Raw genomic sequence first — 72,089 nt, 5'->3', positions numbered from 1 at the left:
AATTTTGCAGGCCCCTGGGGGTGACAAAAGTGCCCTTTCCTACTTGTTAACCCATGACAAAATCCTCGCCCAAGCTACTACAGCACCTCATGAGGCTTCTGCAGGGAGACCCAACAGCATGGCACAGGAGACACAAGCAAACAAGAAAGCCAGGCCCCTCTTGCCACTCTCACTATTGAAAACCAGGAAGATCAAGGCTACCAGACACCCAACGCTATCCAAAGCTCCCAGGAGCTGTGCTGCCAGAGTCCTGAAACAGCCTCAAAACACATCATATGGGTGGGACTGCATTATTCATGAGAAGTTCCACCCCCATGAGCCTACACACAGGCTCAACTGAGTCAATCCTACAGGACTCAAGGGACCCAGAAATGTCCTTCTTGGAAGTTCTGTGCCCATTCAATGAACAAGGATTCTGCCAGCCCTACTCTGAATGCTGAAAAGTGGAGGCTGAGCCTGGGGTTCCAAGCCCAGAGGCAACATTCTTCAAAGAATAGGCCGAAGTTTCCTCTTTGGCCTGACACCCTAGTCACCGTGCTTCCTTCCTACTGGTCCCTGATACTTCCATGTTCCTCCTCTGGTCCAAACTCCCCCAGGGCTCCCATCTTACCCAGGGTAAGGGCCAAACACCTCAGCAGCCACGAGACTCTGCAAGGTGGACCCTGTTCTTTCTCTGTCCACATCATCACTATCCTTCACTCTGCTCTGGTTTCATTGGCCACCTTCCTACTCTGTCTTCCCAGCTCAAGATCTTGCAGGTGTTGATAATTCTGCCAGGAACACCCTTCCTGAACAAGCGTATGTCCTCCCTTCCTTCAACGCTCTGCTCAATCATTATCCCCTCAGCGAGGCCAAGCTGACCACCACCTCTGGTGAGCCCTTTCCCTGTCTTTCTGACCTTTATTTCTGCCATGGAACTTACTATTTATCTACCTGTCCTCAGACTGGATTGTACTCTCAATGAAAGCATGTGAGTAAGTGCTCAATTTGCATCTGCACGGGGAGGGGAGCCTCAGTGGTGCTCAGTTCGTCTACCACATGATGCCACCCCTAACACACACACACACGCACACAAACACACACACACACACACACACACACACACACACACACAGACCAGGCTGGCCCCAAATGTCTACACCATGCAAGATCTCGAGCTGACAGCTCACAAGATGCAAACATGGCTGCAAAGGGGTGCCAAGCTGAACAATGGTGGGGGGTGACAAGAGAAGGGCAAATCTCACACATACATACACACGCACACACACACACACAAATCACAGCCTTATTTATTCATATATACTTATGCATTACACTAAACAAATTCACAAAAACAGTTCACACCGATTCACATGCAATGTCTGGAAATGCACTTGGACATATGCACACCACACCACACACACACACACACACACACACACACACACACACACACACACACAGAGCCATGTGTGTACCCATGCACACTCAGTCCAGACCTGCAGATGCCATCCTCAGCCCCACCACTATAAATGTTACTTACCTCTACAGGGACCTCAGAGGTGACTAGCTATAAATCCAGAGGCTGGACCAATCTCCACCATGGCCCAAGGGACAGTAAATGGGCAGCAGGGCAGCAGAAGTCTGTTTGTCATTCTCCTGTGTAAGGTGGTTAAGATGATGGGACGCTGCCTGCCAATGGAGAAGTCCACAGACCTGAGACCCCCAAGAAGTGGCCTCTGTCTCCTGGTGGTGGTGGCTCTGGGTACTGCGAATGTGTGCATGCAGGAGGGAGTCTTTGTCCCCAAACTGAATCTCTCCTTTGCTGAACGCTGGGCCCTCTTTGGCCTCCCTAAACAGGCCTACCTGTCCCCAGGAGCTTGTCTCTCCTTTAAGGCCCCCTCACTGAGACCCACACAACTGTTCCTGCACAACAGGGGGTCCCAACCAGACACCTCAAGGTATGCCCCCAACCTGGAGGATCTTCACACTGCATCCACCCCTGCACACAGCTTAAAGACACCACAGGTACCCCATACCTCCAGCCCCAGAACCCTAAACACATGGGTCACCCCTCCAGGCCTCCAGAGGTAGATGCTCATCCTGGGTGTGCCTGCCTACAGTGTGGCAGCTCCTGTCACCAGGGAACCATTGGCCCCCACCCAAGTTGGCTGTGCCTTCCCAGATGTGCGGCCTGCACCTACCTTCTTCCTCAAGGTCAGCAGCAGCTTCAATACTCTACAGCAGCTTCTGCCTTATGCCAGGTCTTCATCTCTAGGGGACAAGCCGGTGGGCATGGGTGACCACATGGTAGGAGCATCCAGGGCTGTCCACTCCCCAGCCCACCTTGACCTTCCTTACCTGAGGGAGCAGCAGCCATGGCTCTCACAGCATCCTCTGAACAGAAAGGGATGGGGGACCCTTGGGAATATGTGCCTGGTAAGGGCAGTGTGTTTGGTGTGCTACCACTCAGGTGGGCATGGGTAGAGCCAGGGACTGCCAAGTTCTGAACTCAGAGCCAGGTGCCTCCCACTACAGTTGGACCATTCACTAGGAGGGCACCATCGCCTAAGATCAGCTTGGAAAGTGTTGGGAAATTTTCCTGGAGACCAAAGCCTTCCTCAAGATCTGAGGATCTCCTCACCTGATCCACGCTGCCCTCACATGGACTCATACCAGCATCACAGAGCAATGGTGCAGTAGCTTAACCACAAGAGGCCTCTGCTTCCTGCGGTGTCACTTCGGCGCCCTCTACTGAGGAAGCCGACAGCGTGCACTGTGTAAATGGGAAATGGTGTAAAAGCCAGGCTATGGTGGAGGAGCAAACACTGAAGGAAGGAAGGAAATAAAATCGGAGCCAACATTAATGAACTTGACAACAAACATAACAACACTAAGGACCAATGAAATAGTTGTTTCTTTAAAAAGGTAAACAAGATTGAAAAGCCCCCATGCTAAAATAACCAACAAAAAAGCAGAGAAAAGCCAAGTTTATAAAATTAGAGATTAAGAAGGTGAAATCACCATAGATACCACAGAAATCCAGCGGATCATTAGAGACTATTTTGAAAACTTGTACTCCAATACATTGGAAAACCTAGAAGAAACGAATACATTTCTAGATAAATAGGATCTCCCAAAACTGAATCCAGAGCAAAAGAAAACCCAAACATACTAATGACTTGTAATGAGATGGAAGGCTCTTCATTACTGTCTCTAACAAAGAAAAACTCAGGGCTGGATGGACTCCCAGCTGAGGTCCACCAAAAATCTTTGAAGAAGAAGTGATGCCAAAACTCCTCAAATTACTCCATGAAATACAAAGGGATGGAACACATTCCACATTTACAAAGCCAACATTGCACACATACCCAGACCAGATAAGGACACATGAAGGGAAAAAACCTACACATCAACATCCCCAAGGAACTTAGATGCACAAATATTGGATGTACGTTTTCTCTGATATGCAAAAAATTAAGAACAAAAAGGAAAAGGAATGTGGGAAAGATGAGTAGAGAAAAGGGACCAAGCGGTAGGGGTAGGGGAACTGAGCCATATTGCATCAGTAAAAATGTGGGGAAAATGATAAAGATTTCCAGGAAGTCTTGATACTAACCCTGAGACAACCAGTCATTAAGGGAATGGAATAGCTCTCAAAAACTGAGAGGTATCTCATTTCACATAAAACCACTGTTTGCTTGTTTGGGGGGGTGGGGAGAGAGGGGACTTGTCAATTAGCCTACCCTTTAATATAGAAAAAAAATGCCACAAGATATTTGTTTGATGACATCGGAGGAAGCCCTTAAAGAAACTCAACATCACAAACCAAACCATCCTTAGCCGACTGCACCAGGAGAAGGCAGATGATAAGAATGGATCCAAAACAAATGTGAGACACAACTGGGCATGGCAGTGCCTGCCTTTAATCCCAGAAGATGGGAGGCTGAGGTAGGAGGATTGAAATTTCAAATCCAGCCTCTGTAATATAGTGATGCCCTATTCAAATTAGTGATAGCTTCTCTCAAAATGAAAATGAAAAAAAGTGGCTGGCTCAGTGCTTAAGCTCCTCTGTGTTCCATCCTAGATTAAAAATATATAAATAAAGAAATAAATAGCAGAGACACATCCATCTCATCAGCAGGGCAAATTTAGCACAAATACAAGAAATTTCACAATACAAGGAAACCTGACACCTCCTACATTCTATAACTTTCTTGGCACTGATGCCAAGTATTTGAACTTGCCAGACAAACTATGCAAAACATTAATCTTTTAAAAATATCAATGGAATCTGAGAGAATTCAGCTGAAAGATTGAAGGGGTTTAAGGCAGAACATGAACCCAGAGAGAGAATGTTAGAAAAAGAACCAGACTTAAACAACGAGTCACAATGGCCGCCAGAAGGAACTTTGATTTGAAACCCTCACTGAATTGGACAATTTTTGTTGCTGGACAGGAAAGTGGGCAAAAACATTCAGGCTTTTTGAGATATGATCCTGTCCCCTTCCCTCTACTCTCTGCTCTGGCCTCCTCTCTGTTCTATCTGTTCTCCTGATCCAGTCTTCCTTGCTAGGAAAATCCCAAACTCCTTCCCATTGTTCTTCAACCTCTCTTTCCACATCCTCAGAACCACCCGAGCTGCTCTCAGCCCTACCTTACCTGTCTTCCCCCTCCCAATACACACCAATCTGCTCCTGCCACCCCTCTTACCCCTCCCACCCCTCCTCCTGCCACCACAGCTCCTCCTCCCTCGTTCCATACAACTCCCTCTTCTCCTGCAGCCAAGGCTCCTCTGCCCACCTCTTCTACTGACACAACCTTTCCCCTCCCCCTCCATCCCTCTCACCCCCTCCTTTCTCCTCTCCTGAAGCCATGATTAGCTCCACCCACTCACCCCTCTTTGCTCCTGTCAGTGCCCACACCCACTCCCACCAGACCCTCTTACCAGATAACCCAAAGTTCCTTTGTCCCTTCAGGGAAGTGGCTCATGCTGAAGGGATTGTCCAAGTACATGTCCCATTCTCACTTCAAGATCTTTCCCAGATTGAAGAGCACCTTGGGTCCTTCTCTTCTGACATTTCTACTTATATTTCAAAATGCCAATACCTCTCCCAGACTTATTATCTTATCTGGCATGACATCTCAGTTGTTCTGTCCTCCATCCTTACCCCCATGAGTGAGCCCACATCTAGCAGACTCAGTCAGCCTATGATATCAGAAAAAAAGCTCAAACAAGCTGAGGAGAGCCCTCAGAACCCTATCCAATATCTGGTGAAAATGGCCTTTAAAGTTTATAATGTCCAGGAGGAGTCAGCTGAACTAGCTAGGGAGGCTCAATTACAGAAAAAGGTAACACTTTAAACCCAGGCCTTACCAGAGCCCTGAGGCCTACAGCTCAAGCAAGAGCTCCATGGAGGTTCCATCATTCCTCTACACCAGGTACTTGCTTCAAATGTGGATGCAAAGGTCACTGAAATCACCAATGCCCAAAGCCACACCCTCCTTCCAGGCCATGCCCTATCTATAAGCACACAGAACATTTGAAGAGTGACTGCCCCATGGTTGGCCTTTCCTTGTTGCCTCTACATCGGAGTATGACCAGCTAGGTGGAGCCCAGGATAACAGTTCAGGTAGTGGTTAAGTCCACAACCATCCTTGTGGACTCAGGGGCTACCTATTCGGTCTTGCCTGCCCACTCTGGGCCTGTGTTTTCTTCCAAGGACTCAGTTATGGAGATTGAAGGCAAACCCTCCTCCCCAAACTGAACTGCTCAGCTGACCTGTGCCCTGAAGGGACACCCATTCACAAACTCTTATCTAGTCATTCCGTCCTGTCCGATTCCTCTCCTAGGCAGAGATGTTCTCAAATTACTAAGAGCCACGGTCCAAAACACATCCAGAGAATACTACCACCCATGTCCTTCTTCTGCCTCTAATCTTTACCTCTCTAATAACCAGACAGCATCTACTGTGCCATCGTCCCCTGATCTAGTCGATCTCCAGGACTGGGACATCTTCAAGCCGGTCATAGCCTCCCACCACAAGCCAGTACATATTTAGCTAAAACTGCAAACTAAACTTCCTTTATGTCCCCATTTTCCCATCTCCAAAACCTATAGGGAGCAATTTAAACCCATTTTAGACTGCTTACTTGCCCAGGGACCCCGCTTTCCTACTGACTCCCCCTGCAACACTCCCATATTGCCAGGATGCAAACCCTCAGGAGCCTATCACTTAGTCCAGAATCTTCGCCTAATGAATGAGACAGTTATTCCCATCCACCTGGTGGTTCCCAACCCTGACACTCTTCTTTCTCATGTCCCCCCTTTGAGCACTCACTTTAAGGTCCTGGATCTTAAAGATGCCTTCTTTATAGTGTCCCTCCATCCTGACTCTTATTAGCTCTTTGCCTTCACATGGGAAGGTATCATCAGCTGACATGGACAGTCCTACCCCAAGGCTTCAGGGATAGTCCCTATCTCTTTGGGCAAGGCTTGGCATGGGATCTAGCTGCTTGTGACTTAGGGGGCAGCACACTCTTACAATATGTGAATGACCTTCTATGCGGTTCATCATTCAAGGCTTGTGAACTCACACTGCTCAGCTCCTCAATTTCCTGGGGTCCCTGGACTCTTGGGCCTCTCCAGCCAAAACCCAGCTTACTACCTCTTCAGTTAATTATTTAGGAACACTTCTCACTTCAACCTTTAAAAGCCTCACATCAGACAGAATTCAAGCTCTCCATGACCTACAACCACCCAAAACAGTGGAATACATCCTCTCTTTCCTGGGTCTGGCAGACTTTTTCAGGCATTGGGTTCCCCACTTTGCACTTCTTACCAACCCCTTATACAAGGCCACTAAGGAGACCCCTCATTGGACCCTCACCTCCCCTAAGCTAGTAGCCAATTCCTTTTAAAAGCTCAGGAATGCTCTTACATATTCTTACACTCTCTCTCTCTTCCTAACCCTAAACACCCTTTCCACCTCATTATGGATGAAAGACAGGGTATCACCACTGGCCTGCCAGCTCAGCCAACTGCACCCTCCTATAAGCCGATGGGATACCTCTTCAAGCAGCTTCACTCTATGGTTCATGATGACTACCGAGAAATGTTATAAAATTTTATGTTCTCCTGAGAAGTCAACTTCAATATATCTCTAAAAGACAACAAAGAGAGCCTAACTTATTTAAAGTTTAAAAATGTTTTGCCTCTTTCCCTTAAGAGGGAATTAAAGGCTCTCTTACCTTGTCTGTTTCATGTTTCATATATAATGATAAATTACGTTCACTAGTTAATATTAATTTAAAAATTCTGTATAATTTTTTATAAAATAATATTCAAGTAACAAATGAAGACTAGTTTCAAAATCAAAACATCTTGCCTAAGATTGAACAAGTGGTCACCATACCTAAGATAAAATCTTTCATATCATTCCAACTTAAGACAATTATTCAAGTTTATTTAAAGTTAAATTCAGAAGATAGGCTTTTGTTATAAAGATTATTCCTAAAGTAAACAAAACACTATATATAAATAAGTAAATGTTTCAAATTATAAAAATTATATTCCTTAATTTATAATGATTATAAAATAGTAAATAAGTAAATGTCTCAAATTATAAAAATTATATTCCTTAACTTATAACTATTATAATAAAATTAAATCTTTTACTCTTATTAATTTTATATTGTATTATCCTTACAAGTTTTAAAACTATTATCTCGTAAAGCCTTATGCAAGTACAAATTTTAATGTAACAACTGAAGGTAATTTATAATAATAAGGTGATTACTTATAAGACAAACAAGTTGTAATTCTGTATTTTAGTATCCATACTGGCCCCAGTTTATACTTTTATTGCTTAGCCCAGTAGTAGAGACAAAGGAAAACCATAAGACTCATAAAAACAAACAAAACAACAAAAATCTAGGCCTCCTTTTGCTGTGGTGCCCTCTTTAGTTCGACAGCACCACAGGTCCCTCTTGCTAATTTTCCTGGCCAAATAAAAATATGTATTGTCACTTCTTGTTGTTTAAATACTTGTACAGTGCTGGGCCATTCTCTAAAGCTAATGGTGGTCCAGTTTATATCAACTTTTTTTCTACAATTTTAAAAATAAAAATGGGGAGACAAAATCCCATATAACCCCCCTAAATCTCACAATTATTTTGAAAAGTTTCAAGATTGTGATATTAAAAGTCTCACTCCTGCTGAGTGACACATGGAGCTTCACAGGGTGGATGCCCTGGCCAAATTGAGTGCCCTCACAGGTCTTCAAGGGCTACAGCATGCCAGACTCACCATCCTATGGTGGAGGTTATAGGATGCCCAGTGGCCCCATGGAGTGGAGGCAGGGCCAGCTGAGGCACAGCTGAGGGCGGTGGAGGACTGTTGGGATCTAGGCAGTGTCAGTCCTTAAGGAAGTTGGCATCATCCTATCCTGGGTATGGGGGGCTGAAGGTGTTAAAGCCCAAGTGTGTTCTAGCGCTTTCTCGCGCTTCTTGTTTCTCCACGTGGGCTGATGACCATGGCTCCAAAAGCAGAGATCAGATCTGGGAGCCAGTCTGGGCTCCCAGGGCTCATAGGTGGGTTATGGGTGGACGTCACAGTAGAGGTTGATTTCGAGGATGTGGTGCTGGTTCCCCCAGGAGAGCTTAAGCCTTTCTGTGTGGGCAGGCTTTGGGGGATGGCAGTAACTGTGGCCACACCAGAGGTTGCTTTCCCTGGGGTGTGCCTTGCATTCTGTCCCTTGGTCCCCATGGTGGTGCTCTGGCTAGGGGCACTGGAGGTGTTCTGTTCTAACTGTGCCCCATGTTGCTGCTGGTTGCTTGGGGTACCTCCTCTTTTGGAGGAGATACACAAGGCCTCAAAAGCTATAATGAGTTCAGGGAGCATGTCATGGCTCCCAGATCCTCTCGATGTCATTGGGACCAAAGGGTAACTAGAGGTATCTTTACTGGCTTTACTGCTTGTCCCGCAAGGTGGGCTTAGGTGTTTCTGGGTGGGCAGGCTTTGAGGAATGGCAGTCAGGGTAGGAACATGAGTGTTTCCTTGCCCCTTTGTTCCCTTTTCTGTGTGTTTCCCCAGTGCCACGGTGGTACTGTGGCTAGGGGCACTGGAAGTGTTCTGTACCAACTGTGCCCCATGTTGCTGCCTGTTGCTTGGGGTACCTCCTCTTTGGGAGGAGATACACAAGGCCCCAAAAGCTGTAATGAGTTCAGGGAGCAAGTCTTGGCTCCCTGATCCTCTTGATGTCATTTGGACCAAAGAGAAACTAGAGTTACCCTTTGTAGTGCTTGTCTCCTGAGGTGAGTTTTGGTGTTTCTGGGTGAGCAGGCTTTGAGGGATGGCACTCAGGGTAGAAATTCTACTGCTTTCTTGCCCCTTTTTAACCTCTTTTGTGTTTTTCCTGGGTGCCATGGTGGTACTCTGGCTAGGGGCACTGGAGGTTTTCTGTTCCAACCTTGCCCCATGTTGCTGCCTGTTGCTTGGGGATTCTCCTCTTTGGGAGGAGCTACACCAGGCCCCAAAGGCTGACATGAGGTCAGAAAGCAAGTCTGGGCTCTCTGATCTCCTTGATGTCACAGGGGCCATAGGGAGACTAGAGATGCCCTTTTCAGTGGTAGTACTTGTCCCCTGAGGTGAGCTTAGGTGTTTCTGGGTGGGCAGGCTTTGAGGGATGGCACTCGGGGTAGGAACTCCACTCTTTCCTTGCTCTTTTTTACCCTCTTTGGTGTGCTTTCTGGGTGCCATGGTGGTGCTCTGGCTAGGGGCACTGGAGAGGTTCTGTTCCAAACTTGCCCCATGTTGCTGCCTGGTGCTTGGGGTTTCTCCTCTTTGGGAGGAGCTACACCAGGCCCCAAAGGCTGACATGAGGTCAGAAAGCAAGTCTGGGCTCTCTGATCTCCTTGATGTCCCAGGGACTGCAGGGCAACTAGAGATACCCTTTTCAGTGGGAGTGCTTGTCCCCTGAGGTAAGCTTTGATGTTTCTGAGTGGGCAGGCTTTGAGGAATGGCACTCGGGGTAGGAACTCCACTCTTTCCTTGCCCTTTTTTACCCTTTTGTGTGTGTGTTCTGGGTGCCTTGGTGGTGCTCTGGCTAGGGGCACTGGAGAGGTTCTGTTCCAAACTTGCCCCATGTTGCTGCCTGGTGCTTGGGGTTTCTCCTCTTTGGGAGGAGCTACACCAGGCCCCAAAGGCTGACATGAGGTCAGAAAGCAAGTCTGGGCTCTCTGATCTCCTTGATGTCCCAGGGACTGCAGGGCAACTAGAGATACCCTTTTCAGTGGGAGTGCTTGTCCCCTGAGGTAAGCTTTGATGTTTCTGGGTGGGCAGGCTTTGAGGGATGGCACTCGGGGTAGGAACTCCACTCTTTCCTTGCTCTTTTTTACCCTCTTTGGTGTGCTTTCTGGGTGTCATGGTGGTGCTCTGGCTAGGGGCACTGGAGGTGTCATTTCCCAAACTTGCCCCACGGTGCTCTCTAGTTTTGGGGGTTTCTCTACTTTCTGACATTGATATTTGCTTGCGTGATGTCCGACCCATCCCATCTGCCTTTGAGGTCACTGAATGTGTCTGGGTGCTGCCACGAAGACCCACAGTGGAGTTTCTGTGTTTATCAGACCCAAGGGCTGAGTAGTTTAGGCTGCCCATGGTTGTTGGGCCCACAGTCAAGGGTGGCATCGGAGCTGCCCCTGGACCTGGAGCTCCTGCGTGTCCATGCTGACGACAGCTGACAAAGCTAGGGGCTCCAGGCGTCATCCCACCAGGAACCCCAGAACTGGGTGGGACGGTGGCTCCAGGGGTGAGAGGCTGCTTCCCCTGCGGAATGTGTCCTCGCACCCTTGGAGCTGGAGAGCTGGAGCTTGCTGCAGGTGAGGGCCTGTGAGTACAGTAGGGCTTTGGGCCCTGGTGAGAGCGCCGGAAGCTCCTACCCAAGGTGGAGGGAGGCCCCAGATGTGGGGGCCGTGAAGGCAGAGTGGTGTTGAAGGATGTGACCCCAAAGGGGGCCACTGGCTGTGCAGCCAAGCCTGCCAATGTGCTGAGAGAGGGCCTGGGAGGAAGGGCCAAAGCAGCAATTGGCAGGCTGGGGGAGAGCGGTCCTGTGAGATTGGTGATGGGAGCATGGCTCTGGGAAGAGACAGCAGAGCTGAGCCACACTGGGGTGTGGGCCACCATGGTTGTGCTGCTGGGGGGATGGGGAAAGGTCTGGCTGAGGCCCACTGATGCCAGAGGCCTGGCCCCTCCCGGTGGAGAGGGGACCCCCCCATGGGCTTGTGGAGCCTTGGCACAGCTGTTCCCAATGGCCTGGGTCTCACCCATCAGAAGACCGTTGATGTGCTGCAGAGCCTTCTTCTTCTCCCTGTCTAGGTCCTCAGCCGTCACGGCACAGGCCAGTAACAGAGGTGGTGGCAGCTTCAGAGGTTCCCCTCGGCGGCATCGCAGGAGAGGAAACTTGCGTTTCCGTGGCCTGCTGGTGTCTCCCATGGGTGAGGACTTCTTCTTGGGAAATGGGTGTCCCGCCCTGCCTTCTGCCACCTTCTCACCCTGGGCCTTCTTTGGGGGAATCCCTGGGGATGAAGAACATCCCAGGGGCGGCTCCCCGTTGGATGGGTCTGGAGCCCTCCTCTTCAGGGCTCGGAGACCTTGCGTGGAGCTGTAGGAGCTGCTGATGGGGTTTCTTTTGGGGCAGGAGCTCATGCAGATGGCCCGGGAGCTCTCAGCTCTGTCTTGGGACCTCTGGGTGCAGAGGTTACTCCACAGAGGCCCAGGCCTGGGCACAAAGGCAGCCACACAGCTATGGGTCCCCAGGGGCCTAAAAGCAGATGCTCTTCCAGTGACCTGAGGGCGCCCCCTCTGATGTTCTCTGTGAACAGGGTGCTCTGCTTGCTCAGCCACCACTTGGCCACTGTCTCCAAGGGCTGTGATCACAGTCCTCCCTGGGCAGGGTTCCTGGGCTGCTGGAAGCTGGCAAGGAGCCACTTCCTGCCCCTGCACTCTACAAGGCGGCTGTCTGAGTCTGCGGCCTGGGATGCAGGAATTCATGAAAGCTGCAGTTGACAGCAGCGTCCTCCTCAGGAGACCTGGCATGCGGAGGGAGGAGGCAATATCCAAGTCTCCCAGAAAAGATCGCAGGGTCCGCAGGACCCTGGATAAGCACCTAGCAGGCACATTGCGCAACCGCTGAGGAGCAGTTGCAGGATGGCGGCAAGATGACCTGCGAGTGGTGCCACCAGCCCAGGAAGCCCTTAGTGGCCAACCAGTATAGGGATGTCGGCGCCGCCCATGACCCGGCTCCTGGTGGGACCCTTCTGGCAGGTCTCTGCCCCTCAGCGCCGGGGGCAGGGGTGAGGGACAATACTTGCTGTGAGAAGTCTCCATGGGGGTGTTAGCGAAGGCGCTGGTGGGTAATTGTAGCCTTGATCGCAGAAGGCCTTCTTCCCCTGCTCACGCAGCTTCAGGCGAAATGGCTGTGAGACCTGTTGCCAAGGCGCAGCTGAGGAAGGAATGAGTGGAGAACGCGCGAGCACGTGAGGAAAACCGTTAATACTGGACAAGAGGCAGGCTTGCGCCAGGAACGGACGCGCGCGTGCAAACTCCGCGTGCATGTGCAAAGTCTGCATGCACGTGCAAAGTCCAGGTGCTTGCACCAGATGCGGAAGAAATAGGCAAGGGAACTGCGAGGCTGGTGCGTGCGTGGGTCCTGGGGCGACTGTTGAGTGCTGACACTGGGATGTGATTCAGATCCCGCTGGTCCACCTCCTGACCCAGTGAGGTTTCCGGGTCATCTCGGAAGGGTTGTAGATGCTGGGTTTGAGGGGTGGCAGCTATGGCAAGGCCAGGGATCTCTCCCCTCAGACTAGTGCAAAGACTCTGCCCCTCGCCAGAGGCAGCCAGGATGGCAGCACAGATGGGCTGAACTCCAATGGACGGGGTGGGGGGGGGGGTGGGGGGGCAGTCAGAGGGCTGAGCAGGCTCTTGCTGCAGGTTGAGGGTAGCTCTTGGGGCGTGGAGCACGTGCGGACTAGGGTGATGAGCAGGTGTTTGGCTGGCAGTACCTGCACCTCCGGTACAGGGACAGGTCGGTGCCTCCTCAGGAGTGCTCTTCTCTGAAAAGGCGGGAAGTGGCATGGCCCCAATAGAAGCGCCCCCCATACCTCCAAGCTTGGAGCAGGGGGTAGCCTCCCTGGGCCTCTGAAGGGGAAAGCAATGTCATTAGATAGGCGGTGCACCAGCAGGGGAGCAAGTGGTGGTGGCATCTCCAGGATCTCGCTTGCTGGGGCTGGGCAAGGACACCTTGTCCTCCCTTGAAGGTGTGAGCTAGTGTGTGTATCTAGCCTTGCTCTGGTGAGGGTGGGCGGGACTTAGTTTGACAGCCAGGAGCTCTTGCAAAGGCAGGAATCCCTCAGCCCATGCCCCGCCCCTGAGCTGTCAGAGTTCTGTCTGCTGTCCTGCCTGGGCCTGGCCAGTCAGAAGGGGAACTGCTGGGGGGCAAGTTTCTTGGTTGAGCGCATTTGCAGGTGGTGGCAGCATTGGGATCACGGCCTGTGGGTCTTCCTGCACTTCCTCTGGGAACAGTGGAGGGAACAGCTGCTGAGAATGCATTTAAGGCATCCCCCAGAGTCTGGCTGAGGGGTTCAGCAGGGCAGGCTGGGAGGGAATGCTACCCTCTGTGCACAGTCCTTTCTCTTTGTGTGGAAACCAGAAAAACCCAGCTGTGTGCTCACAAAATCGAGTTTTATCCATATTTGGGTTGCTTTCTTTGAATTTTGGTTATCAAGATTCTCCCATTTTTAAATTTATTTTTTTTTAGGTGTCAACAGGCCTTTATTCATTTCTATGCAGTGCTAAGAATTGAACCCAGTGCCTCCCATGTGCTAGGCAAGTACTCTGCAACTGAGCCACAACCCCAGCTCTCCAATTTTTTGACTGTCTTCATTGCTTAGCTGTTCTGGGGACAATACTAGGCCTCCTACTGTTCCTACAGTGTAAGATATGTTACCTTTCACCAGTCCAATCCAAAACAGACACCTACAGACCCAGAGATCCACTCAGCATTCACTCTTTGGAGGTTCCAGTTGTCATGGGTCTTGGCTTTTCCTGGATGGAAGGGCACCCTGCCAGGGTTAGCTGTGAGGTTTCAAGCTCAAGCTTCCCATAACCCACTAAGCAGCCCTGCATGCTCCTCCATGCTCAGCTATTAAGAACTGTCCCCCTCCTCACTGGTGGAGTTGTGGGCTTGCTTCTGAACTGGGCAAAATATCAGTGAGTGGGGACCTGGAGGAGTGAGGTTGGAGGGAGCCTCACCTGGGACTGTTGTCCCAAGTGGGTGCTCCTTGGGCCCCTTGCATTGCCCATGGCCTTTTCTGGGTCCACTGGACCTTCAGTAATCAGTGAAGGCTGCTGGGTGAGGTTGTGGCAGTGCTCGTCTCTCCTGGTGGGATAATTCCTGGCATGGTATCCTTCTGAACCCAGTTCGAGGTGCTGCCCAGTAGGCTGCATTGGGAATCAGGGTCCTGGAAGTAATGGAATCACCTGATGGGCCAGTGCAGCACAGACTTGCAGTGGGTGACAAAGTTGGAGTTGGGTTGCCAAGAACATGGTCCTGGGGCTCAGTCTATAGGTCCTTCCTCATGCCACACAGCTGAATTGGCACTTATCTTGAACTTTCCTCTGGAGTGGCCAGAACCAGAAGCTCCTCCACTTCCCGAGTGTCACGAAATCATAGTGCTTTTGAGAAAATGGCTGGAAGATGGGTTTATGTCCCCCACCATGGGCCTCCCCACAGGCTTTCAGGCTGGGAAATTCTCAGTTTCCTCTTTCTGTCACCATTTCCTGCTGCATAGGGAGGAAAAATGGACACCCTCCTAGATCTTGCCTGCCTCTGGAGTCAGGGTACTGACTGCATTGATGGACAGGGTGACCAAATGTGGGCCACAGCTGAGTGGTCCTGGGGTCTGAGGTTGGACAAACTCTTTATTTTCTACTAACAAAGTTCAACACAGTCTTTATTTCTTGTTTTACTTCTTATTAAATCAGCAATTCATGCTTGGGGTAGATCAGATAGAAAGTTCAGATTGCTAAGATTCCTAGGAATGTGGCCTTGGGTTTGAGTCTATGGATAGTGTTGTGTACAAGTGTTGTTCAGTCATTTAAAAGGAATACACATTGTGGTGGTCGCAAACATACACCTGTAGGATGAACTTGCAAATATACTAAGCCACATGAAGGCCTCACTGTGGTTTGTCAAGATTATCCTGATTCACAAGGACCCGTATTTCCCTCGCCTTAGAGGGAACAGACCCCAAGTCCTGGAAACTGCCTTTAAGACTCCAAATTTGTTTTGGAGAGGGTAAAAAAACACCAATGTTGGAGAGGACTATAATGAGTTTTAGTTAAAAATTGATTTCTAAATGTGGAATCAGAATAAAGTAATACATGTATAATATAAGCATATATCATTGTTTCTAAATTGTCATGTTAAATTTCATAAATATCTATTAGATCTCCTAAAAAGTTGATATCATCAGGAAAAAAACTCCATTTTTATCCTCTTCCTGGGAAATATTTTCTATTCCCACACTGAAATTTTTTCTTAAACTTGGTTTCAGCTTTTATTTTGACACCTGTGTTTGTATATTCAGTTTTTTTAAATTGAGGATTACTTGCATATATCATCTAATCACCTGTTTTTAATTCAATGTTATCATACACACACACACACACACACACACACACACACACACACACACACACACAGGCACATTGACCAGGAGTTATTACCATCCTTTTTCTTTATGAGGCAGCAGAAGCACAGAGAAGATACAGAATATGCCCAAGACTCCACAGTGCATTTCCTACTGAATGTTTGTATCTCCTCCAAATTCATGTTGAAGCCCTAATGCCAATATGATGGCATGAGAAGTGGGGCCATTGGGAGGTAATCAGATTTCGATAGGCCGGTGGGGGATGGGGGGGAGGCGTGGGGCATGTCTCCCAAGATGAGATTAGTTTTCTCAGAATTTCAAAAAGAGACCAGGGCTTACTTGCTCTCCACCAGTTGAGAATACAGTGAGAGGCAGCCAGCTATGAGCAAAAAGAGGGCTCTTTCCAAGAATTCAATCTATCAGTACCTTGACCATGAACTCCCCACCCTCCCAAATGGGGAGAAATAAATGTTTCTTAAGCTTAGAGTATTTTGTTGTAGCAGCTAGAACTGACTAGGACAGTCAGTGAAAGGACTTTGTGAATATTCAATGAAATAATGTATGCAAAGTGGTCTATGAATATAAGCTATTGCATTATCACCTTCATCATCATTACCATTTTTCCTAACCAAATGGCATAGGGGCTATTTTTCACACCTAATTCAATTCCAAAAGAAGCCACTGATATTTCTCCAGCCGAAAGAGGTTATGACTGCTCCAGATGAGTTACTACCTAGATTTTCAGGTTGTTTGTGGCCATTTTATGGATCTACATAGACCTTTGGCTGCTCTGTAAATGAGTTTTCTGGCCCATCATGAGATTTATACCCCTGTGCCATCAATACCATCCCCTTTTAGGGTGTCCAATTATGACCAGTCATTTGCATCTTGAGCCATTCTGAAATCCATGTGGATTTTCTCTCCCTCAGAGGTCTATAAAAACATGAATGACAGGTGATGTCACTGAACAACAAAGATGGGAGAGGACAGCTTGAAGAGCATGGAGAGGAGCCAAGCAATCAGAGAAAAAAATAACACTAAGAGTGGAGGAGGCCAACCTCTGTCCAGAGGGCTCTGGGAAGAGCCAGCCTGATTTCCTTCTGGGACCTGCTCTTGGGCACTGGCCTGGGCAGGCACCAAGATGTGGTTTCACCAGACTGAGGTTCTGATGGACTTGGTGTCTGGTGCAAAACTTTAATTCAACTGTTAGCTCTAAAAACAGGAAAGCATATTTCTAATCAATAAAATTTTCCCTTTTTGACAATATTATGGTACAAAATTCTGATGTCTTTTTCAGATTTAAAAATGTAATAATAAAATATAATATTATTACAGCATAATATTTAAAACAACACAAAATGCAAGCATGGCTTTAGATTTCTCACAAAACATATTTTCCCCCAGATTACATTTTTATTCAAATATTTCATTTATATATCTTTATGGAGTATATCATGGCAACTCAATAGACGTATACAAGTTTTATCATGCAACTTTGATATTACATCCAGGAAGTCCCTATAATGAAACCTGAAATTAGATTCATTGTGATGAATTACTTTTCCTAGAATTCATACTGTGACAGAGTCTGAGAGACTGTCTCTTCAGGCCCTTCAAGAATTAGGACATTCTAGCATTTCAAGCAGGCATTGATGCAGGAAAGATGAGTCTGGACACCTGAGGCATTTGGAGGAAGCAGATTTATTTAAGCTGCAGCAACCCAGAGGGGATAACACCAAACAAGCTCTGGACCCCAGGTCTGGAAATTCTCTAACATTGCAGTGGGTGGTTACACAGCACAATGTTTAATATAACTTAACTTTGTTCCACATTCCTAGGTTGGACAGAGGTTTCACAATGTTTTACACAGAAAACAGAAATTTTCGCACATCAAAAAACTTGATTGGAGACTATTTTCTTTTAGGATGTAGATGAGCACAATACCTTTATTTTTATGTGGTGCTGAGAATTGAACAAGGGGCCTCCCATGTGCGAGGCAAGTGCTCTATCACTGAGCCACAACCCCAGCCCTGCAGGCCTAACTCTTACAAGAAAGAGAAACCTGGCCTTTACAACAAAAAGGAGCTCAAAGCACAATGAGTGCTCTGGAAATTTTGTTGACTTCTTAAAATAATCTCTTCTTGATTAGGAGAGAGACTTGTGTGTTACAATTAAGGTGGGAGTCTTTTGGAAACTACAGCATTACCCCCTTTGATGCTCATTATTTAATCCTCTAAGTCAAAGGGCATTATTATCTTCTTGGCTTAAAGCTTTATATAATGTAATATCATAGTTGTTGTTTCTCTTTTTTAAAAAGGAAACCTGCTTCTATTGTAGAACCACTAGTTTTAATGAAAAGAGGAAACAAACATGGAAGCAATACACAAGTTCAGAGCACAATCCATGCTATGTCAATTAAGCTTTTGAATCCACCAAGAAAAGGAAACCATCCTCCAAATAGTGAGCTTGGATCTCAACTGCAATGCCCTTTCAGGATTGAACTGGTACATGCGTTTGTTTTCTGATATTATTAACTATGTGTTTGATTGTTATCAGTCCTAGAGTCAAGAAAAAACAAAGGACTCTGTATATGGCAGAAGTAAGGGGTGGCAATGACAGTATAAGAGCTGTCTGAAAGAGTGAAACAGTCCATTTTCCTTTTGGTTAGTATATCTTTCACCTTGTACATCCAACCCAGAGTGGCTGAAGCAGGGATGATGTTTCCTCAAGCTTTGGGCACATTCAGGCTAGTCAGCTTCCAGAGTGACTTGAGCAGGGTTGGTGTCCTTCGGATCTTTGAGGTTCTCTGGTGTTTCCTTCTTCCTGATGCTCAGCTTAAGGGGTACAAATTAAGGAGGGAAAGCTGCAAAAGAATGTACGTAAGAATAAGGGATTTTATTTTCAGGAGGTTCCAAAGCAGGCTAAAAGGAACAAAGTATTACATAATGTATATCTCTGCATATGTACATACATGCATTGACATATTTGGTGACCCTCTAAAAATTAGAGTAAGGGATTGTAGATAGTGCTCTATGTGGGGGTGTGACAAGAGGTGGGGGATATCCCAGGAGGCTTGAACTATGTAGATTTAACTCTTTAAACAAATTTGAAAACAGCCTATAATTTCACAAGCCTGACCCAACATCGGCCTATGATCTTCCATATATTATTATTTCATCTAAAAAATGAAGTAAATTCAACCGCCTGCTCACAGGTCAGTTGCCTTCCAAAGGTGCACCTCTAAGTGGGTTGACTTTAATCTCAGAATATATTTCTGCATGGAAATCATGTCAAATGCCTTCCTGGCTCCCAAAGTTTAGGTACTGCTCAACAGCTTAATTTTACCCCTGGCTTATCCTCCTCACCCAACTTTACTTTACCAGATGCAAACCCAAGGTTGTACCTAGTTCTGCACCCTGGTCAAGGTCACCCAGTTAAGAGGGATTTAAATCCAGCTCTACCCAATCTGAAGTCTTTACTTCTCCTCAAACCACCCCTTAGCCAGACAAACTTGCTTACTTATATTTTTCCTTTCTTGATAATCTCTTGGAAGAAGCCAGTGTTAGGCTAGATTTGGTAGATCTAGGAGGGTATTTTCCCAATAGGCTATTTTTCCTACAAGTCCAGGTATGGCCAGTCTGGCTGTCCCCAGCCTGCTGCAATGTACTGGGGCCTCACTCCACTGCCCAGAGACCCTGTGCCCAGATGACCCTATGTCCAGGACACAGAGTCTCCTCAGGGAAGAGCGGAGGAGTAGGAGAAGGAGACACCATGGAAAGTTCAGGAGAAAGGACCAGAAGGTTCTTCCAGGGCTAGACTTCCAGAGCAGCCAAAGATCCCTCTCTATCTTGCCCTACAGGATCAGGTCTAGACCTTGCCAGCAGCTCCCAGGCTCTAACCCCACCCTCTCACCAGTGAGCTGGACCCACCTAGTCCCACCCACTGCCTGCTGTGAGGACTGCAGCCTTTATTTAGAGTGCTCACTTGTTTATTTGGATGAGTTCCCTGAGTTAGAGCCACAACTCCTCTAGGGTCCTGAGGACTGGTGTCTGGTCCTGGGGTGACAAAAGGCAGGCAGCATGCAGTGGAACTTGGTGAGGTGACTGTAATGGAGAATGATCAGTTTCCCAGCTCTTATACATCTTGAGCAGAGAAGCATCCTTGGGGTCAATTCACTGCAATGGCACCATCATGAAATGGTGGCATATGGTGGCAAGAGCAGCATCCAGCTGTTGTGGGCATAGGGCATCAGGCGTCGAAAGTCAGGAGTTTGAGTATTGGTGTGAGGTGGGGCCGACTGTGGCGGTATCAGCAGGCAGCTCTGATTTAGGAGTTCCTTGCTTCCTACTCATGGTGGCGGTGACGGTGGAAGAATCCAGAAACAGTGGTTGTAACAACAGATGCTTCCAGCCATGAGTGTTTTCATCTGCCATAGTGACAAGGGTTTGGCTGCAGTTGCAGTGAAGTTGGCCCCAGTACTGAGTGTCACTGTCTAGTATCCATGTTAAAGTCTGGTGGCAGCAGGGTGGAGCTCCAGAGTCTGGAAGGGGCGGAAGCAACATACACCTGCATCAGGGGTCCAGCCTCAGTATAGAGGTCGGAAACCAGGTGTGGGGAAAAGTACAATGACATTGGGGCCTTGGTGGGCAGTGTTGGAGTCCATCTGGAGTTTGGAAATTTGAGTGCTGCACAATGGTGGTGGCACCATAAGAGTTCAGAAGCAGGGGCAGAAACAACAGGCAGTGTCCAGCAGTGAGTATCTTCATCCTGCAGAAGTAACAGTCGTCCGGGTGAAGGACAGGGCAGGTGGCATCCAGTGGCCATGTGGGGTGTCTGGTTGGCCGCAGGGAAGAGCTCCAGGCTGGCATGGCAGCAAGGGCATGGGATAGGGGGTGTCAGAGTGATAAGGTAACCAGTAGATGGGATGTCCTCTGTGGTGGAGGCTCCAGGCCCTGGTCTTGCGCCTGGTCGACTGGCCTGCTCAGGAAGAAGAATGCGGGAGGCGGTGGTACCCAGGCAGATGCCCAGGACCTTATGCTTCCCACAGCTGCCATGTTTCGCTCTAGCCATGAGGCCACTGTGTGTCTGCTCACCCCATCGCCTGATATAGCCTCTCTACTGAGGAACTAGGTTGTCTGCTAGGTTGGGGCGGTCTTGGGAGAGAACCTCACCATCCCCAGCAACTTCCCGAGTGGACTGCGGGTGCAGAAAGCAGAGGTCCTAGGACATCTTCACCCGCCAAGTGCATTTCTTTGGATGGGAGTGGCAGAAGACCAAGACAGAGAACACGTGGCCCTTAGACTCCCACTGCCACCTGTGCACTCCACCATTGTCGCACCCCAGGGATGCACTTGGAGGGTGAGGATTTTCTAGGCCCCCCCACCTCCCACCTCTGCACTCTGCTACCACAGCACAGGGGAGATGTAGCTGGGGAGGGTGGGTGCCTTCTCCAAAGGCTGCCCCAGCTGGCAGCAGGCCTACTCATCCCTCAGATGCTGCAACTCAGGGAGGGGCAGGGTGAACTCAAGGATTAGGTGAGCAGCCTGGTGCACTCAAGGCCAATGCCAGGCATTGCTGCAATGGGCAGCATAAGGTCCTCAGGAGGTGTCTGGGTACCACCGGCTCCTGCGCCCTGCTTAGTGGGCAGGCAGGCGTAACAAGGAGCAATACCTCCAGTGCCTGGAGGAGCCACTACAGAGGCCATGACAGCCTCCAGTCACCCTCTGACTCTGAGGCCTGCTGTCCCAAGCTGTCACCATCACCGCTAACAGAGCTCCACACTGAAACCACTGGAGTCCCCACAGGGCCACCAGTGATGTCACAGCCACCATCACTGCACTGGGACCAGACTCCTGCCACTGCCAGAGGATGAGAATGCAACTCTCTGGATGCCTGGCTTGACGTTGCCACCTACAGACTCCTCAGTTGCCTTTGCCACTACTGCCATAACTGAATTTCAGACACCAATACCTCCAAGCACAACACATCTTCATCGAATAGCTTAGGAAGACCTTCTAGATAACTTGCAAGAGCTTCTACATCAGCACTTGTTATTTTGCCTTGCACTTTTATTTTATGCAGAGGGACTTTTTGACAAAAACATAATGGACCAAACTCTGGCAGTTGCAATGAAGGTGGCCCCAGTACTGAGTGTCAGTGTCTAGTATCCATGTTAAAGTCTGGTGGCAGCAGGGTGGAGCTCCAGACTCTGGCAGGCACAGGAGCAACATGCAGATGCATCAAGGGTCCAGCCTCTGTATAGGGGTCGGGAAGCAGGTGTGGTGTAAAGTACAGTGACATTGGGGCCTTGGTGGGCATTGTTGGTGTCCATCTGGAGTTTGGAAGTTTGAGTGCTGCACAATGGTGGTGGCACCATAAGAGTTCAGAAGCACGGGCAGCAACAACAGGCAGTGTCCAGCAGTGAGCATCTTCATCCTGCAGAAGTAACTGGGGTCCAGCTGCAGGACAGTGAAAGTGGCATCCAGTGGCCATGTGGGGAGTCTGTTTCACTGCAGCGACAAGTTCCAGGCTGGCATGGCAGCAAGGGCATGGGATAGTGGGTGTCAGAGTGATAAGGTAACCAGTAGCTGGGATGTCCTCTGTCGTGGAGGCTCCAGGCCCTGGTCTTGTGCCTGGTCGACTGACCTTGTCAGGAAGAAAAATGCGGGAGGCAGTCGTACCCAGGCAGATGCCCAGGACCTTATGCTTCCCACAGCTGCCATGTCTTGCTCAACCATGAGGCCACTGTGTGGCTGCTCACCCCATCGCCTGATATAGCCTCTCTACTGAGGAACTAGGTTGTCTGCTAGGTTGGGGCGGTCTTGGGAGAGAACCTCACCATTCCCAGCAACTTCCTGCGTGGACTGTGGGAGCAGAAAGCTGAGGTCCTAGGACATCTTCACCCCAAAAGTGCATTTCTGTGGCTGGGAGTGGCAGAAGACCAAGACAGAGAACTCGTTGCCCTTAGACTCGCACTGCCACAGTGCCCTATACCCTTGTCAGCCCAAGGAATGCACTTGGAGGGTGAGGATTTTCTAGGCCCCCCCACCTTTCACCTCTGCACTCTGCTACCCCAGCACAGGGGAGATGTACCTAGGGAGGGTGGGTGCTTTCTCCAAAGGCTTCCCCAGCTGGCAGCACGCCTACTCATTTCTCAGAGGCTACAACTCAGGGAGGGGCAGGGTGAACTCAAGGATTAGGTGAGCAGCCTGGTGGACTCAAGGCCAATGCCAGGCATTGCTGCAATGAGCAGCATAAGGTCCTCAGCAGGTGTCTGCATACCACAGGCTTCTGAGCCCTGCTTTGTGAACAGGCAGGCCCTACAAGGAGCAATACCAGTTGCCTGGAGGAGCCACTGCAGAGGCCATCACAGCCTCCAGTCACCCTCTGACTCTGAGGCCTGCTGTCCCAAGCTGTCACCATCACCGCTAACAGAGCTCCACACTGAAGCCACTGGAGTTCGCACATGGCCACCAGTGATGCTGCAGCCACCATCACTGCACTTGACACCTTTGTCAAGTATCAAATAACTGTAACTATGTGGGTTTTTCTCTGTGTCTTCTATTCTATTCCATTGTTCTTTATGTTCATTTTGATGCCAAAACCATAGTATTTTAGTAGTATGGCTCTGTAGTACAATTAGAGTTTAGGTGTTTTGATTCTTCTTGCATTACTCTTCTTGCTCAGGATTATTTTAGATATTCTGGGTCTCTTATTCTTTCAAAGACTTTTAGGACTGTTTTTATAGTTCTGTGAAGAATATCATCGGTATTTTGATAGGGATTTCATTGAATTGTTTAAAACGTTTAGTAGTATGGCCATTTTCAGAATATTATTTCTGCCTACCCAAGAAATGAGAGGTTTTTCCATCTTGCTGTGTTGTCTTCAATTTCTTTCATCAATGTTCTATAATGTAAATTGTAAAGATCTCTCACCTCCTTAGTTAAATTAATTCCCAAGTGCTTCATTTTATTGATCTTATTGTAAATGATATAGGTTTTCTGATTTCTTTCTCAGAAAACTCACTCTCAACGTATAGAAAAGCTGTTGATTTTTGAATGTTGATCTATGGATAATGATCTTGTATCCTGCTACTCTGCTGAACTTATTTATGAGCTCTAGAAATCTTCTGGAGGAGATTTTTGAGTTTTCTAGATATAGGATCATGTCATCAGGAAACAGAGATAATTTAACTTTTTCTTTTCCTCCTTATATCCCTTTAATTTCCTTCTCTTGCCTGATTTCTCTGGCTAGAGTTTCAAGAAGTATACTGAACAGAGGTGGCGAGAGTGAGCATCCTTGTCTTGTTCCTGATTTTTAAAGTAAATGCTTTCATTTTTTTGTATCATATTGGCTTTGGGTTTTTCATATATAAACTTTATAATATTTTATAACTTTTAAAATATAAAACATGAATGGGTGCTGAATTTTATCAAAAGCCCTTTCTGCATCTATTGAGATGATCATATGATTTCTTGTCTTTAGTTCCATTTATGTGGTGAATTACATTTATTGGTTTGCATATGTTGAACTAACCTTGTATCCCTGGGATTAGACCCACTTGGTTATGGTGTACTTTCTTCTTGGTGTGTTTTTTAAATGCAATTTGCTAATATTTTATTAAGGATTTTTGCATTTTTTTTGTACTAGAGTTTGAATTCAGGAAGCACTCAACCACAGAGCCATATCCCCAGCCCTATTTTGCATTTTATTTAGAGACAGGTCTTCATTGAGTTGCTTAGGGAATAAGCTGAGACTGGCTTTGAACTTGTGATCCTCCTGCTTTAGCCTCCTGAGCCATTGGGATTACAGGTATGCACCACCACTCCTGGCCTGCATCTTTGTTCATCAGAGATATTGGTCTGTAATTTTCTTTCCTTGATTTGTCTTTCCAGACAGTTATAGGTGAAATTCTTTTTGTGACCAACTGAGTTATATTCCTGGCCTTTCCAGACATTTTAAAATGAACTATGTTTTTAAAATGCCAACTTGTTACTGTCATAAAAACAACCTATATTTACAACTTTTGGAAAATGAATCCTTGTTTATCAATTTGTGCATTTATTCAAAACAAATGCATAAATTATAATTACACATTATGTATGTAAAATTATTATAATTTATATATATATTACATATATATTTTTCTACAATACTTTCATCAGCATTTGAAGTTTACTATTTTTATCAGTTTTCTGCTATAATACAGAATTCCACAGATTGGATAATTTATAAAGAAAAGACATTTATTTATATCTCAAAGTTCTGGAAGATGAGGAGTCCAATGTCAAGAGGACAGCATCTAGCTAGGGCCTTCCTGCTGTGCCATCCCACAGAAGGAGGAAGGACAAGTGAATTCTTGAGAAAGGGAGAGAATGGGGTCAATCTTAACTTTTTATTGGGAGGCAACTCCCATAATAATTAACCCTTTCTGAAGATAAGTTATTCAAGATCAAACTACCTTTAAAAAATTCCCTTCTTAGTATGGTCATGATAGTAATTAAATTTCATCATGAGATTTGAAGGGAACATTGAAACCATGGCAGATGCTGTGACTTAAATGGGTTGAGAACCACTACTTTAGGTTACATATTCTACTTGAACAATTCTCTGCAATCAACCAGTTCTTCATTAAGGAAAAACTTGAAGGAGTTTTATTATTATTGTAATTCAGATTTGAAATTTATAATGCATATCTTTATAGGAAAACAGATTTTATTTGTTTTCCTATCAAAAGTATCCTCTTTCCAATCAAATAAAGTGTGGTTAAAATTTTTATTAACATTGATGTATATTTTATATAAACTTGGTTTTGTATTTTTTAAGTAACTGAAGTTTTATTATTTTTTTTTACTTGTTTGATTTTAGTGATTGCCTTAATACTTTCATAAAATATATTCCTTTAGGTGGTATTGAGTAAAATAAGCTGAATAAAAACCATCTTTTTCTGGAATCACTTTCAAGCACTAAATTTCAGATTAAAATGTTTTTTTTTAAATAAACATAATGTAATTTCAATAATAGAATAATTTATTAGTACATGGGATTTTAATAATGACACATGATGATTTATTTGCAATTATTACATAATAATTAATAATTCTTTCATTTATTTAATAATTTATTCATCATATAAGAGATGGTAAAACAGGCAATGAAAATTTTATTAGTAACTGAGGCTTTGCTTCATGCATTGTTATGGTTTTAATGTGAGGCGCCTCCCAAAAGCCCTTGGATGAGACAATGCAAGAAGATTCAGAGGATCTGAGAGCCTTAACTCAATCAGTGAATTCATCCTCTGATGGAATAAATTGAGTGGTAACTGAAGGTGGATAGGTTGTGGCTGCAGGAGATGGGTCATTGGGGGTGTGCTTTTAGTATATATTTTCTATCTGGTAAGTGGAGTCTCTTTCTCTGCCTCCTGATAATCATGTGAACTTCTTCCCTCCACCATACTCCTCCGCCATGATGTTCAGCCTCACCTTGAGCCCCCAGGAATGAAGTCAACCTTTGAAACCATGAGCCCTCAAATAAACTTTTTCTCCTCTACAATTGTTCTAGTCAGGTCTTTTAGTCACAGCAGCAGGAAAGCTGACTTTTTCCTTAGAAGGATAATAAACAAGCACTAATGTTAAAATGCCAATAGGCTAAGAGTCTTTGGAAAGAATTGTTTTTCCAAAGCTAATAAAGTCTAAAACCTCAAAGCATAATAACTTAAGTGGCCTACTTTGACCATTTCTCTATGTCTTAGTTCATTTTCTGTTGTTATAACAAAATGCCTTGTGGTAAAGGAAAAAGGCTTGGTGAGCTTACAGTTTTGGACATTCAAGAGCATGGCATCACCCTTTATAAGCTCTGGTGACATTCTATGGCAGATGGTGTCACATGGTGGAAGTGTGTATAAAAAGAGATCATATGGTAAAGCTAGAAGCCAGAGGGATTCAGAGGTCAGGTTGGTCATTTTATAACAACTCACTCTTGAGAGAACTAACTGGGGTCCCACAAGGACTACATTAATCCCTGCAGAGGGCAGTGTCCCTAAGGACCTAATAACCTTGCACTGGGCTCCACCTCTTAACGGTTCTACTACCTCTCAGAATTGGTTCACTGAGGACCAATGTTAGGGTCTGTAAACAAGTCAAGATGGCACCTGGCATTTTGCAGAGGGAGTGGTTTGTGAAGTAACGCCAGTGAGCCATTAGGTGTGGAGATTCCTTATTGGTTGACTGCTGTATCGAGTTTATGTTAATTAAGATAAGCTGTGTGGAATGTATATATACCGCTCCTGTCCTACAATAAATGGCTCCCACTCCTGCTGTATCAATGTACACAAGTTGTTCGTCACCCCCCAGTTATTTTGCTGCAGCCGGACTGCGGCAGACCTAGCTTCTAGTATGTAAGACTTTGAAGGATACACACAAGCCATATTCAAAGTCATAACATTCTGTAATCTATTCCAAAATCCATTATTCTGATTCATTACTTTAAAATCAACTGTCATCACCAGAAGGAAAGGAACCAGAGAGCATCAGCAACCAGGACTTAAAAACAAGTGACTCTCAAAGTTAACATTTCAAATGAAAAGGTTTAAGGTTTTATTTTATTCCCAGTAAAAGTATACCTTCAAGCCCTCAAGAGAGGAAAAGGAAGAAAAGTCAAAACCAATAAACCTAGCAGTGCTGAGACCTCTACTTCAACAAGGGCCAAGATGGTCTGGCAGTGGCCTTTCTCAGATCTTGTCTCTGAGGGGTGGCAGAGAAACAAATGGCACTCGGAATATGCTTCTTGGTTTTTCTGTTCACTCTCTACCTGTTCTTTCCTGAATGAAAAGAAAAGTGTTGGCTTTAGATAATTTTTCAGAGTTATCTAAGTTAAAAACAAAATCAAATAGAAATATATTTCAAGTCACCCAGAATCTTGTCTTTTAGATTTCATCTATAGGATCAGTCAATAATATGTTATAACATTTTCCTACTAAAAAAAAAAAAAAGAATATCTGGAAATATTAATATTTCCGTAAGCAACTTAAATACACATAAAAACATTTTTCCCATAGGAAAAGGGCACAACTATGTCATATATTTTATGTTTACAAAATAAAAACATGATTTTATATCTTAAATATTTATTCATTCTAAAAAAAGAGAATGAAAGTTACATGGTGTTAGTTCAATCAGGAAAATATATTTCACCATTATGACATCCTTTATCAATGTTTATTACTGTGCAAAAAAATATCATGCATTGAGTGACTTAAAGCAGCCACATTATGGATTCATAATTCCATGGATTAAATATAAGCACTGCATGGCTGAACTCCCACTCAGAATTACACAACAGAAATCAAGGTGTCAGCCAGGGCTATGATCTTATCTGGTTTCCTAATCTTCTTTCAAGCTTCCCGCCAATTGGCAGGATTAATTTCCTTGCAATTGTAGGACTGACCTCCTGTTTCCCTGTTAGCTGTGGGTGGAGGACTGTTTTCAAGTCTTTGAGATCTATAAAATGAATGAATGTTGCTTTCTTCCAAGCCACTAGAACATGTCTCTATGACTTCTCCTGGGAAAAGAGAAAAATTTTCAGACTGAGAAAAATTCTTTGCTTTAAAAAATTTCAGACAGCCATATGTGGTGATGCAACCCTGTAATCCCAGCACCTCCAGAGGCTGAAGCAGGAGGATAATAAGTTTGAGGCTCTAAGCAAGAAGATCTTGTTTCAAGATAAAAATTAAAAAGGGCTGGGGATGTAGCTCAGTAATAACTTTGGGTTCAGTCTTCAGTACTGCAAACAACAACAAACTCATGTGATTTGATTAGGATCATAAAGATAATCTCCTTTTCTTGAAGCAAATTGTGTAACACGACTTAACCTCATCAGGGTAAAATCCATCATATTTGTAATCACAGGATTATGCAGGGCATGTACAATTAGGAAGGGAATCTTGGACGCTATCTTGGAATTCTGTTGCTCACATGTCCTTTTACTATAATGATTACTAGAGGAACAGCAGTTTCTAAGGAGTAGGTTAAAAAAAAAGAAAAGAAAGACAGAAGAGATGGTCCCAATGAAGATCAAAAGAAGTCAGGGTAAAAAAAACCTTGTTATTGTTGTGTGATGAGACAGAAGTCTTGACTATAGTGATTCCATTTTGTTTAGTGACTCCATTTTGTGAAACAGCCACGCCAACTAGAAAGGTCATGACTGGGGCAAGTTGTTTTTCCGTTTGTTGTGGATACCCTCAAGAACATGGAACTATCTAACTGGGCTTTGTTTCTGTAACTGGGGTAACTGGGCTTATTTTGATTGGCTAACCCTCCCACTTCTCCACTTCTGTTAACTTGCTTGCTTGCATTAGCTAAACCCCCTAACATCTCTTTGTGGTTTTTTTTTTTTTGGCTTAAATTTGAAGCCAAATTGAAGGGGGCACACCACTCTGACTATCTCACTTTTAGAGAGTAGAGTTTCCACTGCTGGCCAGCAATAAAGGCTTAATTGGAATGGCAATGTGTGGTCTGAGAGTTATTTGAGGGTCTCGGTTTGATCCTCAGCACCACATAAATAAAATAAAGGTGGGCTGGGGTTGTGCCTCAACCTAGGTTGTGCAAAGCCCTGGGTTTGAACATCAGCACCACATAAAATAAGTAAATAAAATAAAGATATTGTGTCCACCTAGAACTAAAAATATTTGAAAAAATGAAAAAGACAAGGAAGATCAGTTGAGTAGACAAAGAGGAATAAAGGGAAGGGAGGCGGGATAGAATAGAGAAAGGTGGTGATGTAACCTTCCTATGTACCTATATGAATAAACCAGAATGAATCTCACAATCACATACATTCCCAAGATACTAATTTAAAAAATAGACTCTAAGTTAAAAAAAAGAAAGGGGAGTTTGAAAAGAGAAAGGCTGTAATAGAAGAAAGGTGGAAGATAAAATGCACCAAATAATTGGACAAAGTATTGAATAGTGAGTACAGAGCCATCAAAGGATAAGAGATTTTGGGAAACAAAAAGGAAAAAAAATCCAAGTTATTGAAATTAGATGTGGTAACAAGCAATTTAGATTTTGAGTTGTTTGAGAATATTTAAGTCTTAAATATTTCCAAGTTGGCCTCATATTGAAAAATCACAAAATCTCTTGAGATAATAGAGTCCAATAGCTAAATATTTTTGCATTTTATAGGTGTTTTGGTGTGAATGTATGAATATCATCTAACTGTATATGGATTGTAAAGCTAATTTGAATGGGAAATAGTTATATATTAGGCAAGTCAGAATGTGTTTTCTCATAATTTGACTGTGATTTCTGTTACTATAAAAGATTGCCATCAAGTTGATGCCATTTAAGTTTCCTATAATCTCAAACTTGTTTTAAGTAGCTGGTAAGAATTGATCATATATAATATATCCAATCAAAGAAGAGGGTTTCAGCAAAACACCTGGCATATGTGAAGAAGTGAATTGAAAAAGAAATCATAGTTTATCTAACAACCTTTAGATATAAGAGGAACAAAAAACAGAGAAGTTTGAGAGAACCCTTAGGGCAGGATTAGAATTCCCATCTTGTGGTTTCTCACATAGTTTGTGAAGATATGAACACAAATGTAATTGGATTTGATGCAGTTATCACATATTTAGAACATCTTTTGGTCACACGATGCTGCATTAAATTCAAAACTAATGTCACAAAAAAGCAATGCTTTAGTGCACATTATGTAGGGATCTTTTGAAAATGAGGATTCTGACTTAAAAATCTGGGGTGAGTCCTAAGAATTTGCATTTCCAGCACACTTCCTGTGATGGCTACAAGGGCAGAGGGCAGTCCTAGGATGAGTCTTCTGGGCTTCCCTCCTTGTGAAAGTGGAGAACTTTAATGTTAGATGTTAATATCATCTTTGGAAACATTATCATATATGTAATATAAGATGTATATATGTAATATAAGATGTAGAGGCTAATTCTCTTCAGTCCTGTATTCACCTGGGTTCCTTTAAGCTCTGTGTAAATCTGGAGGTGCTCGGCAATATCACTATTAGACCTGACAAGTGGGAACCTTGTCCTAGTCCTGCAGCTCAGAGAGCCTTGCTCTTTGGAGTGACCTTTTTGAAAGTTTTAAATCCTCTTTTGGTGGCACTTCTGTTTCTCCCCTTTGGGGTATTCTCTCTCCTCCTGCATATATGGATTACAAGATATCCTGGAAAGCTTGCATCTATGGGGCCCTGTTTCCTGGCTATACTCCAGGAGGGTGATCCAGAGAGCAGATTGTTACTGCTGGTTGGCAGATATTTCTTTTGCAGGAGCGTGTGAGATTGGGCTTCCAGAATGATGCTGGCATATTTATTTTGAGTGATGTTCACTTACATCAGACATAGTTCTAATTCAGGCCTTTGAGTGCTTATTATCTGTGTTCTGAACATGGTTTCACCCTTGATATGTAACATCCAAGGGCTGCAGGGATGGGATCAAATATCCTTGCCATTAACTTGCCAGTAATTTGCCATTGTCACTCAAGACAGTCACCCCCATCTCCTCTATGTCATAGGTCAGGGAGTCTTTTGGTGGGACACTGTATCTACTTCTTGTGAGAGATCTCTAGATTATTGCTTCTCCATACCAATAGATCATTTTGATTGATGTAGTGATGCTGTGTTCTCCATGACTGGTGTTAAGCTCTCCCAGAGGAGGGTCAGACATTCCTTGTATAAAGGGAACTGCTGATTTTGTTCTCCTGGGACAAAATAATTCTCTCCTGCTGGAAGTGACGAATGGGAAGCAGGGTGCAGTCAACATGAAATGTATCGATTCTGGGAATGCAGTGTTTAAGGCTGAAAGAGTTCAAGACAAGTCATAGTTGGAAGATGTGTGGTTCTTTTATGCTGTAACATTCTATATAATAAATTGAATCTATCTAGAATTCAAATTTATCATTTGTGTTTTCCTGTATAGCCTGGATCAATCTTGAGTTCATGGTTATTACCAAAGAAATGCAATAATCATCTGTCACAGTGGATGATACAATGCGCAAAGTAATGGTGAAATACTAAATAAATAGTAGCACAATATTGTTTTAGTCAGCTTTTTCATTGCTGCAACTGAAAGAATCAATCAGAACAATTGTACAGGAAGAAAAGTTTATTAGAGGGCTCACGGTTTCAGAGGTCTTAGTCCATGGACAGCAGAGTGTATTCCTTGGGGCTCCTGGTGAGACAGGACATTATGGAGGAAGAGTGTGGCAGAGGAAAGCAGCTCACATGGTGATCAGAAAGCAGAGAGAGGTCTCTATTTGCCAGATACAAATATATACCCCAAAGCCACGCTCCCAATTCCCACCTCCTCTAGCCACACCCTACGGCTTCAGTTACCACTATCAGGCTTGATCTTTCTTGCATTGCCTCACATGTGAGCTTTTGGGGAACACCTCTCATCCAAACCATAACAGACATTTCAGAGGGTAGAAAATTCATATTATTCCAATATAAACATGTTACAAAGAGCCATAGCATTATAAGTAATAACAGTATTGTTACCCTCTTTTTGTGGTGAAAGGTATGAAGTTGACAAGGAATGGCTTATTTGATAATAAAGGAAATAAAGAAATAACTCCTGGACCAAACAAGAAGAGATGATACCTGGGTATCAAGAAGGATTTTACAGGGCTGGGGCTGGGGCTCAGGAGTAGCGCACTTGCCTGGCATGTGTGAGGCACTGGGTTTGATTCTGAGCACCACATATAAATAAATAAAGGTCTATCAGCAACTAAAAAAATATTTTTAAAAAGAAGGATTTTACATGCTCTGACTGGACAATAAACCAATAGCCCATTATTCCAAATCTTCAGTAAACCACAATATCACTTGCACATGAACTATGAATTTTATGATACATCTTTATTTAAGTAGTTTATATAGACAAGATCATTTTAAAAAGTATTTGCCTATAGATATGCACTCTAGTGGCAGTCCTGGGACTGGTGGGAGTGAGGAGATGGGGATTATCATAGTAAAACATTTAGAAACTCACCTGGAATTTATAGGGAAGAAGTCTACATTCACAATATTCAAGAAAAAATGGGCAAAAATAGTTCATTTGTGCTTCCACGCATTTCTGTGAGCTTTATTTTGAAAGGATTAAAACCAAAAGTGGAATTAAAACAGAAAATTTTGGGCCAAGGGCATACCTCAGTGGTAGAGCTCTAGCTTAGCATACACAAGGCCCTGGGTTCAATCACCAGCACTAAAAAGTAAATAAAAATAAAACAAAAACAAAAACAGAAAATCAAAATCAAAAACAACCCCCAAAATAGGAAGTTTTATTTTTTGTGGGGATTTATTTGGGTAGATTATGATGTTAATATGTGTATAACTGAATATTTTTTTAATTGGCTGGTGTGTTTAGTGATTGCTCAATAATGTACAACAAAAACCAAATATGTACAAGAACTTCCATCAAGTAAAAGACTAAGGTGTTGAGATTTCACAGTTGCAAATCTGTGTAAATATTTGGCTCACCAAGTTAGATAAACAATATAGCTCATTATTTACTCCCAGGCTGTGAGAAAAACTGAACATTAAAGACAGATTATTAGTAAAATAAATTCTTTTGTAATTCATATAATCAAAGAAATGAGACAAAATTTTCATTGTTTACAAAGTGCCAACTCAAAGCAATATTAAAATCCTTCATCAAAATAGAAATCATTACAAATAATTTTTGGAAGGCAACCTGGCAGTATTTTATGAAATTTTAATGGTTTACCCTATTGTTTACTTATGTAGTAATTTAGTTTATAAAATATTTGCACAACACTGCAAATATCTATGTAAAAACATACTTACTGTCTTTTTCCTTGGTTGCCTAATGAACACTGTCTTAATCCTTTCCTGCTGCTGTAACAAAATACCATAGACAGGGTTATTTGTAAACAGTAGAAATTTATTTCTCAAAGTTCTCTAGTTTTGAGACATAGAAAGGCAATTAGTTTTGCTGCTAGTGCCAAATCAATGTTTTTTAATATAAACATCACTGGAAAATGTGAAAGAACACTTTGAAGCATTAAATCTGTGCTTAGATTCACATCATAAATGTGCATACATCTTTGTCATACATCATTTCATTCTGGTTTTGTGACCAACCACTGCTTCAAATTGTATATTCTGTATGCGACTTAAAGCTGCAAGGCACGTTCAGGAAGAAACCTACATTAAAAAAAAAAAAAAAGAAAAGAAAAAATTTAGTTTAAAAATCTCTGGCTCCAAAGTCATTTGTTTGTTGTTAGTTAAAATGGCCTGACCATTGAGTTATCTAGCTTGTATTTAATTTTCTTCTCTTCCTTAGTGCCCCTCTCTTTTGTGTGTCTTTTAGCATTAGTAGTCCATATTGCAGGCAAACATAAAACACACTCTTCTCACCCTCTCATCTTACCTAAAATTGTATGAGACCTTATATCTTTAATGATCTAAAACTGAAGGTCTGAACTCATTGCTGAAATTGTTGCTTAATCTTGATGTCAAGACCATATAGAGAGACAGCACGAGAACACACTCCATCCATTTCTCCACCTCTCCTTAAGTAGAAACTATATAAGTAATACTCTATAAAAAGATAAACTAAAGAACTTAAAAAATATCCAGTGCCTTAGGAATTTATTGTTTAGTGGGGAGGCTATATAGCAAACTTCAAACAATCAATGAAAAATATCAGCCACATACAATTAAGGACTGGAACCACGAGGAGGGTTATATGGGCTGGAATGTCAGAGAAAGCTTCGAAAGACAATTGTATATTCAAGGATGGGAAAAATTTTGATAGGCCAAAGAAAGAAGAGAGTGTGACTGAATGGAAAGAGACAGAAATAACGTGTTCTGCAAAGAAAGTCATATTGATATTTTGGTATTGTTCTCTAATTAAAGAACCTTGGGATGGGACCAAAGGGGCAAGAGAGGTGAGATTGGGAGAAGAATAAGGAGAAGAAAAGAGCTGGAGCAGGCCTTTCAACTACTCATGAAAAGAAACCTTCATATTAGTAGTTGTATCTGCTCACAAAAATGTGTCTCTCTGAAGAGGAAGTAAGCGTAAAGAAGACTAACAAGATGGCCCTGTTACTGAAATAAACAAATTCATAATTATAGTTGGAGATTTCAAGGGTCTTCTCTTATTTATTTATTTGGTAGACACTAGTTAGTTTGTTCTTTATCCACATTGAAGAGTTATGGGTTACTTTTCAACAAAATAACTGTTCAGGTCAGGGAAACCCAGTGGCTTTTATGTACAGGTCCATCCCTGGGGACCATACTTTCTGAGGGGCCTCATCTAGCCCCTTTCTGGGTCTCTGGAAACCTACTATAAAGAAGCAGGAAACAAAAGCCAGTTTGACTTTGGCACTTGCTTTCACCCCAAGGGAAAGTGGCAGCTGGTGGTATCGGAGTCTCTCCCTAGTGGTTGTGGGTTCTCTCAATTATTGGGAGATCAAGTAGACAAAAAAAAAAAAAAATCAATAGTGCTATAGAAACTGAATAACTCTACAACAACTTTGACCTAATTGACATTTATAGAACCCTCATTGAGAGCAGAATACTTATTCTTTTCAGGTGTACTTGGAACACTTTCCAAGATATACCAATGTATATTCGTCTATACTATATATTAATCTCTGGTATGAAACATATCAGAGATATGGAACATATCTCAACAAATTTAGAATACTTGGCTAATACAATAGAATTAAATTAGAAATGAACAGCAGAAAAATCTCTAGAAAGTTTCCCCAAATATTTAGAGACTAAAAAAACATTTCTAAAGAGTCCATAATATAAATTAGAAAATATTTTGAACAGAATGTAAATAAAAACAAAAAGTATCAAATTTTGAGGGACAGAACAAAAGCACTACATTTGGGGAAATTAATAGCAATAAATGATTTTTTTAAAAATTACATATATATATATATGTATACAATAGAATACTATTCAGCTTCACAAAAGAAGGAATGTGTAACATGCAACAACACAGATGAATCCTGAGAACCTTGTTCTAAGATATAAACCAGTCACAGAAATGCAACTACTGCATAGTTCCACTAAATGAGGTATCTAAAATTGTGAAATTCAGAGATCCAAACAGTACAATGGTGGTTTCTAGGTACTGATGGATAGAGAAATGGGGAGTTAATAATAATAGAATTTTAGCTAAACAAGATATTTGAACAAACTAGGTGGGTGTGGTGGTATACACCTGTAATCCCAGCAAATGGGAAGGCTGAGATAGGATCACAAGTTTGAGACAAAATTCAGTACTTTAGGGAGATTCTCAGCAATGTAGTAAGACTCTGTCTCAAATCTCAAAAACAAAGAAAGGAAGAAAGGAAGGATGAAATAAATAAAAAGAAAAAGACTGGGGATATAGCTCAGTGGTAAAACACCCCTGGATTCAATCCCTAGTATAAAAAAAATAGCATAAACTCTAGAGATCTGAAGTGCAACATTGTATCCATAATCAATACCAGTGTAATGTACATTTATAAATCTATTTAGCACTGGTTGTCAGAGTGAGGGAGTCACTATTGTGCCAATTCTTCCCACTTAGGGGGGATCCACTCTGGGTGATTGTACTAGTATTATCCAAAAATGTAGCTTTTGAGTTTGCTCAAGTTGTTGATAAATTGAGTCTTAATGAAGAGGACTAAAATCCTGATGTAGGTATTCAGTGTCTTAGCACAGTATCTTTTCATCTAGAGGTAGCTTGAAGTGAAGGGCTGAAGACCAGAAATCCTGAGAAGTGGGAAAAGCCTTCTAGTGTGGGTGATGAGGCCTGATTTCAACTTGAATTTCACTTTTTCCCCTCATCAGGTCTGAGCCTGGGACCACTTACGTGACCTTTCTGAGCCCCAATTTCTGAACCTGTAAGAGGAATAATAATTATTTTGCCCTGAAGGATTATTATGAAGTTTATATTAGATAATATGTCCTATTCACAGGTGTTTGGCACACACAGAAAGAACTGACTTTTCCTAGATGGTTTAGGGTTCATCTTCCCCAAAAATCAATTGTCTGAATCTAACTGACCTTTCTTATGAGATATTAATAATTAAATGGTGTGATTTTCTCATCATTATGACACATCAGAGAAATATTAACCAATTAAAGTAATATGGCTTTCATCATCTCATTTGAGTGGGTGGACTGATAGTTTTCCTCTATTGCGTATAACACTGATATTGTCACATTTACACTTTTTAAAAACCATGGCTTCTGTTTTATATTTTTATGTATTTTGTTTTATGTATTGTATTTTAAAATATAAATATCATTAATATAAAATTTTCTTTTTCCTTTGAATTCCAGTCCTAGAGAAATATTTCTAGTTTTAATATTTCTATTAAAAGGTCACTCCACCCCCTGAAAAATAAAAAAAAACAAACTGTTAAGATATAGATTTCATGTTGTGTTCCTAGCACAATAAAATAAAAAGGATAAAGTATCAAGTCTTTAATTCCTTCACATTAAGAAATTAGAAAAGAGAAAATTAAATGAAAAGTAAGTAGAAGCAAATTATATATATTAAAGGAGAAATTAATTAGAATGTAAAAAATGGGAAAAATTAATTAAACCAATCACAAGTTTTTTGAAGAGATAAACAAAGTGGACTTCTAACTAGATTATGAGAAGAGAAGAAACAGAAATTATAGGTACCAGGAATAAGAAATTCTAAAGAGTTAAAGGACAATAAAGTAATATAATATACACATTTATGTCAGTATTTTTGACAACTTAGATGAAATGGAAAAAATTCCATGAAAGACACATTACCAAGAATAAATAAGTAGTCCCCAAATCCCTATGGTATTAAAGAAATTAGAATTGTAATTACAAACTATTCCTTCTATGAAAATTATAAGCCCAGTACCTTTGCTGTTGAATTTTACCAAATGTTTACAGAGGAAATAATACCAATACCACAAAAACTATTCCAGAAAATAGAGATGGGAATGCTCTCCAGTTCACTCTATGAGGTCAGTATTACTTTGGTATAAAATTAAACACAGTACAAGATAGAATTGGTTTATCTTTTAGAATGAATCAATGTAATTCATAATATTAAACTAAAATGGCAGAAAAATCATTTGACAAAATTTTTGTCAAAGTAGTAAAAGAAATTTATTTTGATACTTTATCCTTTTTATTTTATAGCTAACATCATACACAATAGTGAAAGGCTGAAATTTATAGCTAACATCATACACAATAGTGAAAGGCTGAATATTTCCTCTTAAACTCAGGAGGAACACTTAGATGCATGCTGTCTCTAGTTCTATTCAACACTGAATAGAACTGGAGATTCTAGTCAGTATAACAAGGCAAGAGGGGCTGGGGTAATGGCTCAGTAATAGTGCTCGCCTTGCACATGCAAGGCCCTGGGTTTGATCCCCAGTCCCACATATAAATAAATAAAATAAAGTTATAAAAAAAGGCAAGAAAAAGAAATAAAATCATGTAAAGGGAGAAATAAAAATTTCTTTTTCAATGATTGTGTAAAAAATCTGATAGAATCTACAAAAGATCAGTGAGTTTAACAAGTTAGTTTAGCAAGGTTATAGAGTACAAGAATGAAATGCAAAAATGAAATATGTGCTAGCAACAAACAATGGAGAAAGAAAAAAATGTAAACATGCCATTTGCAATAGCATTAAAATCATGCAATACTTGGGATAAATCTTTGGAAAGATGTGTAAAACCTGAAACTGCAAAATTCTGCCTAAGGATTTTTAAAAAATACTTATTTTTTAGTTTTAGGTGGACATAATATCTTTATTTTACATTTATGTGGTGCTGAGGATCGAACTCAGTGCCTCATGCATGCTAAGTGAGCACTCTACTACTGAGCCACAACCCCAGCCCCCTGTCTAAGGATTTGGAGAAAACAAAACAAAACAAGAAAGATAGATTGTGTTCTTGGATTGGATGAATCAATAGTATTATTATGTCATTTCTCCTCCAGTTGGTCTATAGTTGAAGATCAATGCAATCTCCAACAACATCTCAGCAGATTTTTAAAACATAGAGCTTTTATTAACTACTTCACTATTTTATGTGCTTTTAAAACTGTCCTTCCTTCTGTTTGAATAGTCTTTAGCAAAGATTGGCCAGAGATGGTAGAGAAAAGGAATCATTTTCTATTTTTGAAATGAGTGAGAAAAAAAAGAGGGAAAACTTAAATGTTCATCCCAGGAGTGGAGAGTCTCCATAACAACTTTTACAACTGAAAGACTGTCAATAGTATAGTCCTATGGACAAAGAGTACAAATAGTCCATTTGTGTTTTAGGTGTTCTGTGCAGTACTTACTTTTCCAGTATTAGAGAAATACCAATATATGATGGAACAAAAATCATTTTCTTATTAGTAAGTATTCCATCTATCAGACTTCTTGCAACTTCATCTGTCTCTAATACAGGCCATAATCTGTGATTAAAAAGAAAAAGTTTATTTTCATTTTTAAAAAGATTTATTTATTTAAGTGCTAGGGATTGAGTCCAAGGCCTCACGTGTGGCTAAGCAAGTGCTTTACCACTGAGCTAAACCTCAGGCCCCTAGTTTCAATGTTTTTCATTAATGAAAATAGACTAATTAATAGATCTTTTCACCAAAATTAGAATTAGGTTTTAAAATGTTCCAGGTTCTACCACACAAATGTCACTTCCCTCTTTCCCACACATCTCATGTTGATATTTTGTTAATACAATCTTATATTTTTTCATATCTAGTAGGTGTATTTCTTAGCTCACACAGTAAAAATACCAAAATGACAGAGAAGTCTTAGATGGTAAGGAATAGAGGAGCCAGAGAACAAAGAAGAATATGTTAGTTCTGTGGCCACTGCTGTGGACAGTATAAAACTGGCACATAGCCTTACCTTTCCATACTGTATTTGTGGAGCATGACCCACTATTGGGAAAGGGGATATGAGGTATAATTCAACGTGGAGGTGTGGTTTCCAGGAGAGAAGGCTTTCTCCATTACCTTAAGTGTGCCTCACTAACCCACTCCTCCCCACTCCTGTTCTCTCTTGGCACCCAGGCGTGTATTGACCTTTGTGCTGGACACAAATAAATACCAGTTGCCTAATTAATTGGAATCTGATCACGCCTGCTAGTCCCTAATTTGTTTTAACCCCCTTTATTTGTTTAACTTCAAAGCAAAACTTAAAGGTAATAAAACAATATTTAAAAGGAACCTCCCATTTTCTTAATTAACCAACTTAAAAAGTTTCTCAGATAGTTTTCACATCAATTTCTCATGCCATATTCCCAGCCTAACTTGATTTTGACTTTACCTTGTGCTTGGGTTTTTGGTGAACCCAGTATCCACAAAAACTGGGCAGAGACATGAGGTTTTGATACCAGTTTTCCCCAAGGTTTCAAGTTCTGCTGTCAGAGCCCTGTGAAAGCCAACAGCCACAAATTTGCTGGAACTGTAAGAGAATAACCAACCATCATCAGCTAAAAGAGAGCAAGACAGTCAGCTATCTGTAAGAAAGTAGAATCATTTGATTTGAGAACAAGAAATCAAATCCCCCAAATCATCTCCTTGTGATTTTTCTGAGAGGATGAATGGTCATTAAGTTTCATTTACATTTTCATATATGATTAAACAGAATTCTGAATGTTCAAAGTTGCCTTTTTCTTTTTTGTTGCTGGGGATTGAACCCAAAGCCTTGCTCAATTTACATGTGTGCTCTATCCCTGGTCCCTGTGCCCAGTTTCTTAACTAGCAACCATAATAAAAGAACAATTATAACCTTATTGGCTGGCCTGATGCTCACTTTTCCACCCTACATATAGCATTTTTCCATTCAATCTTCAAAATGTTTTCTAATCAGTTATTATTTTTTTTTATTTAGAAAAATACCAATCATGAAAAACATATTTAGAAATACTGCAAAACTAATATCTGTTTCAAACTTCTGTAGGACTTCAAATATTTTTCTGCTTTTGATGACTGACCTGATAGTTTCCTTTTTGACACTGGTGCCACTTTGTCATCTTAGCACATGTCTTTATCTTTATTTTTCTTTTCTGATTTTTAAAATGAAGATATTAAAATATAGGTTGTCTTAAAGATTCAATAAAGTACCTTTTGTATAATCACTTTATCTATGTAGATTTATTTAAGTATTAATTATATAAATGCTTTTGACCAAGGTGACATGTAAAAACAGTAATGTTAGATAGTGGTTGTTTTCTCCAAGGAGAATGAAAGAAAAACTATTATTACATCGAGTTTCTACATTTCTAAATATTAAAACAACAGAAATATTTAGTCTGTGAAATTCTTATTTGCATTTTAAGATGATCAAGGAAGATTGGAACAGCCATATGTGTGTATAATAGCATTCTACCCTATGTTGAAATTTAACTGTATCTGTGACTGCATTCAGTGTCAGAGAGAATTTGGTTCTTGACTCATTTAACCTTGAATGTGTATATATAAAGTATATAATAGATCAACTAACTGACAACCCACACACATACCCATTGATACTCATGTGTTGGTAGAGATTTTTCTGAGGTTAATGTAAAGCTGAAGTAAGAAAGGGAGATACCATTATAGAGTATACAAGGAAAGATATTTTGCAAACAATATATGCTGAAGGCCTCCTACTTCATTTTTTATGTCCTTAATAGAGCCTGGGGGTGTGGTGTTTGCATTGTTTTTACTCAGGTGGAGGCCTCTCTACCACATGTGAGCACACACACATGCACAAATGAACTTTCACTATTCAAACACCCACTGGAAAATGCTTTGATGCAGAGTCCACTGTGGTTGGCTTATCTTGGACAGACATGCCATGCCACAGATTTGCATTTGTTTTAACTTCTGTATATTTTGTTTCTTATGCTATGTGTTTCTGATTTCTTCTATCAACATCTCTTTATTCCAGGAAGTTATGGAAATATACTTGGTATTTCTGCTTTTTTACATTACTCTATAGAGAAAATTTCAAAGATATTTAAAATAAAATTACAATCATTAAAAAAATTATTCTAACTTACTTTTCAAATTCTGCAACTCCAAATTACTATGCTGTGAGCATTGAAATTCAAAGACTAATAATCACTCAAAAGTACAGAAATACATAGCACTGCTGGCAAGTAATACTTACCAATATGGGATAAGATAGGGAATTACTCCATGGCCGCACACTGAAGCCACTTTGACAATATGGCCGTAATTTCTCTTTATCATTGAAGGAAGAAGTGCTTTTATGATCTTAATGTCAATGTAGAAAGAAGAGAAACAATGACAGAGGCATCAGGTTTCTAAATCAGGTCATCTTATTTTTGTTAAGACATAAGGGCAGACTGGGGATGTGGCTCAGGGGTAGAGTGCATACCCAGCATGTGTGAGGCCCTGGATTCCGTGCCCAGACCACAAAAGAGGTTTTTGAGAGAACTTTCCAATAAAATAAAATAATTGCAACATTTTATGACAATTTCTACAAATTGAGAGAAATTAAAAAATAAGCATGTATTGGTTTTTAGCTGGCATTAAACACTGTACCTTGTCTATCATCTGCTAGGAACACATCTCAATATTCCCCTTTCTTCTCTTCAGAATACATATATGCATGTGTGCGTGTGTGAAAAACACATACACACACACACAAACACACTAGCTCCTTTTTGGATATGTCATCTAAACAATGTTATTATTATTAACATTATTTTTCAAGTGGAGATAGAACTCAAGGCCTCATGAATGGTAGGTAAGCAGTGTGCCATTGACTTATACCTCCAGCCTCTTGATTAAGGGAGAAATTCAGTCTCCAGAATTGAAAGAAATACCTATGGTAATCTGGTATTTTGTAATTTTGATTGGGGATTCATCATTCTAATTACAAGAGTTGAAATCTTTTGTACCTGTCAAACAGTTGAGAAGAATGAACTAAGAGTCATATGGAGACCCAAACTATTATAAGGTATGAGTAGATTCAGCATCTTCCTATTTGTAATATTATAGAGATTATATATAGTAATATATATATATATATATATATATATATATATATATATATATACTATAATATACTAAATCTGTAATACATATATATAGTATTATATGTCCATGTTATAGGAAACAAAAAAGCCTTTCTTTTTCCCTCTAAACCTTACTGTTTTGTGAAAAATATCAATAATATTTTATAATCCTACCCCATAGGTCCTATGCAAATTTATTAGGCTAAAACTACCAAACCAAGTCACTTAGAAATTGTGGACCCATAGAAAGTATGAGGAGATAATGAATGCTTATTATTGCTCAAACTTCTGAGTTTTGTTATGCAGCTATGGATAGCTAATGTATGGGTCTCTGGGTAGTTTTGTGGGCATGATCATCAATTCATATTGGCATGTGTGAGGGGCTGGGAAAGGTAAAGGGAGGCATCTCTTTGCTATCTTCAAGAATCCAGATTTGCCCCAGGTTCTACACTAATAGTAGGCCTGGAAGATTGATTCATATAAATGCTTTCTATAAAGGCAGTTGAAATTTATATTTTAGTTTCCCACAAACCTAACGAATTATAAGAGGTTTCTTGAGCTTCTTTCTCTCCTTCCCATCCTTTCTTTTCTTCTTTCCTTCTTTTTGTCTGGGGATTTAACCCAGGGCCTTGACACATTCTAGACGAGTGCTATAACATTGAGCTGCATATCCACCCGCTTTGAAAACACATTTTATTTTTCTTGTTTGAAAACACATCTTATTTTGAAACAGGATCTCACTAGGTAGTGCAGGCTGGCCTTGAACTTTTGATTCTCTTGCCTAAGCTTCCTGAAGAGCAGGGATTATAGGCATGCACCACCTCACCCAGCAAGCTGTATTTCTAAATTTTAGCTTTCCATGGGTCTGGAACTTATCTCGGAGTCCTACCTAGAAGTGTCCCAAACTGCTGTATTCATTTAAGTACTTTCTTTGATGTCTTTTCAGTTATAAAATTTCATGAAAGGAGGTCATAAATGAATGTACACTGTGTATATTTCCTCTAGACGATCAAAAAGACATCTACTGATGACCGACCCTCAACAAAGCTCCACAAATATTTGATGAGGACCTGGTACTTGCCCACTGTGTATTCAATACTGGTGGATAAGAGAGATCAAGTGGCTTATATTCTGGTGTGTTGTGTCCACTTGAACTCTAACCTTCCGTCAGAGACTGTGGCTCTTCCCAAGCAAACTTGATAATTCCTGGTTTAAGAAAAAGATTTGGTGTGTTTCCCACACCCAGGTGTGTGAACTCAATTATGAACTCCATGTGTCTTCAATGAAGGCATACAGATGTGCACAGATCAGAAATATTTCTGATTATACTCACCCAAAAATGTCCCAGGATGTTGACTTCAAATGTTTTGGTAATTTCCTCATCCTTAGTACTAAGAAGATCGGCTGGATATATTGCTCCAGCATTATTCACCACGATGGTTACATCACCACTTCTTTCTTTATCTTTTACAATGAAAAGGACACATCAGTTGAGTTATACAAACTCAAAAGTTTTGGGGCTGATATCATCCATATTTTTTATTCTACTAAGTGATGTCTCAGAGTTTAGGCATGAAAAAGCTTCTAGTTCAAATAATAGATGCAAAGGCAAAACTTTCATAAATGTGGGCTAAAATTCTTTCAAACATCTAAATTTTAGTACCAATACATAATGGGATTTTGAAATCTTATCAACAAGGTAAATTTAATATTTGTGTTGATAAATTGATATATAAGTTCTGATTACATATTTTTCAAGTGCTGATTGAGTTATCACAGTTCCACCACCTACAACTACATGATCTTTGTCTGGATTAACCTCCTTGAGCCTTAATTAGCTTATCCACAAAATGAGATTAATAGAATCACTGAACTAAACTAACTTAAAGAATACAGTAGTTTATTGAAGTGTTAGGTTCATTGTGTGTAGTTGATATTTGTTCTTTTAAAATTTGTTATAATTTCTTTTTTTTTTTCAAGCTGGGGATTGAACTCAAGGCTCTACCACTGAGCTGCAACTCCAGTCCTAGAATTATTATAACTATTATTACATTTTCCTTACTAGAGTAAATGATAACTAAAATTTTAAAATCTTACAAAGGAAATATTAAAGGAAGAAAAATTACTGCAAAAATACCAGGACTGAAAACTAGCAAGTAATCCATTTTTCCTACTGATAAACCTTTTGTCAGTTACTCTGTGCCACTGCTCAAACTTCTGATCAGAATGAAATCGAACCACAATATGAAACCATCATAATGAGCAGAGTTGAGTGGCTTCTCTAGAACAAAAAAAGCGTACATATCCTTCTTTTGTCACATTACTTCATTTGGCAGTAAAGTCTAATTTAAATCAGTCATGAAGTACCTTTTTATTTTGCATGTCAGGGGCCATCGATAACAAAATGTGTGACCTGAAGTCACAGGAGCTGTCTCACCTGATTCACGGAGCTGTAAATCTCCTCTCGGCTACTGCAGTCAACCACAAATGCATGCACTATGGCCCCTGATTTTTGACATTCAGTTGCAGTTTCCTCAACACCATGCTGTAATTGGGGGAAAAAATATTCAGGAAAGAGTGGAAGAAAAAGCACTGGACAAGAAAATTTTAAAAAATATTAAAATTCACATCCAGAGTACCTCCTTATTTTTAAGAAACCTCTTGAGAGAGATTGTTTGCTTGCATTTCTGAAAAATTAGAATTCTCCTCAAGATTTAACATCTGCTGACTTTTATAGAGATGGTTATATGTTTTTAAAAATTATACTTTTCTCCTCACAATTTATAAACTATTCTCTGTGGTAAAGAGGTGAGGGCATGTCAAAGTCCTTTCCTCCATTATTTGGGTTCATCCCTGAGGGAATGGTGGCTGGTTTTCCTTTACCAGCACTGCCTCCCCTGCATTCTCTGTATTTCATGATTTGGGGTAAACCCTGGAGCAGCAGCCTGAAATCCCAAAGAACAGTCTTTAAAGAGCCCAGGAATATTGTAGCAAAGCCAGTGTCCTTTCAATTAGCCTTTTGAGGGGTTGCAGAAGAGTAAAAGGGGGATGGGTCAGGAGAGTCACTGACTTCAGCTTCAGCAGGTAGCTTGCTCACTGCCAGAGTGCATGGAGAACTATGTAATTCTCCATACTGTCTCTAGATTCAAGGTCATAAGCAGCATAACCAGAGCTTTCATCCAACACTTTGATGAAGAAAAAATTCTTGAGTTATATCACTGAGCTAGAGCACTGCAAGATGTGGTGCCTTGCCTTTTTATAAATGAAATTCATGCTTCATTTGCAGTTTCAGTGTGCATTGTGAGCTCCTCTTTTCACTGTGTTCCTAAAGCAGCAGTTTCGATGGAACAAGGGCCAAACTTGCCTCTCATCTTGGAAGGCAAAAGAAACCAGCTATGACAAAAACCCAGTTGGTCCTTGACTAAAGGAAAACTGAATTACACCGATAGCCTTAGAGCAAGTCATTTAATATTTAACCATAAAATTCAAGGATTTGCAGAGAATTTTACAAGGTTGGGTTACCCATCATTCAGGCAGAACCTTAAGTCCTTTTTAAATAACTTCTTTCTAATTTTATGTTTGCCTTGTCACTGGAAATGTTAAAATTGAAAAAAAAAAGTAATAGGTATAGTCCTCTCTCCAAAAAGACATATCTGGGAAGAGATCCAAAGGTTAAATTTTCATGGATTTATGAAATAACTGCCTGAGAAAAGCAGACAACAATTTTCTCAATTTGTAAATTCTTGTCCTATCTAGAAACTTTATTGGAATTTCTTCAATGATCAAATTCATGCCAAGTCATTTTCATATGCCAAATTGTTTTCATCTAATATACAAATGCTCCTATCTCTTAAGTAAGGAAATACCAACTTTTTCTTGAAAGTTATTCTTCACTATCCAGAAAGAACCAGAGAAGAATTAGTTCCTAAAGTTCAGGAGATATTTTCAAAGTCCCTAGGAAAATAGGTGTCAACTAGACATGATGGCAAGGAACATGAGAGTAATAATTTAATGGCAATTTAAATCTCATTGTGATTGGTGGAAGATCTGGTTTTCAAAAAAATTTTGCAAGTTTTCCAATCTTAAAATATTTTTGGTACATATATTCATGATTTTATGAGAATTTATGAGTTTAGGGAAAACCATATACAACTTAAGTTATTTCAGATTTGGGGGAGGTAGTTAAGATAGCATTTACAAACAAGAGTACAAGAGAAATATGAATGTCAAAGAGAAAGCTTGACTCCCTGCACTTAGATTTTATTTAACATAACTAATGCTAACCATGTGCTAGGCATTATTCTAGGCACTTAAAATACATACTTAATGCTCTTGTCCAGGAGTTGGCAACATTTTTCCTCAACGGGCCTAAGAGTGAATAATTTAAGAGTGTGTGTGGGGGGGCTGGGGATGTGGCTCAGGCGGTGGCGCGCTCGCCTGGCATGCGTGCTGCCCGGGTTCGATCCTCAGCACCAGTACCAGCAAGGATGTTGTGTCCGCCGAGAACTAAAAAAATAAATGAATGTTGGAAATTCTCTCTTTCTCTCTCTCTCCTCTCTCACTCTCTCTTTAAAAAAAAAAAAAAAAGAGTGTGTGTGTGAGACAGGAGGCACTAAGGGTTTCAGTAGCATGTTCTTCTTTGTTTCTTTGGGTTTTGTTTTGATAACCCTTTAGAAGTGTTAATATTATTCTTAGCCTAGGCTGTCACAGGATAGATTTGGCCCTTAGCTATAATTTGCTATGGTTCTTGATACCCCTAAGGTATTGTCTTCATTTCAGATATAAGAAGGCTGAGGCAGAGAGAACTTGTGACTTGGCTAATTTAAGCAGCTTGGAATGATCCTGGCTCTATGTTTTTTTGTTATACTGTGCATAATGACCTTACTTTCAAAAAAATCACTGCTCGGGTCTTAATTATGTTCCCTTCATATAATCAACCTGATGCAAATGTATAATAAACTCTAGAAAATTTAACCAACTCTCATAAGAGAAAGATAAGAAGATGCTAAATCAAGAAATAAAATATGAGTCCTACTCTGTGAGTTTAAAAGATTTGGCATTACATCCATTACCTTATTAATATCCCAAAGAACCAGTCTGCTTTTCCACTTTGCAAATTCATAGGCAGTCAGCCTGCCTATTCCATGCCCAGCTCCGGTAATGAGAACAATCTCCCCAGCCACAGATTTTCTCCTTCGGGGAAGGAAAATCTTCACCAGTGACTCCAAGTAGGAGTAGATGATGATGACCAGAAGCAGGAGGATATCCAAGACAATGTTCATGGCTCAGCTCTCCACTCTTCCTCTGGCTGTCTTTGTGTAGTCCTCAGAAGGAGATGGCCTCTGCACAGAGCACCAGTGAAGACCTGTGTGCCCAGGTGTTGACAGCAGAGCTAGATGAGGAAGGCTTTTGTGTTCTGCTGAGTCAGAGCCACCTCTGAGTTTTTGAAGTGATGCCAGTTGCTAGCAAAAGCTTAGCACAGATCAAGGGAAAATGCTCTTTGGTCATGTTTGTCTTAGAGCTGTTGTGTACCATGTTTCAACATGAAATTTAACCTCTAGAAGTAATTTTAGAGGTGAAAGATAATACCCTGGTATCTCTCTGTAAATTGTGTGTGTGTGTGTGTGTGTGTATGTGTGTGTGTGTGTGTTTATTTATTTTTTCAGAAGAGAAAAGGAGAAAGTAAGATCATTATCTTAGAAATTAAAACATGGGTCAGTGAAATGTAGTGGTTTGATGTTATTCACAAAATTTCAGCATTAATACTATATTTCAGCTAGCTAATCATCTTAACATATGATTTTCATTTCTCAGAAAAACTTCTGAGGTTGAGGGAGATTTTAGGTTATGTAAGACAATCAGTTCCCTTTATGATGATATTTGAAAGATCATTTGACCAGGTGTTAGAAGTCTTGACATCTGACATCTGTCTTAGTTCAGGTAACTTTAACAAATTACATGAACTTATGTTGGCTTATAAGCAGTAAAAATTTATTTCTCACTGTTCTGGAGGCTCTGAAGTCCAAGATTGAGGAAATGTTAGGTGCCAGAAGAGTCTATGTCTAGTGAGGACTGGCTCTCTGGTTTATGGACTGCTTTCTTTTCACTATGATCTCACAAGGCAGAAAGAGGAAAGGAACTCTCTATGTTCACTTTCTAAGGGCCTCATCCCACTGGCCAAGTCCTCATGATCTAATCACCTGCAAAAGGTCCTACTTCATAATACTATCACATGGGGGTTATGCTTTCAACATATGAATTTGAGGGGAACACATTCAGTCTTTAGCAACTTCCTAGCCTAGTGAAAGAACTCTTGTCCATCAATAGATGAATGGTATCATATATATACACACACACACCATATATGTACATATATATGTATATATATATATATGATATGCACAATGGAATATTATTCAGCTTTTAAAATGATAAAGAACTTTTTCTTTTCTGGAGGCTAAGACAACAGATTGGCTCCTGGACAAGTTAGCAAGCCCCTGTCTCAAAAAATTTCTAGAGTTGATGTAGCTGAGTAGATTGAACTTCTAGGTTCAATCTTGGATCTAATTCCCAGTAATGAGAGAAAAAAAAGGAAGGAAAAACACATGCTACAACATGAAGGAAGCTCAAAGACAATATGCCAAGTCACATAAGCTAGACACAAAAGTACAAACATGGTATGATTTCACTTATAGAAAGCATCTAGAGTAATCAAGTATATAGAGATAGAAAGCAGAATGGTGGTGGCTAAGGGACGCAGGTAGGGATCATGGGGAGTACAGTTTCAGTTTGGGATGATGGTAGTTCTGAAGGTGGGTGATGGCAATGGTTGTACAGCAACAGGGATGCACTTCATGCCATTGAACTGTGCGTTTAGAAATGGTTAGAATGGTACATTTTGTGTTGTGTATGTGTGACTTTAAATAATCCCTTTTATTTTTTCTCTGTTTTAGTTTCCTTTTCTGGAAAATATAGATAAAGCTCGCTTTACCCAATACAGACCTTTTCCCCACATCACAATGTCAACCTTCCTTTACAAAAGGCAGTTATAAGGATCAAAGAGAGAGCATACATATGAAATGGCTTTACAAGTAGCTTGCTAAATTGCCCAGGCTGGCCTTGGGCACTTGTAAGTGTTATTCTCTTACAATCGTCTTATCTTAGCCTCCAGAGTAGAAAGGTTCCTTAATTTTAAAAGTTGAATAATTTTCCACTATTTATGTACTGTACCATTCATCTATTGATGGACAGGAGTTCTTTCCACTCTTTGGGATGGTTACAGAAATGAAATAATAGTAATAGTGTTACTATTACTATTGAACTTATGTGTTAGTGCAAGAAGGTTTAGAGGAGAAATATTGGAGAACTATTAACCCAATCAGTGATTTAATTCCCTGATAGGGATTAACTGAGTGGTAACTGAGGTGGTAGGGTATGGCTAGAGGAAGTGGGAATTGAGGCATGGCTTTGGGTATACTTTTATCTGGCAAGTGGACTCTCTCTGCTTCCAGATCACCATGTGAGCTGTTTCCCTCTGCAGCACTCTTCTGCTACGATGTTCTGCATCATCTTGAGCCCCAAGAAATGGAGCCAGACATCTTTGGATAGAGACCTCTGAAACTGTGAACCCTCAAATAAACTTTTCCTCCTCTATAGTTGTTCTGTTGGGTTTTTTAGTCACAGCAGCAAAAGAAGCTGACTAAAACACATAGTAATGGGCTGAATTTATTAAGCACACACCATATGCCAGGGACTATGAATATTTAATCCTCACAATATACAATTGAGGTGGAAACCATTAAAATCTGTATTGTATAGATGAGGAACTGATATTAGGGCAAATAAGTAACTTGTTGACAGTTACATGACTGGTAAGAAGTGGAACGAAAATTTAAGCCCAGAAAGTCTGATTCTGAAGCCCCAACTTGTAACTTAACAAGTTTCTGATTTAGCACTGCTTTTGTACTACAGGGTACATGAGTGCATATCTGAGAGATTTTTTTGATTGCCACAAATCAGTCATGCTACTGTCATCTAGTGGGTAGAGGCCAGGGATGCTGCAACATCTTACAATGCATGGGACAGTCCTGTGCATTGTTTTGTTTTGTGTTTTTGTGGTGTTGGGGATTGAACCCAGGGTTTCATGCATGCTATGCAAGTTGTACTGTTGAGCTACATCTTTAGCCCCGTCCTGTGCATTAAAACAGAGAATTATCCAGCCCCAAATTTCAGTAGTGGTGAGTCTGAGACACTCTGACCTATGCTATACCATTTGCATTGGAGAGAGTATAACTGGTTGTTTCAAACTCGAGTATGTGTACACACAGACGCACACACAGATATGTGTATATATCTATATATAAGTGCTTGACTATTCGGCATGCAGTTTTGCAGTGTTATTTATATAAACTCTTAAGTATTAACACGGGTAGGTTAGATTAATTCTCATGCTGGGCTGCAATGCAGAAATCTGTTTTCAGGTTGAATGTCTCTAAAGGCAACAGTCAGTTTGCTCAGAGGGAGCTAGACCAGAGGACAACACCATCTAAATCCATATGCTACTGATATACATCTGAAAAGCCATTTAAAAATTTATAGAGTCTAGATTATTTTGTTTCTGGGGTATTTTTGTTATCCAAGAAATAAGAAATACCAAGAAAGTGAAAAACAATATTTTTCTCAAATAGTTTGGATGCTTAAAACTTTTTGTGTATAAAATTACCTAATGAAACTTGGGAGGCTGAGGCAGAAGGAACATTATTTCAAAGCCAGTCTCAGCAACCTACTGATACCCTGTCTAAAAATAAAAAGGGCTGGGGATGTGACTCAGGGCAAAGCAATCCTGGGTTTAATCCCCAGTACTACAAAGGTGGGAAAAGAGAGATATTACCTGGTGAACTACCATTTTTGTTTTCTGTTCCTCAAATATATAGGTTCCTATATACTTCCTTCAATAATGCTAGAAATATACAATCTACTCCCTTTTCCCTGCCCTCCCTACCTAATTTTTGGAGACATTTTGTTTGTATATCTTTATGACACCATTAGCTTCATTTTAACATATTTTAATAATAAAAATGTTTAGTTTACTTTAATCATGTTTTTAGGTGAGTTGTTTTCTTCTGATATCAGTGAAGGTAACTTGAATTTGTCATTAATTTTCTTCATATCACATTTTAGGATGTTATTCTCAAGTAAAATTTTCTCAACTAAGCTAAAATCAGCTATGGTATTTAGAATTTTATTAAACTCAAATACTTTCTGAACTCTGCCTTTTCCTTTTCCCATTGAAATGTCTGTTGGTGGTACAGGTGGAGATATTTTAGGAACTTAGCTATGTGTCTGAAGTTCAGAGGGAGGATCAAGGCAGGAAAAAGAAATGTAGGGATGGTGACTGATATGTGTATATGTGTGTGGTGGGGATTTTGGTGAGGTAGGGATAACTCCAGGCTTTTGGCTTGGGCACTTGTAAGTGCCATTCTCTATTAGGTAACACAGATGAGGTACAGGAGATGTTAAACTTTGCATATGTTGAGTTGAAGACATTTACTTAACTGGAACTGGAGATGATATAGATTATGCAGTCTAATTTAATTCTTTTATGGAAGAGGAAATGGAAGTTCAGGAACAGCTAGCTTACATGAGATTTCCCAGGGCATGTTCTGCAGTTTGAGGCCACCTGAAATTGTAGGGAAGACTATGTAAGTAAAAGATACATCTAGGTCACTGAATTTGGGCTTGACTTAGTCATCCTAGATATCAAACAAAAACCCCACAACTTTTTGTAGTCATATTCGTGCTCAAGCCAAGTGAAAATTCCTGCCTACTTTGGGGAAGAATTTAGTGTCCAGAGTGGGTTAACACTCTCCCAATGTTGATCTATATTTATTTTGATTTCAGGAAACTTTATAGACTGTGATGATAACAGGAATAGGTTAGGCTGGGCCTTTTTCAGTTGGAATAATTGGGCATCTGCATTGTAGCATTTATTGCATCTTAAAATGGTTGAATAGTTTGTTACCGTTGTAGATTCCTACTTGTGATTTTAAAATATTGTTTGAATTCCAAGGAAAGTTTGGGTAAATGGAAGTAGGGTAAATGTAAGTGTGCTTAGAACAGTAATTCAACCCTCTGAGAATCCCAGTGAGGCTCTATGATAGGTCAGTAAGTCTGTGATCTATCCAGAATTTGATTTCTAATTAGCTACAGAATTTTAGGTAGGTTGTCTCAACTTCTCTGGGATATAATTATCCATAAAATGGGGATAAGGGTGTCTACCACACAGAATTGTCAAAGGAAGTACATTTGGTTCTTGATCATTGTTTCCCTTCTTCATAATAACATTGAACCATTTAGCCAGCAGCCAAGTTGGTGTTGAAGATGTTCTAAGGGTCAGTTTTAGATTTTCCACTCTTTCTAATTGCAGTTCCCAATAAAAAGACTACTTTCTGTCAAGTGAGAATTGTGGCCTGGGGTTGGGAGTGGGTGGTGGGAAAGCCTGGGAATGTTCTCAAAGGAAGAAGAAAGAGGCCAGTAAGTGTAGCAGTCCTGTGGTAGGGTTCCAGAATGATGTCAAGGATTCAAAGGAAGGCCTTGGGGTTTGTGGAGGAATGCTGGGTTTCTGACTGCAGGCAGAAGTCTGTACCTCACAAAAGAGAGCTGCGACTATCAAAGGATGCCTTAGCATAAGACCAGGATTGACAATTTGGAGTCTTTCTCAATTTAACTAATGAAACATAAGCCTCTTTGAGTGTGACCCTTAGAAGTACTGATAACTCAGATGGATTTTCTTATCTAACTATTGAGAGGCAGATTTCAAGTTAGGCTTAACTTCATTCAAATAACATTTAAATGTTTTCAGACTTTGAGCCTCAGGAGTAATTGCTTAATGTTGGTAAATTAGAACACACTTTTAAAAAATGCAGAGAACAAAATCAAGAACCTCCATCAACAAATCTGTTTCTTTCCTGCAGAGTGGGGTTCCAGACTCAAAGGCTCCTTTTCTGGGTTTCTACATCCACTGCCACATCCACAGCTAGTTCAAGTCCAACAATCCTACTGCACAGTATTGCCATGGGGTTAAATGGCAAACTGTGCCTGGCATATGGTTAACATTCAATAAATGGGATAGACTACCATTCTGTCATATAATATCCAAAGAAAAATGCTTATTTCTCATCATGGTTAATGTTAAAGTTCATCCAAGTAATTTCTGATGAGTGTTTTAGGAGCCAAGACATATTTACTGGGAAAAGGGGAATGCTATCAGTATACTTTGGTGAATGCTAAATGATCTTACTGAAGTTTCCTAAAGGCCTTCTCTTAGCTTATTTCATTGGCAGGCAAGCTGACACAGGTATTAACAAATCTATTTGTGAGTGAGTTAGAAGCTTACTGTATTTAGTATATAAGGTAATTTATGGAAAAGAGGGAGAAACATAATGTGGAACAATGTCTTCTGAGAAATCTTGTAGAATCCATAGCACAACTTGCCTTAAACAGATTACCATGATTCTCATAATTTGCATTGACACTGATGAGATGACTTGTTGAATAAGTGGAGCTTTTAGCATTTGACATATTATATAAACATTATTAATATGGATAAAAATCTATTACCTTGACATTTCTGAGCTTAAAATTTTCTCATTTGCTACATTCCATGGGGATCAGTGGTTCTTTCATGTTTGCTGAATATAACCGTCTGATATAAAGATCAACAATATTTATTTCATGTACATGTGACCGAGGCAGTCAGAAAATATTTTTCTTTAGTAGGTCCCCAACAATCATACTTATTTTTTCCATTTAAAGGTCTAAACTTACAGTCTGATCTCATTGAGCTTCATACTTAAGAAATTTCTAGACACTTTAAAAAGAGACCTTTTATCATGATTTATTTTCCTTTAATTTGAAGGTTAAACTATGTGGTGTTTAAGACAAAAAGATGGAAACAACAAAAGTTGATATTTGGCCCAATTTATTATTGTTGCATTTATAAGTACATTCTCCCAATTCTCTGCCTTAAATCCCAGTGATGCTTTTAAATTTGTAACACGTATCCATCTCTAGTTTCTTTATGCTGAAATGTTTGACTTCAAAATGTGAAGCATCTCTCAGGAAATAGTGGTAACATGTAGGATGAAACACTTGAAAGATCACAAAATTCACTGTGAAATGCTACTAGACATGTAACCCTTCATTATATCTGGAGTTTGAAATTTATGACTTTATACAGAATAGAAAATGATATATGCCAGTTATATAAAATGTAATGCAATTAAAAATATGATATCTTAAACATTTATAGTACAAATTTTGAAAACCTGTAGATGAATCACAAAATCTGAGAAATTATTGTGATGAAAATAATTGCTTTTGTTCTTTTCTCCTAATTTTCCATAAGGTCAACTTTTAAGATCTATGTCTGTATTACATGAAGTTAGCTTTTACCTACAGAAAAGTGGTAATAAGCCAATATGGCATGGCCCCCAAAGGTGACATTGAGGAAAATAGGATAATAAGGAAAAATGATTTAAAATATTAAAGTTTTTATTATTATTAGATGAAATCAACTGAAACCTGGTAAATAAGTTTTTAAGAAAATCAGGTTCTTATTGTTCTTTTACTTTATATCCAATAACTGCATCAAACTTAATGTTTACTCTTTTTTTAAAAAGTTTTCCGGAAACGTTGAGGTAAGAACCTAGAATAAAGATACATAAAAATAATTAGGAAATAAACATTAAGTGCATTTGCAAAATATCTTCTTTTAAAATACTTTAATTTCTCCTGAATCAGGTCATGTTCCTCTTAGATAAGTTTAAGAACTTTAACTCTGAGTTTGTATTATATATTTTTTCCTATTAAATTCATTTCCTTTTCAAAAGGGTAGGAGTGACCTGAATATTTTTTGTAAATATACATATACATGTATATACACACATACACACACACACACACACATATATATATATATATATATATACACATATGTACTTATTTTTGAAGTTTATATTTATTTTTGAAATAAATATACTCCTATGTTTTTCAGAATATCTAAGGGAAGAGGCATGAAAAACAGAATAATTGACATACTAAAGGGTTAAAAATAGGGCTGGGGATGTGGCTCAAGCGGTAGCACGCTCTCCTGGCACACGTGCGGCCTGGGTTCCATCCTCAGCTCCACATACAAACAAAGGTGTTGTGTCCGCCCAAGACTAAAAAAAATAAATGTTAAAAATTCCAAAAATAAATAAATAAATAAAGGGTTAAAAATAGAAACATGACAATGAAAAATAAGAGAGAATAGAAGCTAATTTTATACTTTATAATTCAGAATGTTACCTAAATGTTCCACTAAATATTGGGGAAATAGAACTGCTAAACAGAAAGGCAGCCAATGCACTTAGTTTTGAGAATACTGATGAACAAATTAATTGACCTTTGTGTTTAAATTCCTCACATGTAAATGGAAAAATTAATCTCTCTCTCCCAAGTGTTCTGTGAGGAATCTTTTTTTTTAATTATTTTTAGTTGTGGATGGACACATAACCTTTATTTATTTATTTATTTATTTGTTTGTTTGTTTGTTTGTTTTTATGTGGTGTTGAGGATCGAACACGGTGCCTCACACATGCTAGGCAAGCACTCTACCATGGAGCTACAACTCCAACCCTCCTGTGAGGAATCTAGTGTTGATAAAAAATGTCTTGAACAGTGATAGATATGTAGTATGTCTCATTTCCCAACATATAGTTAAAAGAATATTCAGGAGCTTGTAATATTCCAATGTGCTTGAGAGAAACAGAATTTTAAGTCAGTGTAATATACAGAGATCTGACAGACAGAATTAAAATAGGGTTTGGAAATTGAATAGCCAGCTTTCATGGAGGGGAATTAAGGCAATGACAGTAATTGTAGTTGTAATAATAACAGTAAATAGCAGCACATAACATTCATTGAGTACTCATAGTATAAATATAGAGTACTTTAAATGTTTTATTTACTCATCTCAGCCTCAAAAAGTCCTACTGTTTTTTCCATTTCATAGAGGAAGAAACTGAGCTTCAAAGAAGTTCAGTAACTGATCTGTGTTTCTGTTGACAGCAAGTCCCAAACACATCTTCATTCAACTCCGGAGTACAAACTTTGTTAAAAGTTCTAGGAATCAGAATGACTTTAGTGCTTTCTATGTGCCAGTCACTCTTCAAAATACAGGGGATATAGTGATGAAAAATTGGCAAATTTTCACAATAGCTAGACTGTGGAACCAACCCAGATGCCCTTCAATAGATGAATGGATAAAAAAAAATATGGCATTTATACAGCATGGAGTATTACGCAGCACTAAAAAAATGACAAAATTATGGAATTTGCAGGGAAATGGATGGCACTAGAGCAGATTATGCTTAGTGAAGCTAGCCAATCCCTAAAAAACAAATACCAAATGTCTTCTTTGATATAATGAGAGCAACTATGAACAGAGCAGGGAGGAAGAGCAGGAAGAAAAGATTAACATTAAACAGAGTCATGAGATGGGAGGGAAAGGGAGAGAAAAGGGAAATTGCATGGAAATGAAGGGAGCCCCTCATTACTATACAAAATTACATATAAGAGGTTGTGAGGGGAATGGGAAAATAAACAAGGAGAGAAAGGAATTACAGTAGATGGGGTAGAGAGAGAAGATGTGAGGGAAGGGGAGGGGGGATAGTAGGGGATAGGAAAGGTAGCAGAATACAACAGTTACTAATAGGGCATTATGTAAAATTGTGGATGTGTAACCGACGTGATTCTGCAATCTGTATAAGGGGTAAAAATTGGGAGTTCATAACCCACTTGAATCTAATGTATGAAATATGATATGTCAAGAGCTTTGTAATGTTGTGAACAACCAATAAAAAATATAAATTAAAAAAAAAGAAAAATTGGCAAATTTTTCTCTCCCAGAGAGTTACATTCTTAAGGGCCATAACACTGAGTGCTTATCTATGCAATGACACACACACAATGCTAAAAACAGGTTCCCACTCATTTCTCATCAAGGATACCTGGAGCCTTATACCTAAATGTCTAGGGCATATTTAACCATGGCTTCTAGCAGAAAGGGCTAGAAAGATTGACACATGTCATCCATTAAATATGGAATTCTTTTGGTATTCTAGATCATTAATTCTCAAAGTATAATCTTTAGACCAACAGGTAACTTCTGGTAGCAGTTATCTGTTAAAATACATATTTCTGAGTCCCAACTCAATTATCCCATATTAAAATTTTTAGAAGTGAGATCCAGGAATCTATTTTTTAAATTTCCCTCGTGATCCTGATCTCCACCAACTTGGAGAAGCCTGAAGTTAGGCACCAGCAGCAAGAGGTTTCTTCTTCCAGTCAACTCAAAGCTCCTCTGCAGTTTCCGCTACTTACCTGAACCGCCTCCCTGCCACACTGTTTTCTCAGGTGAGTGAGTCATGACAGGGCGTGTGTCATGATGAGGGAGTCTTTAAGCCAGAGGTTTCCAACATGGGCTGACATTAGTATCCCCCAGAGAGTTGCTACATCTCTGAAAGCTAGGCCCATCATGGATCTTAAGGAGCAGGTCTCAGGCATCAGCATTGTTTAAACCCCCCAAGTGAATTCCAATGTACTCCGAAGTTGAGTGCTACTGCTCCAAAGGAGGGCTTCTGGAATTTTAATATGTGTGCAAATCATCTGGTATCTTAGCAAGTTCTCATTCAGGAGATTCTGTATTTTTAACAAACTTCCCAAGACACTGATGGAGGTAGTCCATGGACCCCACTGGAAGTAGTAAAGCTCAAGGATCTCCAAAATGATAAAAGATCATTTATCAATTCCTATGCTTCACTATGATTTCCCACAAAATAAAAGGTGAATGATATCTGAGAATCAATATCTAAAACCTAACTAGGGTCTTCTTTAATCTCATTGCCCTACGATTTTGCTATGTGAAAATGCTTTAAAATATCCTTCATAGTCATTCATTTGTAAGACAAGACTTCCAGAAATAAACACTTTTTAAAAAACAAAATGAATGTAAAAACATGTGGACATGATTCAGTTAGTTTACTCAATAGTTATACCAATCTCACCTACCTGATTAATCTGTGAGATTTTTAAAAAAAAATTGATAGAATCTTTGAGTCTATTGTTTTTTCTTAATTTAATTCTATTTAATTACACTTTATTAACTGTCTGGTTTAAAATATGAATTAAAAACATGTAAGAGATAAATGTTCACTTCTAATGCTGACAAACTTAACTGTTACTTACTTTTCCAAGATAAGTAAAAAGTTTAGAGAGGAGGGAACCAAAACCATCCTTTTCTCTGTCAGGATCCCATTCATTAGCTTGTCTACCACTTCCTCAGGTTCCAAGATGGGTCCTAAACTGAAATCAGAGGCAGACTTTAGAAACAAAACATTCACTAAGGTTTCAGTTTTGGCTTAGTGTTAAGTAAATGAAATTACCAGATGACTCAATGTAACTATTCTGTATCAGCTAGTTTATCAAAGGTGCTCAGAAATTGCAGCTACTTTATCATTAATAAGAACAACCATTTATTTAGTACGTATTAGGTACGATACATTGTGCTAGACCTTTATATTTGTTATTTAAGTTTTATAACACCTTAGTCATACTGTAAACTTTATTTTATGAATGATAATTATAGAAGCAACTAGGACTCAAAAAAAGTTAGCTATATTAGGACTAACAATTTCACTTCTAAATCTTTGCAGTCTTGGGGAAGAAGTCAGATACTATTGTACAAGTTTTGTTACTATACTAAGTATCTTTATTGAATGAAGTCTAAAGTTTCAAAGGAATTAAAATATAGTTATTCCCCTGGCTCTACTTTCTTGATCATCCCACGGAACTTCTACATTAGGTCTTGATTCACTTTTCAGCCTTGTTACTTAGTTCCATGTCACACACCATCACTGTGTAACCACCCTGCATCACAGACTAGCAAGTTGTCCCTAAAATGTGGCTTTTCACCAATCCCAAAAAACCAAAGCCTGAATGTTTCCCTGATACCTGATGCTAACATGCAATAAGGGGAGTGTAGGGAAGAATAGAAGTGCTTTGGATTAGACAAATGGAAATGAAGGGAATGGAGAGGGGATGGGAATAGGAGATGGCAGAATGAAGCAGACATAAGTTTCCTATGTTCATATATGAATACATGGCCAGGGTAACTCCAGATCATGTACAATGACAAGAATACTCCATGAATATTCCATGTATGTAGGATATGTCAAAATATACTCTACTGTCACACATTTTTTAAAGTGGCTTTCAAGTCTGGGTGTTAGGGTTAAGATCACTTAGGGAGGATTGTTGTCATAAGAATTTGTCAGTTTTTAATGTTTTGTTAATCACTTAGAAAAAAGAGACACATAATTAAATGTACTCATGAAACTTGCCAATGTCACCAAACTGAGAATCTAATATTTTGGGGAAGCAGATTCTGAATGTGTATAATTAGTTAAAAGAAGTATGAAAAAAAGTATTATACAATGTTCTCTAGAAATAAATACATAATAGTGCATTCAAGAGGGAAAAAAATAAGTTGTAAAGTAAAATTTGGACTACCGAGAAGTATAGCTTTGTATATGGTAACTGAATCACAAAGGAGAAGACAATTTAAAAACCCATGATACAATCTTTCATTCTCAGTCATTTATTAGAAGACCATGTTTACCATGGGACCCTGAAACAATAATATTATTTATGAAAAGTTTGGAAACTAAACAGGAGAGGAAATATAAAAATTAGATGGATGTTTTTTGGCCCATGAAGGCAAAAGTCAAAGGCAAATGGAAGCTTGAACAAACTAAGCAGTCCTTTAGCTAGTGGTGTAGGCCAGTATGTGTGCCATGGAGGATGAATCCAGAAACTGAAGCTTACTTCGCCCTGAAAAGCAAATTCTTTGTAGCATATTGCTACCAGCCTTCCACATTCACAAGTTCCCTGAAAGCTCATAAACACCTGGGTCCACAGCATAGCTGTGGCCTTGCTAACCCCCCAATCATGTGGTGTTGCACTGACTGATCTTTTCTTAGTGACCTGCTCTCTTAAAGTTCTTAGTGTCCTTTCTTTGAAATGTAATGACTGTCTAATATCATTTTAATTAATTAATTAATTAGATGCTGGGATTGAACTCAGGGATGCTTTACCACTGAATTACACTCCTGTCCTATTTATTTATTTAAAATTATTTATTTATTTGAATTTGTTTATTTAAATAATCTCACTAAGTAGCCCAGGCTGTCCTTGAACTTGTGATCTGCCTGCCTTAGCCTCCCTGAGTTGCTGGGATTATAGGCATGCAATACTACACCCAATATCTTGATTTTAAAAGAACTAAAAGACAATAAATATATGAAAAATTTTCAATGTCTCTAGCAATCAGGGAAATGCATCTTGAAACTACATTAAGATTGCATCTCACTCTAGTCAGAATACAAACAGTAAATGCTGATGAGGATGTTGGGGGGAAAGGTACATCCATACATAATTGGTGGAACTGTAGGACAGTACAACCACTCTGGAAAGCAGTATGGAGATTCCTCAGAAAACTGGGAAGGAACTGCCATATGATTCAACTATCCAACTCTTCACTATTTATCCAAAAGAACTAAAATCAGCACACCATAGTGATACAGTCACTTCAATGTTCATAAGAGCACAATTCATAATAGCCAAATTATGGAACCAGCCCAGATACCTGTCAATAGATCAGACAATTAAGAAAATGTGGTTTGCATACATGATGGTTTTACTCAGACATAAAAAAAAGAATGAAATTATGGCATTTGCTGGTAAATAGATCAAAATGAAGAACATCATGTCAAGTAAAAATAAGCCAGACTCAGAAATCAAAGGTTGAATGTTTTCACTCAGATGTGGAAGCTAGAGCAACACAAAGAAAAGAAGGTGGGTTGGGTTAGGGTCAGGTATGGTAAAGATATAGGAAAGATCAATATAGTAGAAGGAGATCAGGAGGGATGGGAAAGTGGAGGAAATTATGAAATGAATCTAACACATTCCTGCTGTGTGTACCTATAAATATGCCATAGGGAATTTCACCTTTTGTATATGTAGAAAATAACAATAAAAAATAAATCAATAAATGAGCAAAAGGAAGACAAGCAGAGTAGAGAAAGAATAGGGGGAAGAGGAGGGGAGGGAGAGCGAGGGAATGGGATAAAATAAAATTCCATGCATGTTTGCAAAATTATAATGCTCTAATTTTTTTAAAAAGGGCCAAAAGAAAAGGCTTTTAGAAAAAATTCTAATTTTTTTTTTGGTAGAATAAGATCTTTGTTTGGTAGAATAAAATTTGTTGGTAGAATAAAATCTTAATCACTTAAATGTCAGAACTTGGAAACATTTCCCCCCAACATTATAATGTCAATCAGAATTGCAAATCCTATTAAACAAATGTTCATAATGGGTTTTGTAGAAACTATACAAAACCACTTTGGGCCAATTTGTTTGGGTGGGGAAAAAGGGCATGCGTAAGGGAGGAGGAATATTTAGGCAGGAGAGAGTTACAAGGTCTGTTTGATTATTTACTTTATCAGCTAAGTAGCTGAGTAACCTGGGGGAAACATTTCAACTCAGGTTTTTGTTTTTGTTATTTCTTTATTTGAAAAACAGGGACAAGGCAGTGCAATGGTGGTAAATGCTTAAAAACTAACACTGGCAACAATCCCAGTTTTGTAGTACTTTCTCATTTCCACAGTATACCTACTCATTCTGGCTGACTTTAAGCTACCACCATGACATTACTGAATGAAAACAGGCCAGCATGGAAATACACATATTAGCACTTGATACAGCTATATAAATGCCACTTAATTTTTTTCTTTTTGGGCACAGGACACTAAACCCAGGGCTTCACATACTAGATGAATGATTTCCCACTGAGCACATTCCCAGCCCCCCAAAATGTCTTCTTATACATTATCTTCTTTTTATGATACTATTCAGTAAAAACTAATGCCTTCCTATTATACACAAACACACACACACACACAGTTAAATATCTAAAGAAAAACCAATTCGAGTATATATATTACAGGTAGAAGAGTAGATGTTTTAAAACTTGTAGCTATCAAAAATAATCAGAACACTCTATTATACCTAATCCAACAAATTCAGATTATACTACATTGTTTAAACCATTAATTGAAAAGCAAGAAATAACTTAATTCAGCAAAAAATTAAATCACAATTGCTTGTTCCCCTAACAACAGAGTCCCAATGTATATGAAGAAAATCTTTTAGAATTAAAGTAAGACACAATTTTGACAATGACAGTTGGAGAATCTCTGCTTTCAACAATGTATGTAATAAGCAAACAGAAGATTAGCAGGAAACAGAAGACTTCAGCAATATCATAAATCAAGTAGTTCAACCAGACAGATATAAAATAATCCACCTAGCAACACAGAGCACACTTTCTTCTCAAGAGCATATGAACAGATCAGACAGATGATATTTCAAATTTTAACTTGGCTTCTATTTTTTTTTTGTAACTTGGCTTCTTATTAGCAGTATGATTTGAGAACAATTATTTGGTATCTTTGAATTTCATACTAAAATGTGGATAATAATGTTCCTTTTTATCTAACCTGTAAGGAATTAGTACATGTTGTAAATAAATAAAATAAATATTAAGAACTTAAAAAATAATAAAAAAGCATATGAACAATCCTTTTCAGAATAGATCACATGTCAGACCACAAGACAAATTTCAATATGTTTAAAATGACTGAAATTATTCAAAGTATGATCTCTGGGTACAATAGTGAAATCAATACAAAAGGAAAACTGAAGTCAGATGCAATGGCTCAGGCCTGTAATCCCAGTGGCTCAGGAGGCTGATGCAGGAGGATCCTGAGTTCAAAGACAGCCTCAGCAACTTAGTGAAGCCTTAAGCAATTTAGCAAGACCCTGTCTTTAAAGAAAAAAATTAAAAAGGAGCTGGGGTTGTGGCTTAGTGGTTGAACACCCCTGGGTTTAATACTTGGAAACAAAACAAAACACAAAAATCAACCCATCAAATGGATTGATCCACTGATACAGTTAGAGCTCTCCTAATCCAGTGATTTCACATCTGAACATTACTGCATTACCTTACACATTAGCTTTTGGGGGGCCATTCCAGATCCAAAGTGTAACATTGTTTAAGGAAGAATCCTTCTCAAATTCTTCCAAAAAAAAAAAGATGAGGAAACTCTTAAAATGAGGTCAGAATTATCCTGGATTAAAGTTGACCTAAAACATCACAAGAAAACTACAGACTAATACCTTTGAATACAGATGGAAATCTTTGAATACAGATGGAAAAATCTTCAACAAAATACTAGCAAATTAAGTCTAGTATTATATTAAAAGCACTGTACCAAATGAGATTTATTCCAGCAATGCAAAGTGGCTCACCGTACAAAAACTAATATTTGAAACTGTTGTAACTTAGTGAGGCCCTACCACTATGATGAGAGAATAAATTTGTACAATCTTTTCAGAGGACAAATCTATAAAAAAGTAAACATGTAAGAACATGCTTTTTTTTTTCTTTTTTTTTGCACCAGGAATTAAACCCAGGGACACCTTACCACTGAGCTATAGTTTGAGGCAGGTTTCCCAAGTTCTCATCAAATTGCCAAGGGTCTTGCTAAATTGCTGAGTCTGGCCTGGCACTGGACTTGTGATCCTCCTGCCTCAGCCTCCCTATTTGCTGAGATTTCAAGTGTGCACCACCATGCCTGGCAAAACACATTTTGAGTCAGCCATTCCATTCCAAAAAAACAATCATAACAAAATGGATGGAAAAGTGAGCAAAGATACACACACACACACACACACACACACACACACATCTATCTATATAATACATAGACACAACACACATCTATGTAGACATACACACACATACAAAGATATACATTTATTATCTAAGTATCAATCAAACATTGGCATGCCAACATTATAAGAAATAAAGCAAGGTAATTATGTAAAAATACAGAAGTCAAAGAGACCATTTATAGAACAGCATATTTCTAGATACAGGGAAAAAAACGATGCATTAAAATAAGGAAATCATTAAATTGAAAAACTGTAACTGGAAATTGAATTTTTTAATAAAGTGGTTATCTCTGGGAGAGGAGTATTTATAAAAGGGCCTTTTTCCTATAGTATTTAAATTTTGTTTACTATGATGATACATTATCAGAAAAAAAATAAGGATGTTTCCAATAAACATTTAACATGCATATTAAAATGATGAGTCTCAGGGGGAATTTTTCAATTAAAATTTATGTGAAAAATAAAGCTATTAGTAGGGCATTTGGAGTCAGAGAGACCTATGTAGGAATTCCAGTCAGTGTGACCTTCAGCAGTTTTCTCAAATTTTCCAAGTTTCAGTCTCTGTCTAAAAAAAGTATGAAAAGAACACTATAGTTTGGATCTTAAGTATCCCTCAAAGGTTTGTCTATTAAAGGTTGGTCCCAAGCTTGCTGCCACTTGATGGAACCTTGAAAAAGAAAACTTGATATATTAGATAAGCTACATCAATAATTTAATGGCAGGTATAATAAAATGATTATCTTCCTATACATAGGAGCCTCATTTTCTGGGACACTGTAAAATAGTCCATTTTATTGATGAATAAATAAATGGAAATTAAAAAAAAATCAATTCTACCATGATTTAATCCAGATATTGGATTATTTAGCTAGAGATATTGATGCTTCTCATTTAAAACATTATTTAATAAGCATAAAAAATGGAATCTGAATATAGTTAGAGAAATTTGATGCCAAAGTAATATATTTGGCACTACTGATTTTTTAAAATAAAATTTATGCACTGTACTTTTGATATGTTTCAAAGCTATAAATCCATCATTGTTTATAAAAGGAAGTAATTGCCAAATATTTAGGTCTTCTTCTGAAGATTTGTTTTGAAATCTGATTCTCTACTTTTCCCCATTGCCTCTGCAAAATGGCTTAACAAAAACTTTCATAAAGAAATGTGTGTATTGTAACAAAAATATATTGAAAAAACATGTTTTGTAAAGGTATTCTACTAGCTGTTTATCAATCAATAAAAATTGATCATCCTGTTAAAAAATCAACTTTTCATTTTATAGATCTTTTATACAGTTTTTAGACTCTGTTTCATTTATTTCTCCTCTGATCTTTATTATTTGTTTTCTAAGCAATTTTTTAATTTCCCTTTTGATTTCTTCATTGATTCAATGGTACTTCAAGAACATGTGGTTTATTTCCATAGATTTGTATAATTTCTAAAGTTACTCTTGGAGCTGTGACGTAGCTTGGTGGTAGAGTACTTGCCTAGCATGTGCAAGACCCTAGATTTGATCCTTAGTACTAAAAAAAAAAAAAGAAAAAAAAAAGAAAAAATTCTTGTAGATTTTTAGTTTTATTCCATTTGGTCAGAGAAAATGCATGATATGATATTATTATTTTTATTTTAGAGCCTTATTTTGTGGTATAACATATGGTCTCTTTTGGAGAATGTCTCATATGTTGATGATAAAATATGAATTCTGCTGTTGGGTGAAATGCTCTACAAATATGTTATATCCAGTGGTCCGTAGTATAGTTTGATGTTTCTTCATTAAGCTTTTGTCTGATGGTCTATGCATTGATGAAAATGGAGTTGAAAATTGTAACTGGAAAAAGATGTAGACAGCCATTTAAGATTCTTTCTAATTGAATGTGGCCTTTAAAAAGCAAATGTTCAATGGGAAGATTAGACAAACTGCAGATAGGGCAAAGGGGAAGGAGGTGGGGAAGGGGGCAAGGGGGTAAAAAAAGATTGTAGAATGAAATGGTCATCACTACTCTAAGTACATGTATAAAAAAGACATGAATGGTGCAAATATACTTTGTATATAAGCAGAGGCATGAAAAATTGTGCTCTACATATGTGATATGAATTGTAATGCATTCTGCTGTTGTTTATAAGAAATTAGAATAAAAAAATTAAAAAGAGCAAAAGTTAAAAATGAAATTATGTAATTTGAAGAAAAATAGATGGAACTTGAGAACATTGTGTTAAGTGAAATAAGCTAAATCTAGAAGGTCAAAGGTCATTTGTTTTCTCTCATATGTAGAAGCCAGAGAGGTATAAGATCTTATGAAAATTGAAGGGAGACCAGTAAAGGAGAAAGAAAACTGAGAGAGGGAAAAGAGGAAAGAAAGGGGAAATACTGGGCAATGATATTGCCCCAATTATATTGTTATATTGCATGCAAATATGAATATGTAACAAGAAGTCCCACCATTATGTACAACTATAATGCACTAATAAAAAGTAAGGAATAAAGGAAAATAAAGTAAATGTCCCCATGCCCAAGTGTTCAGTTCTCCATTTGAATTAAACATGGTCAAGTGGGCTTTGATTGAAGATGAGAGGGTAGTTTGGGGATATATTCTGAAAGAATACATATTTCAGTGTTTCACAAATGTTAAATGTTTTGTTATTGTACTTTCTCTGAACGCTATTTAGGTGATCCACAGCTTCATCTATATAGATACACATAAAAGGGGCTAAGAAAGTTTGGAATTTTTTCATAAGACAGAAGAGAGAGTGCTTGTCTAGCATATACCTGAGGCCTTTTGTTAGAGCCTCAGCACTCCTAAAAAAAAAAAAAAAAAAAAAAAGTGGAGGCCACAGGGTCCCTCTACTGGTAGCTAGTATAAATACAATTCAATTACAACAAGTGGAGTTTCCTACACATTTGTGGTAATAACTTAAAGTTTAAAAAGTCATCCCAATTCAATGCTAAATTTTTTAACATTACAGTGTTGTTTATGGACTAGTTTCCACTAAAATACTTTAAAATCTTTCATTTACTTAATATATGCTTGGGAGCTATGGGTCATTGTCCAAATACATCTGTTTTCCTCTACCTATGCATGTGGACTTCCATTATCTTCCTGTCCATAAGCCACAACTGGTTAGTTTTCTTGGCTTTCATTGGTGTTAAGGGTTTCTAAAAATAATGCTTCTGTTGTTACTTCCTAGGTTTGGAACATAATTAGAGTAGACAAAAGAGTTAAGCAGATGGAGATCTAAGTGTCAGTTTTATTATAAAGTAATACTAAGTGATAACTGAAGAATGAGATCAATTTTGCAGTAACAGTAGTTTTCTAGGACTGCACCTAAAAATGGGTAGCTCTTCTCCTAGTTGCTTGCAGTCCAGTCCCTTACACAAAGGGTGGCATATAGTTTGTTTTCCAAACCAAGATACTTTTGAGAGTCAAATGGGCTCTCTAATAGGATGAAATATTAGGACTGTCCTGGGCAAACTGTGCCACAAGATCTGCCTTTTGTCTCATGATAGCAGTCAAAGCAAAAAGCATATCCTCATCAGGCAGGATACTCTTCCAGGAGGAAATGGAGGAAAGGGGTTAGCCTAGCACACTCAGTTGCTTATTCCTAACACAACAAACAGATGAATCCATTCTTCATCATTAGGGAGAAGGAAAAATGGGCCAAGAAGCCAATTGTACACATGAAAAAATTTCATCCTTGTAGACTCCAGAGGAATGTAGAAAGAGGGTTTTACCATCAGGCCTGCTTCTAATATTTGCAGTCAGAAAAGGGCCGTAGTGAGCTGCTCTCAGTATAGATCCTGAAGAGTGGTGTACAAGAGTACACATTTAATGATATGATGATGCCTGGTAGATTGAAATTGGCCATGGTGGGAGTGTTAAGAGCATGGGAATTGGCATACTAGAAATTAGGGACTTCCTGTCTCCTTCTTTGTAGAGCTGGTTGTTAAAAATTCACCAGTATACCACTTGACACTTGATCAGAATTTTATTTGCCACAGGTTTATAGTTTTTGCTTTCCCCTGTCCTCATTATCTATTGAAGATATTCATGATAACTGTTATAGGCACATTTATTATTACCATTAAAAAATTCCAAGCTCTGAACTATCGTATACCTCCTATTGGACTTTTACTCGGTGGTCTAAATACTACAGTGGTCTGTGCTCTGAGTCCTCTGTCCTGGCAGAGCCAAGGACCCTGAGAATGGGTTTTCCACTTGGTACCAAGACTAGCCATTCAGTGCATGGTTGGGGAATTCCTTGCCAAGTCTACTGAGTTGGAAAGCGTAAGTGTCACTTTGAATGCTTTTAGACTCTTCCAGGCCTTGGTAATGAGAAGTAGGATTATTCATAGGGGAACTGAAATTTCTGGCAATAGAATTGTTAGTATATCCATAGAACATTTGAGTTTCAGAAGTTAGAATCTCCAAGATTTGAGTCCTATTTATGTGGAGTATAACTGTGAAACTTTGCAAAAAATTTTTGCCAATTGGAATTTTTTTTTTTTTTAAAGGGGAACAAGTGGGTTGGGGTTGTGGCTCAGTGGTAGAATGTTTGCCTAGCATATGTGAGGCATTGGGTTCGATCCTCAGCACCACATAAAAATAAACAAATAAAATAAAGGCATTCTGTCCATCTACAACTACAAAAAAAATTAAAATTAAAAAAGGGAACAATATTCTCCCATAAAGAAAAAAATGTTTTGAGGATAAAATGAAATAACACGTAAAATGGATTATAAAACTTTAAAGAGCTACCTTAAAGTAAAGCATAAACATTATAAGGACAGTGCATATTTTGTGGTAAATGGAGATAGTTGTTAGTTCTGACATTTTAGCCAATAATTTGCCAGACAGGAAGCAGAGGTGGACTATCCACAAGGTTATCTGAATATGTGTTAACCCTCCAGCAAAGCAGTATAACTTGTTTTGGAGGAAAGAGGGAAAAATTAGGCATTTCTCCCTTAACCTCCCAGAATAAACTAGCATCTTTGGAAAAATAGAACTTTATTTTTTGGATTTCTTGATGCTTATTTTACAGTTTAATGCTTCTAAATTATAATTTGGAAGGAAGTGGTGATATTACATACATTTGTGTTCTTAAAAAGTACTTAAAATCTCTAAAAGTACTTAATTCAACCATCATGGAATAATTTCTGCTTGTACCTTTCAATGTGTTGTGAAGGGCTGGATGAAGAAGTCATGTTTTGTATCATGTACTTTGTACAGAACATACAAAGCCTGTTTTTTCCTTCACATTACAGGGAGATCCTAAATATAAAATTACTTCGTATGATGTTTTCTTATTAAACACCAAATAAATATATTTTAAATTTGAGTAGCAGCTATATTTCAGATTATATAAAAAAATTAAAATTTAAAACTTTCAAGCTCTAAGTGTTTTTAGATGTATCTTGGTCTCCCTCTGGTGGTATCTGAGGCAAATTGAATCAAAACCTGGTGCATATAGCTTATTTCTTTGAATAAATAATAGATTTTGAACATTTAAGTCTCTATTACAATGGCTAGAAAATACAGAGTATATAATCTATATAATCTATATCTGACCTTATTTGCATCCAAATTAAGATAAATCATATGTAAAATACCCATTTCTAAGATTTGAGACATTTAAAATGTGATGTGTTTATATTATTAAGCATGATAATGGTATTTTACTTAGGTTTTGGCATATCTTAGATTATTTTTCGTTTATTGTTGTTATTGTTTTGAGGTTTTTTTCATTACTTGATTGTGTGTTTATTTTTTTGTAATGGTGGTGTGTGTGTGCACGTGGACACATGTCTCTGTGTGTTCTTTTCCATACAAAATATAGCCCTATATTCAATTGTAAATTTCCAAGCTTTGATGTTTTATGCAATATCTTCTGGTATAAATTATTGAAAAAAAATATGGAAAAAAGAATTATTTAATAAGTTGTTTGTTGGTAGACACTGCTATTACTCTGGTGAGATTTTTCTCATAAACATATTACAAAAAGCATTAAATCTGTATCTTATCAATTCTCTAGATTCAACCATAAATTTTCAAGGAATCCTGAAGATAGAAGAACAAGGTAGAATATACCAAATAGATGTGATTGGTTAAACACAGTGAGGTTTTCTTTTTTTCTTTCTTTTTTTGTGATGCTAGGGGTCTAATTAAGGATTTCACACATGCAAGACCAGTGCTCAGTGCTCTACAACTGAACAACACTTCCTGCCCGGAAATTCCATAGAATATAAATGCATATTTCTTTCTTTTAAAATATTTTTTTAGTTGTAGATGGACATAATGCCTTTGTTTCATTTATTTATTTCTATGTGGTGCTGAGGATCAAACCCAGTGCCTCACACATGCTAGGTAAGCACTCTATCACTGAGCTACCCCAGCACTCTATCACTGAGCTACCCCAGCCCAAATGCATATTTCTACAAATAAATTGTAAGGAAGTAAAAACAGAGATGGAAGTAGAACTTGAAAATTAAAAGAGACTTAAATTACTATAGTCATGTTATATATATACATATGTATGTATGTACATATATATAAATGTTATACACACATATGCCCTAATTAAGATAAGTAGTATGAAAAACACCAATTTCTAAGATTTATGAGACATTTAAAAAATGACATTAGATGTTTATATTATTAAGGAATTTTTAGGTCTGATAATGGTATTTTAGTTACATTTAAAGATAAGTTATTGTCTTTTAGAGATTCACCCTGAAGTGTTTACAAATGAAATTACATGATTTCTTGGATTTGCTTCCAAAGAGTTTCAATAGGAAGGGATGAGGGGAGGTGTGGCTAGAGCAGACTCAACCATGGACTTAAGGTTGCTGCTACTGGACAGACACTGGCAATTTATTTTATCATTTTATCTACTTTTGAGTATGTTTTGAAATTCTCCACAGTAAAGCATTAGGACTATCAATGAACTGGTGAAAAGTATCTTTAATAACAGCTCTATAAATGAATACAGCTTATTTTACCATATCATTAAACACCATTGTTCAGTGGACTAGTAAGCAATTTTCCTTACTAATCTTAACCCAAGCCATGCTACATTTAGGTCTCATTATGTATTGGAGGAGTATCCTAAATTTCTTAAGAGCAGCCCTCAGAAATCTGGCTCAGTCTAAACAGAGGCTTTATTTTTTTTTTTAATATCTGTAAGAAACTGAGTTAGTTTTTTCTTGGACCTCAATTTTAATCTAAAGCAAAAGGAATCTTAGAATAAGGTTGCAGGCTTATTAAAGAAGATAGGGTGTAATAAATTCAGATTACCCAATTCCTTGAGATTGAACCAAGATCAATTTAAGGACAAGTGAGGGAACATTCAGAGGTATTGTTGCTTAAAATGTGCATTGTAGAGTAGTGACAAAGCACAAGAATTCTTCCTAGGAAACTTAGGAAAAAAGTGGGATTTTAAGACAAAATGATAGTCTAAAGCTTTAAAATTTAGAAGAAAAG

General features: G+C 39.4%; 1 protein-coding gene and 3 long non-coding RNA genes across 4 annotated transcripts; all 4 read right to left on the bottom strand.

The window, feature by feature from the left end:
* Positions 1-17,375: 17,375 nt before the first annotated feature.
* LOC144366762 (uncharacterized) lies at positions 17,376-19,969 on the bottom strand. Its single transcript, XR_013425907.1, has 2 exons — positions 19,675-19,969; positions 17,376-18,553 (listed from the first exon to the last, which is right to left on the bottom strand). It is a non-coding gene; the product is annotated as an uncharacterized LOC144366762 (long non-coding RNA).
* A 7,285-nt stretch (positions 19,970-27,254) lies between these two features.
* On the bottom strand, positions 27,255-29,689 carry LOC144366518 (uncharacterized). The gene is made up of 2 exons (XR_013425577.1): positions 28,135-29,689; positions 27,255-27,508 (listed from the first exon to the last, which is right to left on the bottom strand). It is a non-coding gene; the product is annotated as an uncharacterized LOC144366518 (long non-coding RNA).
* A 2,864-nt stretch (positions 29,690-32,553) lies between these two features.
* On the bottom strand, positions 32,554-48,109 carry LOC144366761 (17-beta-hydroxysteroid dehydrogenase 13-like). The gene is given in 8 exon segments (XM_078021568.1): positions 32,554-33,866; positions 33,869-33,882; positions 39,026-39,142; positions 40,014-40,151; positions 41,844-41,950; positions 44,051-44,168; positions 45,141-45,262; positions 47,790-48,109. Coding segments are annotated over 8 exon segments (900 nt in total). The 5' UTR covers positions 48,000-48,109; the 3' UTR covers positions 32,554-33,792.
* Positions 48,110-54,680: 6,571 nt separating this feature from the next.
* On the bottom strand, positions 54,681-59,294 carry LOC144366517 (uncharacterized). The gene is made up of 2 exons (XR_013425576.1): positions 59,005-59,294; positions 54,681-55,423 (listed from the first exon to the last, which is right to left on the bottom strand). It is a non-coding gene; the product is annotated as an uncharacterized LOC144366517 (long non-coding RNA).
* Positions 59,295-72,089: the final 12,795 nt, after the last annotated feature.

Source organism: Ictidomys tridecemlineatus, chromosome 9 (assembly GCF_052094955.1).
Source record: "Ictidomys tridecemlineatus isolate mIctTri1 chromosome 9, mIctTri1.hap1, whole genome shotgun sequence".
Taxonomy (NCBI): Eukaryota; Metazoa; Chordata; class Mammalia; order Rodentia; family Sciuridae; genus Ictidomys; species Ictidomys tridecemlineatus.
This window is presented reverse-complemented; position numbering and strand designations above follow the sequence as displayed.